A 72089-nucleotide genomic window follows, 5' to 3' on the forward strand; every position below is an offset into this window, starting at 1 on the left:
AAATTTAAATAAATAATAGCAATTCTTCTCAAACCCTTCCAGAAAGTTGAAGAGAATTCTTCAAAGTTCATTATTTGAGGTCAGCATTACTCTGATACCAAATCCAGACAAGGACACAACAAAAAAAGAAAACTATAGACCAGTATCTCTGATTAACATAAACGCAAAAAACCTCAACCAAATACTAAGAAACTGAAACCAACAGCACATTAAAAAGATCATTCCCCATGACCAAGTGGGATTTATCCCAGGGATGCAAGGGATTCATCCCAGTAGAGCAGATATACAAGGGAGAAAGGAAAAAGAATCAAACTTTATCACTACAGGAAAATACTAAACTGCAATGATAAACAATAAGAAAGAAATCAACAAAGGTTATACAAAACAACCAGAACATAATTAACAAAATGACAGGATGTTTCCACATATGCAAACCAACTTAAATATGATACATCGCATCGACAGAGTGAAGAACGAAAACCATTTGATCATCTCAATAGATGCAGAAAAAACATTTGATAAAATTCAACAGGGCTTCATGATAAAAACTCTCCACAAGTCAGACGTAAAAGGAATATATCTGAACACAATAAAGGCCATATATAATAAACCCACAACCAACATCATACTGAACAGGGAAAAATTCAAAGGATTTCCTCTAACATATGGAAGAGACAAAAATACCCACTTCACAACTTTTATTCAGCATAGTACCAGAAGTTCTAGCCACAGCAATTAGGCAAGGGAAAAAAAAGAGCATCCAGATTGGAAAGGAAGAAGTCAAATTGTCCCTGTTTGCAGATATAAAACCTTTAAAACTCCACCAAAAAACTTTCAGTAGTCATAAATGAATTCAGTAAATTTGTTTGCAGATACAAAACCCTTAAAACTCCACCAAAAAAACTTTCAGAAGTGATAAGTGAATTCAGCAAATTTGCTGTACACAAAATAAATATACAAAAACCACTAGACTTTCTGTGTACCAACAACAAGCCAGCAGGAAAAAATAATCAAGAAAGCAATCCCATTTATAATAGGTATAAAAAATAAAATAAAGTATCTAGGAATAAATTTAACCAATGAGATAAAAACCTCTACAAGGAAAACTATTAAAAAACTTACAAAATAAATTAAAGATTACACAAAAAAGTAGAAACACACCCCAACCCCATGTTCACAGGTTGGAAGAATTAATATTGTTAAAATAACCAATTCTGCCAAAAGTGATCTACAGATTTCATGCAATCCCTGTGAAAATGCCAAATACTTCTTCATAGAAATTAGAAAAAAAAAATCATAAAATTCTATGGAACCACAAAAGACTCCAAGTAGCGAAAGCAATCCTGAGTCAAAAGAATAAAGCTGAAGGCATCACGCTAGCGAATTTCAAAATGTACTGCAAAACTGTAGTAGTAACAAAAACAGCATGGCATGTTGAAGAGATCTCTGCACTCTCATGTTTATTGCAGTACTATTCACAATATCCAAGATTTGGAACCAGCCTAAGTATCCGTCAACAGATGAATGCATAAAGAAAATGTGGTACATCTACACAATGGAGTACTGTTGAGCCATTAAAAAGGATGAGATCCTGTCATTTGCAGCAACATGGATGGAACCAAGGACATTATTTTAAGTGAAATAAACCAGGCACAGAAAGACAAATGTCTTTATTCTCACTCATATGTGGGAGCCAAAATAATTGATCTCATGGAGGTAAAGTGTAGAACAGTAGTTAACAGAGGCTACAGAGAGTGAGTGTTGGGGTTGGGGGATGGGAATTAAGGGAGGTTGTTTACTGGATACAAAAATACAGTTAGAAGGAATAAGTTCTAGTGTTTGACAGCACAGGAGGGTGACTATAGTTAACAATAATTTATTGTGTAGTTCCAAATAGGTAGAAAATGCTCCCTACACAAAGAAATGATAAATGTTTGAGGTGATGGATATCCCAGTTACCCTGTTTTGATCACCACACGTTGCATGGAAGCATGAAATTGTCACAGATATCCCATAAATGTGTATAATTATTATGTATTAGTAAAAATATTTCTGTATTTTGATTTGGAGAGTCTGCTATCTATGAGATAGTATAAAAAGCAATGGCCCAGATGTCAAGTCTCAGTTTCTTATTTATCTGAATCCCAGGGTGTGTAAATTTAAGAAAATCACACCTAAAACCTAGACATGTCTAGCACTTCAAAGGAGTTGACGAAGACCAAACGAAATCATATATACGAAGTAGCTCTGAAAACCCTAAAATCCTATACAAATTTCAGGGAGTATGCATGTGATGAGAAGAATGGATATGAAATCCTGCCTGCCACCTCCAGCATTTCATGAAGGAAAAACAGAAATTGTGCTTAGGGAATGCTGGCCTATGTACCATTATTTCACTCATTTGTTAGTGTTCTACTCATTCAAGGCCCTCTCAGAAAAAGGGAACTATTCTAGAAAATATCCCGAAGAGCCTAGCATAATGAGCTGTTTCCTACTACCAAAGAAGGTACGCAAAAGACTACATTTCAGGACACAGTCATTCACCAAACCATGGCTGCTCTATACACAGACCACGTGTGAAGTTCTAGTTACTGAAATGTAAAGGCTGCAGAAAACTTAGGTGGGTTTGAGTGGGATGCAGGTGGGTAGATCTGCGGATGGGAAGCTAACCACATTGATGTGTTGCCCCAAATAATCTCATAGTAACACTATAAAGTAGATATTAGTATTGTTGTTTTACAGAGGAGGAAACCAAGACTCAGTGAGAAGCTCGTCCAAGCTTACTCAGGAAGTATTTGGGGCTGGGATTTAAAGTTCACTCTTTTTTATGACATTCTAGTACCTAAGTGATCAGAGGCATTTAACAAGGTTTGTAGGAGCATAGTTTGTAACAGCAATCAACGAATCAACACAATTTACATTTAAAATTTTAAAACGAAAAATAAAAGTCAATTGTCCCCCAGCAAGGGAAATAACAAACCGTAAAATATTCAACTGATACAACTAAAAAGCAGTGAAAATAAATACAATCTCCCAGTCAACACGGATGAGTCTAACAATGGGCCCAAAAAAAAAAAAAAAATAGTTTCAGTATATGTTCTCTTAAAGTTCAAAATATTGTGAAAAGAAACATTTTATTCAGCAGATGATTAAACCAAAATTCAATTTAGTGGTTTCTTCTTCTTGGGGAGGAAGAGGGTGCGATCAGGGAGGGCATATTTTTTAATTAATGAAATGTTCTATTTCTCAAGCCAACTTGGGTATTTATTATTCTTTAAATAAATATTTTTATACTTTTGAGTGAATTAAATGTGAAATTTTAAAACACAAAGACACATACAAAAAGAATATGGGTATCAAATGCCTAAGGCTGTCTCTGGAACTTGATCTCAACATTTTTTTTTATATTGATCTGTTATTATCATTCTTGCTTAAAGGTGTTAAGAGGTATTAGTTAATTCCACAGCAGGAAAAGGAGCAATGACAGGCCATACTTTTCTAAAAACCATGGGTAATACTATTTGCAAAGTGTGTCAAGTGAAGTCAAAGGCATAGTTCTTCACTCCAGGAGGCAAACACAGTGTCTCTGTCCCCAGGATATCCACTCTGCCCCTTCCCACTCGAGCCTAGTCCCTCACCCTTGGCTTGCCTGCTCTTGGCCTTGGAATCCAGCTTTGCCTCTGTAGTCACTCCCTCCTGTCACCGATTTCCGGCCACAAGTCTTGGTTTTCAAACTTCCTATTCAATCTATTTCAGCCCATTCATGAGTCACTCTTGCCTGTGGACAGCTGGCATTCCCAGGCACGGGCTTGGCCGGGAAAGATGAATTCAGTGAATTAAGCCAACGGAATCCTTTATGAAAGTCATAATTGACCTGACAGGGCTGTTTCTATCCTAAATCCAGGGGTAGCTTGAGATGATATAATGAGAGCTCCCCAACTGAGGCCGTATTTCTCAAAGTATGTTACAGTGGTCAGAATCACCTGGGCACATGTTAAAAATGCAGATTACTGGGCCCATCCAGAGCATTAGAATAAGAGCATCTGAGAATGGGGCCCAGGATTTGGCTTCTGAAAAGCACCCCTTATGATAGCTCTGATGCTCTTTGACTTCCCTGTAAAATTGGTATCTTGAGGAAACGTGCCCTATCGAATACTGCACTGATCTTAACATGGACACAACTTTGGATGGTGAGCCTATCGGTTTGTCAAAGACCCATCACCAACCAAAATGATGAGCAACAACCAAGTCATGTTCAGGGAAAAAAGAAAAAAAAAAAAAGTGCAGGTCACGCTTTCCTCAATATAGTGGGTTTACTGCTTAAACACTGTTCAGATTTTACTCACAGTGAAGCTGCTCCAACACCAGGTAGGGGATCAGCATAGGTAAAAACAAGGAGAAAAATGTCCTCTGCCTTTTAAATTACCTCTCTCCATTCTTATGGGCCTAGTCAGATTTATGGAGGGTGTGAAGGAGGCGGGAAGAGTCCTATCAAAAATTTTAAACAAATGTACAAGGGCAGAGGGGACACGTCCACTTAAACAGCTGGCCTGGCTGTATCATTATCAACTGCCTTTCTTCTGGAGTTTCATCTAAGATTGAGCCAGAATGGAGTGTGTCTCTATCCATGTTATTTTGGGCAAAGACAATAGATGTGATTAGAACCTTAGTGTATTTTTGTTATTCTATAAAAAGATCTGATTGAGGGTTATGAAACCTCCAATTTTCCAAAGTGCTTAACATGTTACTATTGCTTCAAATTTATAAGGAGTGTTCATGACCTGAATATCCCAGTCATGCAAGTATTTGTTCTATTGTTAAAGACCTAGTGAACCGGTATCTTGAAGTTTCATGTGGAAAAGACCTAGTGAACCGGCATCTTGAAGTTTCATGTGGAATTCCTGGCATGCAGCATTAATGAAGGTGCACCTACAAAGCCTTGTCTTGGGAAAACGAACTACAGACTTAACTAGAGAACTGTTTCAGACCAGTTAAAAATGTAAAATACAGCGACCATAGAGTTTAATTGTACAGTGGTAGTTTCAACTTCTGTACCAAGAGAAAAAAAATTTTTTTTTTTTTTTTTTTTTTTTTGCGTTTACTTAGGATTGGCCCACAGCTACAGCCATACTGGACAGATGTTTTTAACTCTAAATGCAATGTTGAATTGTCTTATTATTTCTTTGCTATGCAGATTATCTTGCATGAGCATTCAAAAACATGTTTACAGTTTGAACTTCTTCTGTCTATTGTTTTCTACTACAAAATGTACTGTCTACAGATGGAAAGTTCTGTCTTTGATGAGTGGCAAGGAATTGCTCACAACAATCAGTTACATACAGAGACATACTACACATGTTGGGAAGGGATAGATTACACTTATCAAAATATGTACAGGAGCAATCCTTATCTAGGGATTCCAAATGATCACACTCAATAGCTGGCCCATTCACAAGACTTGGTCAATGTAAAATACTGCTACTTTTTTCTGCCTTATGTTTCCCCACTTTCTCTATTGGCATCTTTGTGAAAGTAAGGTGGCACGCTGCCTTATCGTTGCTGCTCCTCATTACCCTCAACTGACAGCAAGGAAAGCAGGCAAGGCGATTAAGCAATGTGGCAGCCCATTTTTATCAGTTTACCTTTAAAAAAAAGCCAAGAAAAATTTAGTGAAGAGGGGGCTAGAGGTGCTTTATAACGAGAGGGAAGTGCTGTGGAGCATTTATTTTTAAGAGTCAATGACTTCCTTGCCAGACAGGTACTACCAATTCTGAAGTTATTTTGAATTAAAGGTAATCTGATTTTAGAAAAAGAAAAAACCAACACGCAGAATACACTTATGGAGGTGACCAACCTTTTTAGAGCTGCTTGATTTCACCATAACTTGAACTTTTTACAAAAAAGTGCTTAACTGTTATTTTTCAATTCCAAAGATTTTTGTGGTAATAATTTAATAGGAAACTAGAAACAAGCTGGTGTAAAGCAACTATCTTAACCCATATGTAGTCTAGTTTTGGGGTCTGAAAATACTGAAAACCTACTAGCTTGATCAGCTAGAACCAAATATTCTGGATAATCGTTAGTATGTACGTAACCATAAATATATGCATATATAGACACATATGTATACATATATACACATAGGCACATAAAAGAATTACTATTTTTTTGCCTATTATTGGACACTAAACATCACAATTTAATCTTTGGTGATGCAGAAAGCACTGTTTGCTATCCTGCGTATCCTTGGAGTCAACTTTCTGGTTATGAATCAGCAAGCTTACTAACTAATGAAATACAAGAGGGTCTGAGGAGTTTCCTCTCCACTGGACTCAGCTTATAGAACTGAGTACTAACACTAAAGCTAGAAGAAGCGGTACTGATTTTTTTTTTTTTTTTTTTTATGGTATCCACAGGAAGTACCTGCAATATAAAAAATTTAAGCTCCCTTAAGCAACTGCAATACCCCGAAATAAATGATCTAGAGACTAGGCCCAAAGTGTACAGTAGACAAAATGCTTCATAGGGTCCAAAATGTGAGGGACCTTAGCCGTGAGATAGCAGAGTCGGATGTGTTCATCAGCATTCCTACTCTGCACTGCTGTTGATGCACCTCTTAAACTTATCTTTGTACCTACATTTGCTTTTATGGGCTAACTCAGACAGATTAGTAAATTGAACTTTATACTTCTGCATTTTAAGAATCTAAAGCTTGTTATACGAACTTAAACCTTGTTACACAGTTCCCACGCAACTCCCCACCATTTTACATTATTACATCAGAAAGCCAAAAAACACATTTGAAGAAAAAAAGTTTATTTTTATTCATTTATGCAAAGACAGTATCAGCAATAGGTAGTAGGAACATTTTTCTCAGTTTAGAATTAATTTTCCATTTTGAAAGGGACTTAATATCTTCTTTACCTTACTCTATTAAATACTTCACTCCAACAAAGACAAAAATTTATTCCCTTACTTTTCCTTAAGGTCATATCGGAATAATTAGAATTAACTCTTTAGAATATAGGTATCATTTATAGAAATCTGGAGATTTAATCACAGAATGATGCATGTCAGAATGTTAAAAGCCCTAAAAAAACTATGGATAATTTTTTAATAGACAAATTCATGGTGCTTTCAATTTCTGAGGTGTAATAAGGCCCTCTTGGGAATTCTAAAGTTTAAAGACTCTATCCTTCGGATTCAGAATGAAAATTTTGAGAAATCATAGACCCCAGTGGGCAATAGTAATATGGCCCATAGTAACGACATTAACTTAGAGTCGCCACGTTTTAGGGAAGAAGCCATTGAAAGAAGGGCCAGAAAGCCACTTTAAACACATGTCCATGGCAGATCAAATGATACTGATACAAATGTTTCCCTTAGAAAGGTATTATATCCCATTGCTACCATTCCACGGCTTGGCCTTTGAACTGCTCATACAGCTACTTCCATTCTTTATACCACCAGTTCTAAGAGCAAACCTCCTGAAAGACTAGTAAAAGAGGCTGGGAAAACAAGACTGTGAGTATAGCAAAAGGGCTCTGGTGCTCTAGCTGTGTGGTCACAATATAAAATGAGGACACTACCTAATCTAGAAACAACATTAACTTTAACTCTAGCAGATTCTTAAGATATACTTACTAAACAACTTTCGTGATTTAGAAATATCAAAACTACCTATTTTGCCTCTTCTGGACATATTTTATTTTACAAAAGGAAATATAACAGGCTAAAAAACAAAAATAAAAATCTATTTATAGCAAGTAACTAATACTTCAATGTTTTTATAAAAACAATTCCTTTCAGATACTCTGACTGACCTTTGAGTGACATAAAAAAGCTGCAGCATTCTTTAATACCAGTATTTTGCAAATTTCACATACAGCCATTAAGTTTAGCATTTCAAGGAACAATTTTTCTTATAAAAAAGAAGAATGGTAACTCATTGAGAAGGTTATATACCCCGTAAAGTTTAGTTTGTCTTGGATCCTTTAAAAAATTAGGCCCAGAATTTTAGTTATCCCAACTACTATCCCAATCAAATTGGACATACATATGTGGATTCTAGATAAAAGATAAAATACTTTGAATAAACATTATGACTCACTGATTGGACTGTTTGCTTAGAATCTGTTTTACTGGGTTTGGATAAGACTTCAATAAAGCTAACTATACATTGAGTTCCACTGATTAAAAATGCAGTTTTAAAAATTCTGCTTTTGAGGTAAATTTCTAGATAAATCATAAATGCAAAGCTCAATACTGAAATATTGTACTGTTCACAGGTACTTCTTGGAGAAGTGAAATGCTTGTGTTCAGACTATCAAAATTCTTAGCTTTCAAATCAGGTTTTAAAAACTTTTTTGAAAATCAGTATTTGCTTTTAAACACTTAAAATCCAAGTTTCAATTTTTTAAAAATCCTTGCAGATAAATCTTAACATTCTTTCAGTCGCGATTATTTGTTACTTTAAACTATATATTAAACACAGAACCAGGTTCTAAATAAACATCTAATGAAGAACAGTTTCAGTGTTAAGATAAAAATAGAGAGTCTAATAATACAAGTTATACCCAGTGTGATTTACCAAAATTCAGAATTTCTGTAATAGTGGAAAACTTTTAGCTTAATATTCAAAACCAGCAACTTCCCATGAAACTAGATAGCTGAGAGGATCCAACAGATTTAAATACTGCCAAACTTCTTCTAAAGCGATGCACTCTTTTACCCTGGAAAAGACAGAAATAGTCCTTTTATTTTACTGAAAATTTCTGATGACTACTATGGATCTGAAAGTTGTCAAAACTTAAACCATTTGTTTTGGGTTTAAACATTATAAATAATGAGGAAAAAAGATGATTCTTTTCAGGAAGCATATTTGAACACTGGGATAACAAATGTACCAAGATGGCTAGTTTTATTAAACAGTTAAAAAAAGAAATCAATAATTAAATAAAACAAATTCCAGTAAACTGAGAAATAAAAGGACTTAAACTCAGTATCATTTTATGTACTTCTTAGTTAATAATTTTGCAGTAATGTCCCAAAGACAGCTGGTAGAAAATGTAATTGTAAAGAATACTTTTTTCACTAATTGAACTGCATTTAATACCAACTACAGCTTGCGAACAGCTCTCCAATCTGAAATTTCATGTTTTTAGATTAAAATATGTAAGTTTTGGCATTTGAAGAACATATCATTAACCTGTGAAGACATATCATTCTTTAGAAAGGAAGATAAAACTTTAAAATACATGCAAAACTTTCTTTTCACTCTATGTTGCCTGCAGATGTGCAGAGAGAAGTGAGAGGTCTTACAAGGAGGAATGGGAATGAGTGAAACGAGTAATAACATTTCCTTTTCTACAAAGCTGTGCCCTTTTTTTAAGACTTCAGTTTCATTTTCATATAAACAAAAGTGGCTTCTGGAAGTTACCTCATCTGTCAAAAGAGTGATAATCAATTTAGGTTAAAATCTAGAAAACTGGTCACCAACATGTATCTTCAGAGGTCATGTAGGAAACAAGATTGTGAAAGGGCTAGATAACTAAGACAATGAAGAGAAATCGGCTATGGAAATTGTAAATACATTCAAAAATATCTCAGGCATTCTAATTCAATATAACAACGTACAGTCAATTAAAATAGGTCTAAATGTCAGACAACTGCAGGATGCCAACTTCTGATTCCTCTCCCAAATAAGCAGAAAACTCTGGAAGTTTCAAAGCGAGTCTTTTGTCTACCACCAGGTGAGAACTCAAGTTTAAAAAAATATTTTCTGGGCTGGACATGGTGGCATACGCCTGTAATCCCAGCACTTTGGGAGGCTGAGGCAGGAGGATCACTTGAGCCCAGGAGTTCAAGACGAGCCAGGGCAATATAGTAAGATTCTCTCTTAAAAAAAAATCTTTTGGCTGGGCACGGTGGCTCACACCTGTAATCCCAGCAATTTGGGAGGCCGAGGCGGGCAGATCACAAGGTCAGGAGATCGAGACCATCCTGGCTAACACGATGAAACCCCATCTCTACTAAAAACACAAAAAGTTAGCTGGGCGTGGTGGCGGGCACCTGTAGTCCCAGCCACTCAGGAGGCTGAGGCAGGAGAATGGCATGAACCTGGGAGGCAGAACTTGCAGTGAGCCAAGATCGCACCACTGCACTCCAACCTGGGTGACACAGTGGGACTCTGTCTCAAAAAAAAAAAAAAAAATTTCTTTTTAACTAGCTAAGTGTGGTGGTGCATGTCTGTCGTCCTATTTGGGACGCTGAGGCAGAAGGATCCCTTGAGTGCAGGAGTTTGAGGTTGTAGTAAGCTGTGATTGCGACACTGCACTCCAGCCTGGATGACCAAATGAGGTCACCGCAAAAAAAAAAAAAAAAGAAACAAAAGACTATCTTCTGCTTTGAAAATCACTTAAGTACTACTGTAGACACCAATGTAATCAGAATTTTGGGCAAGATAAGCTGATGTACAATTCCAGTTCTTTCTTTTCTAAATTGTACTATCTATGTAGAATGAAGCAACAAGAGAACAAATGTCAAATTTAAATATATTTACTCCATGTTGCAAAGATGTTAAGAACTTAATTCTGCTATCTGGCTCTACTCTTCTACATTATACAGAAGATTCATAATATAACCCTTTAAAAAGGCTTAGGCTTCATCCCATATCCATTCACAGACAAAAAAAAAGCTAGTTCTGTTGTAAGACACAAAGTGATGGTTAAACATTTTCTTTTGAATGTAAAGTGTGTAGCCAGTTTTGACAAATCTGGCAGTTCCACTAAAGGTTAAATATGACTTAGCAATTCCATTCCCAAGTATATACGCAAGAGAGGTAAGCACGTATGTCCACACAATAACTTGTACATGAATGTTCACAGCATTAGTTATAACAGCTAAAAAGTGGAAATAATCCAAATGTCTTTAACAGACGAATGCATAAACAGAATAAGGTAATATCTACAAATAAAAAGAAATGATTAAGTTCTGATACGTGCTAGAATATTGATGAACCTTACAAAGATTATGCTGAGTGAAAAAATCCAGTCACAAAATGCCACATCATTATGTATGATTCCATACACAAGAAATCTCCAGGACAGGAAAATCCTTAGAGGAAAAAAGTAAATTAGTGTTTGCCTAGGGATACACACAAGTTCCAGGAAAATAGCAGGTGACTGCTAAGGTACGGGGGTGATTTTTGAGGTGATTTAAATATTCTAAAATTGATTGTGGACATGGTTGCACAACTTTGAATATATGAAAAAACAGTGAAGTGCACATTTTAAATACATAAATTGTATTACTGGTATTATTTTAATAAAATTGCTATTTAAAGAACACCTTCCCTTTATTAACCATAATATTTTTCTCCCACCGGACTGACCAAGTTAGTTCTTTTTCGTATTTATAGACTTAGAACCACAGGGACCCAGAAACCTTTAGTCCTGTACCTTCTCATTTTAGACTTGTAAGAATTAGAGCCTTAATAAAAGATTTATCTATCCAACATGGACAGAAAGTGGGATCAGAAGTCAGAGCTTTCTGGAATTCAACTAGCCACATTCTCTTCCACTTCACCAACTCTGAATCAACCTCTCTTTCTACTCAACTTTTTACTGCTTCATTTTACCCCTTTTCTCCCTTCACACTGTTCAGGTGTATCATCTGAGTAAATCATTTCTTTTCTTCTCTTTAGTCCAATATGCATGTATTAAGTTCTATTTTTTTTTTTTTTTTTTTGAGACAAGGTCTCTCACTCTGTTGCCCAGGCTGGACTACAATGGCACAATCATGGCTCAGTGCAGCCTCAACTTCCCAGGCTCAAGCGATCCTCCTGCCTCAGACTCCTCTGGAGTAGTTGGCACTACAGGCATGTACCATCACAACTGGCTGATTTTTGTATTTTTTTTGTAGAGATGGTGTTTTGCCTTGTTACCCAGGGTGGCCTCGAACTCCTGAGCTCAAGCAATCCACCCACCTCAGCCCCCCAAAGTGTTGGGATTACAGGCGTGAGCCTCTGCACCCAGCCAAGATCTTCTTTCTGTATCTAAAATTTTCTTTTACTATTTGGTCAAGGTAGTCAACTAACTCTCTTCTCTAGTAAACCCTTTCAATTACAAATTTCTGCTGCAGGATTCTTCCCTAAATTTGACTACATTATATCAAGGCTCGGCAGCAGAAAATATACTGCCAGGTAAAACCCACACTGGTTTACTGGGTTACAGTCAAATGCCAACAGTTCAATTAAATGTTCTAGGCCGGGCACGGTGGCTCATGCCTGTAATCCCAGCACTTTGGGAGGCTGAGGCAGGTGGATCACGAGGTCAGGAGATCAAGACCATCCTGGCTAACACGGTGAAACCCCGTCTCTACTAAAAATACAAAAAATTAGCTGGGCGTGGTGGTGGGCGCCTGTAGTCCCAGCTACTCGGAAGGCTGAGGCAGGAGAATGGCGTTAAGTAAACCTGGGAGGTGGAGCTTGCAGTGAGCCTAGATGGGGCCACTCACTGCACTCCAGCCTGGGCGACAGAGGAGACTCCATCTCAAAACAAAAAAAAAAAGAAAAAAAATTCCTCTAAGAAAGCCCAAAATACATGTGCCACAAGGAAAACAGCTAACTTGAGAGGGAACAAGTGTGCTTTTTAATTATGCATGCCATTCCTTTCATACCTTGAAGCAGTCATCTTGAGTAACAACGGAATTTATCAGTCTCTTCTCTGGATTAAACAGACAAGATACCACCATTTGTAAGCTTCGGTCCACAGATTTCTGAAACACAGAAGTTTTCAGTAATGTAAAGACAACTCTTTCTTTCACTCACTCTTAATAAGGGTGTGTTTTGGTTTTTCCTTTGAAGGTTTAATGAACATATCAGTTTATTTCTAAAGAAATGCAAAAATGCTAAAAGAGGCTGGGAGCAGTGGCTCACATCTGTAATCCCAGCACTTTAGGAGGCCGAGGACGACGCATCACCTGATATCAGGAGTTCAAGACTATCCTGGCCAACATGGCGAAACCCCTTCTCCACTAAAAAATACAAAAATTAACTGGGTGACGGGTGCCTGTAATTCCACCTATTCGGGAGGCTGAGGCAGGGAGAATTACTGGAACCTAGGAAACAGAAGTTGCAGTGAGCCGAGATCACACCACTGCACTTCCAGCCTGGGCGACACCGCAAGACCCTGTCTCAAAAAAAAAAAAAAAAAAGAAATTCATAAAAATGTGATTCATAATTCCTGCCACATATCCTCAGTATGTAAGTTTTCTGACAAATTGAAGAATTATTTTAGAACCTTAGCGATAGAATACTGGTTTAAAAAGCTGAATTTGTTAAATCCCTAAGTGAATTCCAATGTTTCAAGAACAAATACTCAGAACAAAACTGGACAATTATACTGTAAGAGTTATGTTTTCATATTTATTCACATTTTAAAATCCAATATCAAATCAAGGAATTTACACAGCAATGGGACTTCTTGGGTATTATACATATTACCAGCACATCAACTACTTCCACACTCCCACCTGTCTAACAGAACATATGTGACGCAAGAGTGACAGTACTGTTATTACAGAAATTTGCACTAATGATAAAAAAAAGAAACAACCCTGTCTATTTCAGTATTTGAATAATTACTACTGACTTCACCACTGTTGGAAACTTCTGCCACATATAATGTTACGGAGAGAATGCTTATTTAAATATTTTTCACTGCTTAAGATCAAAACTGTTGTAAAAGAAAAGGGACATACAATTCATACTAATTCTTCTTTTGAGTAGAATTCTAGAGGAAACCCTCCCATAGCATTCTGCCAAATCATATTAATACAGTATTTATTAAAGAATGGCTTTTTAAAATTAGTGAAACTGAAATACAGGAAAGGACTTGCTGAATCAGAAACTTTAGGTATATACTGAAAATTTGGGGTATCTGAAATTTCAACAACCTTTACATTAACTGCTGAGTATCAGTCCATTATTTAAGCTCCATGATTTATGGCTAACATTTTTAAATTTGGGCAAAAATGTTTGCTTCTCAAAAAAAGTTATTCAAACTAGAAAAAAATATGAAATATATACTGTAAAAAAAAATTCAAAATTAGATGTTTGCCTTTTGTGGGCCATTTCCAGAGGGTGGGGTAGCTTCATGAATTCAGCATTCATTTAGCACAACATCACCTCCTGTATCAACTTCACTACAGTGACAGTTAAGAGCTGAATAAGCCTATATTTAAAATAATGAAAGTGTAATTAAACAGATAATACAGATACGTTTAAAAGCTACTTATTTATTCCTCAAAAAGGTGAGCTGGTATCAAAAGTTTCAATGTAGGTTGTGTTGAAATTCAATTGTGTTACTTCAGAAACCTTGTTTTAAACGAAAAGTTGAAATGCATTAAGGCAGCCTTTTGTTTTAAAACGTCTTCCAGGTATCAACATAATCAGAGGTAGAAGGATTCTAAGAAACAAATGTAGTTAAGGGAGTGTTTTGAGAATTTTAACACTTACTATATCCTTCAAATATCCAATCGTGATGTAAGACAGCAGCTCTGTTGTATTAGAGGTAATACTCTTGTTTTATTCCTATTCCTCTTTAAGAGTAATTAATAGCAAAACATTTCGGTTTCTCTTCAACAAATGTTTTATGGCTAGTAAAGCCAGAGGCATATTCTAGGCAGATACATGCTAATTCTAAAGCCAGTTAATACCGCCATTCCTGGATTATATAATCTATCAACAAGTAACTGAACACTTATCATTATGTGGACCAGCCACTGTTTCAGCACACAAAAATGTGAGAGACAAAAAGGCACTGTTGCTCTCATGGGAGTTTATAATTGGGTTAAAAATAAAATAACAAAACATAAAACATTAATATAAAGAACCATTTAAAAATATCTATAGGCATATATGGCATAGAAAAAAAGTCAAGAAAGATGAGGAAGTATACGTTTCACTAATTCACTTTACTCCATAACCTCTTTTGCTCCCCAACAGGCCATGGTGGTAGCACCTTAAAAAAATAAAAAGAAGGAAACCAAAACTATTAAAATATTCCTACACATTTTCAAAAACTCATGAGATACACAATATTGAAGCACTTATCATGCTGGCTCATTTGTTATTAAAGTGAAACAAACAGAGTAAAAAAAAAAGAAGTACTTTATGTTTCTAATCCCTGATGTTCTTGTTACTTTTATACATAAAACCTCGCCATGTTCCCAATTTTCTGGAGTTGGCATTGTGGAAATCTCAAGGATACTAGTTTTTTCAATTTATTACTTATCACCATAGATATGATTATGGGTCACAGATGTAGTCATATCTATGAAAAGAGGCCCAGAGAACTACTATCATGAAGCAGCAAGCTAAAATAAAAATATAATTGGAATTCTGTGCTCTAAGAATGGGATGATAAAAAGACGAAAAAGATGAAAAAATACATGCTGAAATATAGAAGGGGACAACGAATCTCAGAAAACTGTTTTACAGAAAAGTTATTGCTAAGTATATCCCTGTCAAAATGTTAATTCATTACTTCTAAATAATACAGAGGGCTTCATTCTAGACCATTGCAAGTGTTTTCCTAAATTTTAGGTACATTTCACTAGTTTAAAATGACACACTATTCAGGAAATTCATATAAACAAGTTAAAGGCTTCAATAATATCTGAAAACAAATCATTTTACTCCCTCTTCAATTACCTGATAATTATATACAGGCAACTGACACCCAGTGGTGACCTGACCTGGTGAATTTGGATAAGTAGGATATGTCTGAAAGTAAGTTTACAGAAAGAATGAATATGGTAAAACATCTTTTTAAATTAGAAAAAAATATTATTCCCAAAATAAAAAAAATGAAAAACTAAAATATTTATTAATTTTCCGTATAAAACAATGCAGAATTCTAAATGAATGAATGACTTTAGGAAGAAATAAATATTCTCTGTCAAGTGCTAAGCCCCTTTGGGTGGGGTGGGGGAACACACAAATGACAAAGTAGTGACTATTTCACCAGGCAAAGTTCACCTTACTGACACTGTGTACTTATGCCCACCCAGAAGTTGTTTCTTACACTGCTGATAAGGCTCCATTAAGACAGATCTCAATGTAAGTTAACTTAATACATTTGCTATTTCTTTGTCAATATACTTCCAGATAGTTTTGTGTTTGACAATATTACAGGGTAATATGTAGTTCTCCTACAGATGTTATGTTTTTTTTCTGTACTTCATTTTGAAAAACTAAGGGCAGTGTACAATCCAAAAGTGGAGAAGGACAGTACAATGTCTTATATGTTTCGATAAATACTTACTGTTTGAAAACATATAGGAAGCAGCATACATGAATACACCCAAATTCAGTAATGGCTCACCGTAAATGTTAGAAACAAGTAGGGCTTTGTCTCTAGCCATTGTTCAGAGAAGAAAAAAGAAGAAGAGGTATATCCTACACATTTCAAGTACACAGAAAATGTCAATAAATGAGAGACACTGAAGAACTATTTCCCTACTATTTTGTTACTTTATTTTCCATCAAAGAAAATGTCTTTTAAACTCACACATAAATAAAACGGACTAAGAAGAAAATAGACGTTATTTATCACCAATAAGTGATAGAGTATGTCAAATCCTACTGTAAATATCAAAGTAATCAGGATCAGAGAAATTACATGCCAGAAATTCACAGGATTTATAGGTACAGTAAAATAGGTCAGAAATCTATACATTCCAGACTGAGAATATATCCCAAAGTCAGCAGTTTATATGAGGAGTCACCTGGAAATCATTGCAAGTAAAGAAGAGCTAGATTAATCGCTATCCTTAAAGAATAAACTAGGCAGAAACATTAGAACAGCTGCTTTCAAATGTTTTCAGAACTAGGTATAATGGGGGAAAGAAGTTCAGGTATTTTAGAGGTAATACTCTTTTTTTATTCCTATTCTTATTTAAGAGTAATTAACAGCAAAACATTTCTGTTTCTCTTCAACAAATTTTTTGTGGCTGGTAAAGCCAGAGGCAGACCCTACGCAGATACATGCTAATTCTAAAGTAACATTAATACTATCTTTCTTAGATTACACAGTCTATCAACAAGTAACTGAACACTTATTATGTGGACCAGCCACTCTTTGAGCACACAAAAACCTGAGAGAGAAAAAGGCACTGTTGCACCCATGGGAGATTGTAACTGGGTTAAAAAGAAAGTAACAAAATGTAACACATTAATATAAAGAATCATTTAAAAATATTTATAAGGCATAAATGATATGGAAAATAATCCAGAAAGAACAGAAGTACATGGTAGGCTAATTCACTTTACCAGAGGTACAACCTACCTCCTTTGCTCCCCAACAGGCCACTGCGGTGGCATCTTAAAAAAAAACAGGAAAACAAAATTATTCAAATATTCATAAACATTTTCAAAAACAAATGATATATAAAATATTGAAGTACCTATGCTGGCTCCTTTGTTATTATAATAAAAGAAACACAATGGAAAAAAGAAGTACTTCATGGTTCTAATTCCTGACATTCTTGTTGTTACTTCCACATACAAATACGAAACCACACCTTTTCCCCAATTTTTGGATTTGGCATTGTGGAAATCTCAAAGATGTTACTACTTTGAACTTATTATGCTACATATGATTATTGGTCATAGAGTCCTCTCTACTATGAAAAGAGAACCAGACAACAATTGTCGGGAAACAGCCTACTAAATGAAACTATAATTTGAATTATGTGCTCTAAGAATTGGGTAGTAATTTTATTTACTCTATATCCCTAAAAATTCATGAAAGTCATTCTGGAGCTTTCATTCAGCTATTTGACAGCAAAGATGAAAACTATATCCTGAAATATAGAAGGGTCAAATCTCAGAAAACTGTTCTACAGAAAAGTTATTGACAAGTATATTCCTGTCAAAATATTACTTCATTACTTCTAAATAAGACAGAGGTCTTCATTCTACACTAATTCTAAGTGTTTCCTTAAATATTAGGTACACTTCACTAGTTTAAAATGACCAACTATTCAGGAAATTTGTATAAACAAGTTAAAGGCCTCAATAATACCTGAAAGCAAATCATTTCATTCCTTCTTACATTACCTGGTAATTGTATACATGGAACTGATATCCAGTGGTGACCTGAACTGCTGAATTTGGATAAGCAGGAAATGCCTGAAAAGAAAGGTGGCAGAAAAAAAAGAATATGGTAAACCATTTTTTAAAATTAGAAAGAAATATCATTCCCAATGTAACAAAAATATTAAAAACGTTAAAATATCATTTTTCTACATACAACAATGCAGAATTCTAAATGAATGACTGACTTTATGATGAAAGAAATAGTCTATGTCATGTGCCACACTTTGGGTGTGAAGGGGGAACAAATGACAAAAGAACTGACTATTTCACCAAAGTTTACCTTATACTGTGTACTTATTCACACCCAGAAATTATTTCTTACACCGGTGATAAGGCTCCATTAAGACAGATTGCAATGTAAGTTAAATTTATACATTTGCTAGTTCAATGTCAGAATATTTCTAGACTGTTTTGTATCAGACAATATTAAAGGGTAATATGTAGTTCTATAGATATTAGTGCTATCTCTGTACTTCATTCCAAAAAACTAAGTGCAGTCTACAATCCAATACTGGAGAAGAGAAAGTATAATGTCTTATATGTTTCAATGAATTCTTATTGTTTGAAAACATACACGTAGCAGCATACATGAACATGCCCAGATTCAGTAATGCCGCACAGTAAATGACAGAAACAAGTAGGGCTTTTTTTCCAGCCATTGTTGAGAGATGGAAAAAGAAGAGGTATACCACACATCTTTCAAGTACATGGAAAACATCAACAAATTAGAGACACTGCAGAACTATTTCACTATTATTTTGTTACTTCATTTTCCGTCAAGAAAATGTATTTAAAGCTAACACATAAATGAAACGAACTAACAAGAATATAAACGTCCTTTATCAACATTAAGTGATGGAGTATGTCAAAACCTACTTTAAATATCAATGTAACCAAGATCAGAGAAATTAGATGCCAGAAGCTCACGGGATTTATATACATACTAAACCACATCAGAAATCTACCCATTCCAGAACCAGAATATATCCAGAAGTCAGCAATTTATATGAGGAGGCATCTGGAAATCATTTCAAATAAAGGATAGCTGGATGAACTGTTAAACTTACCAAAGAATAAAGTAGGCAGACACATAAGGAGAGCTGCTTTCATTCACTTTAGGTACTGGTTATAAGGGGGAAAGCAGCTCTGGTGATTTGGAGGTAATACTCTCGTTTACTCCTATTCTTATTTAAGCGTAATTAACAGCAAAGCATTTCTGTCTCTCTTCTACAAATTTTCTATTGCTGGTAATTCCAGCGGCAGAATCTACGCAGATACATGCTAATTCAAAAGCCACGTGAATACTACCTTTCTTTGATTATATAGTCTATCATTAAGTGGACCTGCCATTGCTTAAGCAAATAAAAACCTCAGGGCAAAAAAGGCACTGTTGCTCCCATGGGAGTTTATAATCGGGTTAACAAGAAAGCAAAAAAATAAAATAAAACATTGATAGAAAAATCACTTAAAAATATTAATAGGCATATACGACGTGGAAAAAAACCAAGAATGAACAGGAAGTCTATGTTTGGCTAATTCACTTAACATCAAGGAAAACATAATCCCTTTGCTCCCCAACAGGCCCCTATGGTGGCATCTTAAAAAAAAAAGGAAACCAAAACTATTAAAATATTCCTACACATTTTCAAAAACACATGAGAAACACAATATTGAAGTACTTATCCTGCTGTCTCCTTCTTTATTATAATACAAGTAACAGAAAGGAAAACTTGAGTACTTTATGTTTCTAGTCCATGACATTCTTGTTACTTTTATATTAGAAACTTCACCTTTCTGCAAATTTTCAGGGGTTCGCAATGTGGAAACCTCAAAGATACTAGCTCTTTCAGTTTATTACCATAGATATAATTATTGGGCATAGATATACTTGTATCTATGAAAAGAGATCCAGAGAATTACTATCCTGAAACAGCCAGCTAAAATGAAAATATAATTGGAATTCTGTGCTCTGAAAAGTGGATCATAATTTTATTTCACTCTATCTCCGTAAGAAAATTCATGAGAGTCAGTTTGGATGTTTCATTCAGCTATTTGACAGTAAAGATGAAAACTACATCCAGAAATGAAGAAGGGGACACCAAATCTCAGAAATCTGTTCTACAGAAAAGTTATTGCCAAGTTTATTCCTGTCAAAATATTACTTCATAACTTCTAAATAAGACAGAGGTCTTCATTCTACACTAAGTCTTTCCTTAAATTTTAGGTACACTTCACTAGTTTAAAATGACCAACTATTCAGGAAATTTGTATAAACAAGTTAAAGGCCTCAATAATACCTGAAAGCAAATCATTTTACTCCCTCTTACATTACCTGATAATTGTACACAGCCAACTGATAGCCAGTGGTGACCTGAACTGGTGAATTTGGACAAGCAGGAAATGCCTGAAAAGAAAGGTTGCAGAAAAAAATGAATATGGTAAAACATTTTTTTAAAATTAGAAAAAAATATAATTCCCAACATAACAAAAATATTTAAAAAGGTAAAATGTCATTTTTCTACATACAACGATGCAGAATTCTAAATGAATGACTGACTTTATGAAGAAAGGAAGATTCTATGTCAAGCGCTACACTTTGGGTGTGAATGGGAACAAATGACTAAAGAATTGATGATTTCACCAAAGTTTACCTTATACTGTGTACTTATTCACACCCAGAAGTTATTTCTTACACTGGTGATAAGGCTCCATTAGGACAGATTGCAATGTAAGTTAAATAAATATATTTGCTATTTCCCTGTCACAATATTTCTAGACTCTTTGGTATCAGACAATATTATAGGACAATATGCAGTTCCACAGATGTTATGGCTTTGTCTGTACTTCATTCCGAAAAACTCAGTGCAGTCTATGATCCAATAGTGGAGAAGAGAAAGTATAATGTCTTATATGTTTCAATAAATTCTTATTGTTTGAAAACATACAGGTAGCAGCATACATGACTACCCCCAGATTCAGTAATGCCTCACAGTAAATGACAGAAATAACTAGGGCTTTTTTTCTAGCCATTCTTCAGAGAAGGAATAAAAGAGGTTATACCGTACATGTTTCAAGTACACGGAAAACATCAAAAAATTAGAGACACTGCAGAACGATTTCATTATTATTTTGTTACATCATTTTCCATCAAAGAAAATGTCTTTTAAGCTAACACATAAATAAAACGAACTAAGAAGAATATAAACGTCCTTTATCAACATTAAGTGATGGAGTATGTCAAACCCTACTTTAAATATCAATGTAACCACAATCAGAGAAATTACATGCCAGAAGCTCACGGGATTTACATATATATATAATAAACATATCAGAAATCTACCCATTCCCGAACCAGAAGATATCCAGAAGTCAGCAATTTATATGAGGAGGCATCTGGAAATCATTTCAAATAAAGGATAGCTAGATGAACTGCTAAACTTACTGAAGAATAAAGTAGGCAGACACATAAGGAGAGCTGCTTTCATTCACTTTAGGAACTGGTTATAAGGGGGAAAGCAGCTCGGGTGATTTGCAGCTAATCCTCTGGTTTACTCCTATTCTTATTTAAGCGTCATTAACAGCAAAGCATTTCCCTTTCTCTTCTATAAATATTCTATTGTTGGTAAAGCCAGAGGCAGATTCTATGCAGATACATGCTAATTCTAAAGTCACATGAACACTACCTTTCTTTGATTATATAGTCTATCATTATGTGGACCTGCCATTGCTTAAACACATAAAAACCTGAGGGCAAAAAAGGCACTCTTGCTCCCATGGGAGTTTATAATCGGGTTAACAAGAAAGTAACAAAGACAAAAACAAAAACATTAATATAAAGAATCACTTAAAAATATTTATAGGCACTTATGACATGGAAAAAAAATCAAGAATGAACAGGAAGTCTATGTTTGGCTAATTCACTTAACGTCAAGGAAAATATAATCCCTTTGCTCCCCAACAGGCCCCTATGGTCGCATCTTAAAAAAAAAAAAAAAAAAGGAAACCCAAACCATTAAAGTATTCCTACACATTTTCAAAAACACATGAGAAACACAATATTGAAGTACTTATCCTGCTGTCTCCTTTTTTATTATAATACAAGTAACAGAAAGGAAAACTTGAGTACTTTATGTTTCTAGACCATGACATTCTTGTTACTTTTATATTTGAAACTTCACCTTTCTCCAAATTTTCGGGAGTTGGCAATGTGGAAACCTCAAAGATACTAGCTCTTTCAGTTAATTACCATAGACATAATTATGTGTCATAGATATACTTGTATCTGTGAAAAGAGACCCAGAGAATTACTATCGTGAAACAGCCAGTTAAAATGAAAATATAATTGGAATTCTGTGCTCTGAAAAGTGGGTCATAATTTTATTTCACTCTATCTCCATAAGAAAATTCATGAAAGTCAGTTTGGATGTTTCATTCAGTTATTTGACAGTAAAGATGAAAACTACATCCAGAAATGAAGAAGGGGACACCAAATCTCAGAAATCTGTTCTACAGAAAAGTTATTCCAAAGTATATTCCTGTCAAAATACGACTTCGTTACTTCTAAATAAGACAGAGGTCTTCATTCTACACTAATTCTAAGTGTTTCCTTAAATTTTAGGTACACTTCACTAGTTTAAAATGACCAACTATTCCGGAAATTTGTATAAACAAGTTGAAGGCCCCAATAATACCTGAAAGCAAATAATTTTACTCCTTCTTACATTACCTGATAATTATATACAGGCAACTGATATCCAGTGGTGACCTGAAATGGTGAACTTGGATAAGCAGGAAATGCCTGAAAAGAAAGGTTGGCAGAAAAAAATGAATATGGTAAACCACTTTTTAAAATTACAAAGAAATATAATTCCCAATATAACAACAATATTACAGAAGGGAAAATATCGTTTTTCTACATACAACAATGCAGAATTCCAAATGAATGACTGATTTATGAAGAAAGAAAGATTCCATGTCAAGTGCTACACTTTGGGTGTGAAGGGGGGAGAAATGACAAAAGAATTGATGACTTCACCAAAGTTTACCTTATACTGTGTACTTATTCACACCCAGAAGTTATTTCTTACACTGGTGATAAGGCTCCATTAAGACAGATTGCAATGTAAGTTAAATTAATACATTTGCTATTTCCCTGTCAGAATATTTCTAGACTGTTTTTTATCAGACAATATTATAGGACAATGTGTAGTTGTACACACGTTATGGCTTTGTCTGTACTTCATTCTGGAAAACTAAGTGCAGTCTATAATCCAATACTGGAGAAGAGAAAGTATAATGTCTTATATGTTTCAATGAATTCTTATTGTTTGAAAACATACACGTAGCAGCATACATGAATGTGCCCAGATTCAGTAATGCCTCACAGTAAATGACAGAAATAACTAGGGCTTTTTTTCTAGCCATTCTTCAGAGAAGGAATAAAAGAGGTATACCGTACGTGTTTCAAGTACACGGAAAACATCAAAAAATTAGACACTGCAGAACGATTTCATTATTATTTTGTTACTTCATTTTCCATCAGAGAAAATGTCTTTTAAGCTAACACATAAATGAAACGAACTCAGAAGAATATAAACGTCCTTTATCAACATTAAGTGATGGAGTATGTCAAAACCTACTTTAAATATCAATGTAACCAAGATCAGAGAAATTAGATGCCAGAAGCTCACGGGATTTATACATATACTAAAGGACATCAGAAATCTACCCATTCCCGAACCAGAATATATCCAGAAGTCAGCAATTTATATGAGGAGGCATCTGGAAATCACTTCAAATAAAGGGTAGCTAGATGAACTGTTAAACTTACTGAAGAATGAAGTAGGCAGACACATAAGGAGAGCTGCTTTCATTCACTTTAGGAACTGGTTATAAGGGGGAAAGCAGCTCTGGTGCTTTCGAGGTAATACTCTCGTTTACTCCTATTCTTATTTAAGCGCAATTAACAGCAAAGCATTTCTGTCTCTCTTCTACAAATTTTCTATTGCTGGTAAAGCCAGAGGCAGAATCTACCCATATGCATGCTAATTCCAAAGCCACATGAATACTACCTTTCTTTGATTATACAGTCTATCATTAAGTGGACCTGCCATTGCTTAAGCAAATAAAAACCTGAGGGCAAAAAAAGGCACTGTTGCTGCCGTGGGAGTTTATAATCCGGTTAACAAGAAAGTGAAAAAATAAAATAAAACATTAATATAAAAATCACTTTAAAATATTTATAGGCATATACGACGTGGAAAAAAATGAGGAATGAACAGGAACTGTATGTTTGGCTAATTCACTTAACGTCAAGGACAACATAATCCCTTTGCTCCCCAACAGTCCCCTATGGTGGCATCTTAAAAAAAAAAAAAAAAGCGGGGGGAGGAGCCAAGATAGCCGAATAGGAACAGCTCCAGTCTACAGCTCCCAGCTTGAGCGACGCAGAAGAGGGGTGATTTCTGCATTTCCATCTGAGGTACCGGGTTCATCTCACTAGGGAGTGCCAGACAGTGGGCGCAGGTCAGTGGGTGCACGCACCGTGTGCGAGCCGAAGCAGAGCGAGGCATTGCCTCACTTGGGAAGCGCAAGGGGTCAGGGAGTTCCCTTCTGAGTCAAAGAAAGGGGTGACGGATGGCACCTGGGAAATCCTGTCACTCCCACCCGAATACTGCGCTTTTCCGATGGGCTTAAAAAACGGCACACCACGAGATTATATCCCACACCTGGCTCGGAGGGTCCTACGCCCACGGAGTCTCGCTGATTGCTAGCACAGCAGTCTGAGATCAAACTGCAAGGCGGCAGCGAGGCTGGGGGAGGGGCGCCCCCCCATTGCCCCAGCTTGATTAGGTAAACAAAGCCTCAGGGAAGCTCCAACTGGGTGGAGCCCACCACAGCTCAAGGAGGCCTACCTGCCTCTGTAGGCTCCACCTCTAGGGGCAGGGCACAGACAAACAAAAAGACAGCAGTAACCTCTGCAGACTTAAATGTCCCTGTCTGAGAGCTTTGAAGAGAGCAGTGGTTCTCCCAGCACGCAGCTGGAGATCTGAGAACGGGCAGACTGCCTCCTCAAGTGGGTCCCTGATCCCTGACCCCCGAGCAGCCTAACTGGGAGGCACCCCCCAGCAGGGGCACACTGACACCTCACACGGCAGGGTATTCCAACAGACCTGCAGCTGAGGGTCCTGTCTGTTAGAAGGAAAACTAACAAACAGAAAGGACATCCACACCAAAAACCCATCTGTACATCACCATCATCAAAGACCAAAAGTAGATAAAACCACAAAGAGGGGGAAAAAACAGAGCAGAAAAACTGGAAACTCTAAAACGCAGAGCGCCTCTCCTCCTCCAAAGGAACGCAGTTCCTCACCAGCAACGGAACAAAGCTGGATGGAGAATGACTTTGACAAGCTGAGAGAAGAAGGCTTCAGACGATCAAATTACTCTGAGCTACGGGAGGACATTCAAACCAAAGTCAAAGAAGTTGAAAACTTTGAAAAAAATTTAGAAGAATGTATAACTAGAATAACCAATACAGAGAAGTGCTTAAAGGAGCTGATGGAGCTGAAAACCAAGGCTCGAGAACTACGTGAAGAATGCAGAAGCCTCAGGAGCCGATGCGATCAACTGGAAGAAAGGGTATCAGCAATGGAAGATGAAATGAATGAAACGAAGCGAGAAGGGAAGTTTGGAGAAAAAAGAATAAAAAGAAATGAGCAAAGCCTCCAAGAAATATGGGACTATGTGAAAAGACCAAATCCACGTCTGCTTGGTGTACCTGAAAGTGATGGGGAGAATGGAACCAAGCTGGAAAACACTCTGCAGGATATTATCCAGGAGAACTTCCCCAATCTAGCAAGGCAGGCCAACGTTCAGATTCAGGAAATACAGAGAACGCCACAAAGATACTCCTCGAGAAGAGCAACTCCAAGACACATAATTGTCAGATTCACCAAAGTTGAAATGAAGGAAAAAATGTTAAGGGCAACCAGAGAGAAAGGTCGGGTTACCCTCAAAGGGAAGCCCATCAGACTAACGGCGGATCTCTCGGCAGAAACCCTACAAGCCAGAAGAGAGTGGGGGCCGATATTCAACATTCTTAAAGAAAATAATTTTCAACCCAGAATTTCATATCCAGCCAAACTAAGCTTCATAAGCGAAGGAGAAATAAAATACTTTACAGACAAGCAAATGCTGAGAGATTTTGTCACCACCAAGCCTGCCTTATAAGAGCTCCTGAAGGAAGCACTAAACATGGAAAGGAACAACCGGTACAACCCGCCGCAAAATCATGCCAAAATGTAAAGACCATGGAGACTAGGAAGAAACTGCATCAACTAACGAGCAAAATAACCAGCTAACATCATAATGACAGGATCAAATTCATACATAACAATATTAACTTTAAATGCCAATGGACTAAATGCTCCAATTAAAAGACACAGACTGGCAAACTGGATAAAGAGTCAAGACCCATCAGTGTGCTGTATTCAGGAAACCCATCTCACGTGCAGAGACACACATAGGCTCAAAATAAAAGGTTGGAGGAAGATCTACCAAGCCAATGGAAAACAAAAAAAGGCAGGGGTTGCAATCCTAGTCTCTGATAAAACAGACTTTAAACCAACAAAGATCAAAAGAGACAAAGAAGGCCATTACATAATGGTAAAGGGATCAATTCAACAAGAAGAGCTAACTATCCTAAATATATATGCACCCAATACAGGAGCACCAAGATTCATAAAGCAAGTCCTGAGTGACCTACAAAGAGACTTAAGACTCCCACACATTAAGAATGGGAGACTTTAACACCCCACTGTCAACATTAGACAGATCAACGAGACACAAAGTCAACAAGGATACCCAGGAATTGAACTCAGCTCTGCACCAAGTGGACCTAATAGACATCTACAGAACTCTTCACCCCAAATCAACAGAATATACATTTTTTTCAGCACCACACCACACCTATTCCAAAATTGACCACATACTGGGAAGTAAAGCTTTCCTCAGCAGATGTAAAAGAACAGAAATTATAACAAACTATCTCTCAGACCACAGTGCAATCAAACTAGAACTCAGGATTAAGAATCTCACTCAAAACCACTCAACTACATGGAAACTGAACAACCTGCTCCTGAATGACTACTGGGTACATAACAAAATGAAGGCAGAAATAAAGATGTTCTTTGAAACCAACGAGAACAAAGACACAACATACCAGAATCTCTGGGACGCATTCAAAGCAGTGTGTAGAGGGAAATTTATAGCACTAAATGCCCACAAGAGAAAGCAGGAAAGATCCAAAATTGACACCCTAACATCACAATTAAAAGAACTAGAAAAGCAAGAGCAAACACATTCAAAAGCTAGCAGAAGGCAAGAAATAACTAAAATCAGAGCAGAACTGAAGGAAATAGAGACACAAAAAACCCTTCAAAAAATTAATGAATCCAGGAGCTGGTTTTTTGAAAGGATCAACAAAACTGATAGACCGCTAGCAAGACTAATAAAGAAAAAAAGAGAGAAGAATCCAATAGACGCAATAAAAAATGATAAAGGGGATATCGCCACCGATCCCACAGAAATACAAACTACCATCAGAGAATACTACAAACACCTCTATGCAAATAAACTAGAAAATCTAGAAGAAATGGATAAACTCCTCGACACATACACTCTCCCAAGACTAAACCAGGAAGAAGTTGAATCTCTGAATAGACCAATAACAGGAGCTGAAATTGTGGCAATAATCAATAGCTCACCAACCAAAAAGAGTCCTGGACCAGATGGATTCACAGCCGAATTCTACCAGAGGTACAAGGAGGAACTGGTACCATTCCTTCTGAAACTATTCCAATCAACAGAAAAAGACGGAATCCTCCCTAACTCATTTTATGAGGCCAGCATCATTCTGATACTAAAGCCAGGCAGAGACACAACCAAAAAAGGGAATTTTAGACCAATATCCTTGATGAACATTGATGCAAAAATCCTCAATAAAATACTGGCAAAACGAATCCAGCAGCACATCAAAAAGCTTATCCACCATGATCAAGTGGGTTTCATCGCTGGGATGCAAGGCTGGTGCAATATACGCAAATCAATAAATGTAATCCAGCATATAAACAGAACCAAAGACAAAAAACACATGATTATCTCAATAGATGCAGAAAAAGCCCTTGACAAAATTCAACAACCCTTCATGCTAAAAACTCTCAATAAATTAGGTATTGATGGGACGTATTTCAAAATAGTAAGAGCTATCTATGACAAACCCACAGCCAATATCATACTGAATGGGCAAAAACTGGAAGCATTCCCTTTGAAAACTGGCACAAAAGAGGGATGCCCTCTCTCACCACTCCTATTCAACATAGTGTTGGAAGTTCTGGCCAGGGCAATTAGTCAGGAGAAGGAAATAAAGGGTATTCAATTAGGAAAGGAAGAAGTCAAATGGTCCCTGTTTGCAGACGACATGATTATATATCTAGAAAACCCCATTGTCTCAGCCCAAAATCTCCTTAAGCTGATAAGCAACTTCAGCAAAGTCTCAGGATACAAAATCAATGTACAAAAATCACAAGCATTCTTATACACCAACAACAGACAAACAGAGAGCCCAATCATGAGTGAACTCCCATTCACAATTGTTTCAAAGAGAATAAAATGCCTAGGAAATCAACTTACAAGGGATGTGAAGGACCTCTTCAAGGAGAACTACAAACCACTGCTCAAGGAAATAAAAGAGGATACAAACAAATGGAAGAACATTCCATGCTCATGAGTAGGAAGAATCAATATCGTGAAAATGGCCATACTGCCCAAGGTGATTTACAGATTCAATGCCATCCCCATCAAGCTACCAATGCCTTTCTTCACAGAATTGGAAAAAACTACTTTAAAGTTCATATGGAACCAAAAAAGAGCCCGCATTACCAAGTCAATCCTAAGCCAAAAGAACAAAGCTGGAGGCATCACACGACCTGACTTCAAACTATACTACAAGGCTACAGTAACCAAAACAGCATGGTACTGGTACCAAAACAGAGATATAGATCAATGGAACAGAACAGAGCCCTCAGAAATAACGCCGCATATCTACAACTATCTGATCTTTGACAAACCTGAGAAAAACAAGCAATGGGGAAAGGATTCCCTATTTAATAAATGGTGCTGGGAAAACTGGCTAGCCATATGTAGAAAGCTGAAACTGCATCCCTTCCTTACACCTTATACAAAAATCAATTCACGATGGATTAAAGACTTAAACGTTAGACGTAAAACCATAAAAACCCTAGAAGAAAACCTAGGCATTATCATTCAGGACATAGGCACAGGCGAGGACTTCACGTCTAAAACACCAAAACCAATGGCAACAAAAGACAAAATTGACAAATGGGATCTAATTAAACTCAAGAGCTTCTGCACAGAAAAAGAAACTACCATCAGAGTGAACAGGCAACCTACAAAATGGGAGAAAATTTTCACAACCTACTCATCTGACAAAGGGCTAATATCCAGAAATCTACAATGAGCTAAAACAAATTTACAAGAAAAAACAAACAACCTCATCAAAAAGTGGGTGAAGGACATGAACAGACATTTCTCAAAAGAAGACATTTATGCAGCCAAAAAACACATGAAAAAATGCTCATCATCACTGGCCATCAGAGAAATGCAAATCAAAACCACAATGAGATACCATCTCACACCAGTTAGAACGGCAATCATTTAAAAGTCAGGAAACAACAGGTGCTGGAGAAGATGTGGAGAAATAGGAACACTTTTACACTGCTGGTGGGACTGTAAACTAGTTCAACCATTGTGGAAGTCAGTGTGGCGATTCCTCAGGGATCTAGAACTGGAAATACCATTTGACCCAGCCATCCCATTACTGGGTATATACCCAAAGGAGTATAAATCATGCTGCTATAAAGGCACATGCACACGTATGTTTACTGCGGCATTATTCACAATAGCAAAGACTTGGAACCAACTCAAATGTCCAACAATGATAGACAGGATTAAGAAAATGTGGCACATATACACCATGGAATACTATGCAGCCATAAAAAATGATGAGTTCATGTCCTTTGTAGGGACATGGATGAAATTGGAAATCATCATTCTCAGTAAACTATTGCAAGAAAAAAACCCAAACAACGCATATTCTCACTCATACGTGGGAATTGAACAATGAGATCACATGGACACAGGAAGGGAAATATCACACTCTGGGGACTGTTGTGGGGTGGGGGGAGGGGGGAGGGATAGCATTGGGAGATATACCTAATGCTAGATGACCAGTTAGTGGGTGCAGAGCACCAGCATGGCACATGTATACAAATGGAACTAACCTGCACAATGTGCACATGTACCCTAAAACTTAAAGCATAATTAAAAAAAAAAAAGAATTGACTACTTCACCAAAGTTTACCTTATACTGTGTACTTATTCACACTCAGAAGTTATTTCTTACACTGGTGATAAGGCTCCATTAAGACAGATTGCAATGTAAGTTAAATTAATACATTTGCAATATTGCTGTAAGAATATTTCTAGACTGTTTTGTATCAGACAATATTATAGGGTAAAATGTAGTTCTATAGATGTTATGGCTTTGTCTGTACTTCATTCCAAAAAACTCAGTGCAGTCTATAATCCAATACTGGAGAAGAGAAAGTATAATGTCTTATATGTTTCAATAAATTCTTATTGTTTGAAAACACACAGGTAGCAGCATACATGAATACACCCAGAATCACTAATGCCTCACAGTAAACGAGAGAAACAAGTAGGGCTTTTTTTCTAGCCATGGTTCAGAGAAGGAAAAAGAAGAGGTATACCATACATGTTTCAAGTACATGGAAAATATCAACGAATTAGAAACACTGCAGAACTATTTCACTATTATTTTGTTACTACATTTTCCGTCAAAGAAAATGTCTTTTAAGCGAACTCATCAACAAAATGAACTAAGAAGAATATAAACGTTATTTATCACCAGTAAGTGATAGAGTATGTCAAACCCTACTTTAAATATCAATGTAACCAGGATCAGAGAAATTAGATGCCAGAAACTCACGGGCTTTATATATATATACTAAATCACATCAGAAATCTACCCATTCCAGAACCAGAATATATCCAGAAGTCACCCATTTATATGAGGAGGCATCTGGAAATCATTTCAAATAAAGGATAGCTAGATGAATTGCTAAACTTACTGAAGAATAAAGTAGGCAGACACATAAGGAGAGCTGCTTTCATTCACTTTAGGAACTGCTTATACGGGGGAAAGCTGCTCTGGTGATTTGCAGGTAATACTCTCCTTTACTTCTATTCTTATTTAACCGTACTTAACAGCAAAGCATTTCTGTTTCTCTTCTATAAATTTACTACTGCTGGTAAAGCCAGAGGCAGATTCTATGCAGCTATATGCGAATTCTAAAGTCACGTGAATATTACCTTTCTTTGATTATATAGTCTATCATTATGTGGAGCTGCCATTGCTTAAGCACATAAAACCCTGAGGGCAAAAAAGGCACTGTTGCTGCCTTGGGAGTTTATAATCGGGTTAACAAGAAAGTAACAACAAGAAAAAAAACATTAATATAAAGAGTCACTTAAAAATATTTATAGGCATATATGACATGGAAAATAATCAAGAATAAACAGGAAGTCTATGTTTGGCTAATTCCCTTAATGTCAAGGACAACATAATCCCTTTGCTCCCCAACAGGCCCCTATGGTGGTATCTTTAAAAAAAAAAACAACAAAAAAAAAAGGAAACCAAAATTATTAAACTGTTCCTACACATTTTCAAACACACATGAGAAAGACAGTATTGAAGTACTGATCCAGCTGTCTCCTTTTTTATTATAATAAAAGTAACAGAAAGGAAAACTTAAGTACTTTATGTTTCTTGTCCATGACATTCTTGTTACTTTAAATTTGAATCTTCACCTTTCTACAAATTTTTGGGAGTTGGCAATGTGGAAACCTCAAAAATACTAGCTCTTTCAGTTTATTATCATAGATATAGTTATGGGTCATAGATATACTTGTATCTATGAGAAGAGATCCTGAGAATGACTATCGTCAAACAGCCAGCTAAAATGAAAATATAATTGGAATTCTGTGCTCTGAAAAGTGGATCATAATTTTATTTCACTCTGTCTCCCTAAAAAAATTCATGAAAGTCAGTTTGGATGTTTCATTCAGCTGTTTGACAGCAAAGATGAAAACTATATCCAGAAATGAAGAAGGGGACACCAAATCTCAGAAATCTCTCTACACAAATGTTATTGCCAAGTATATTCCTGTCAAAATATTACTTCATTACTTCTAAATAAGACAGAGGTCTTCATTCTACACTAAGTCTTTCCTTAAATTTTAGGGACACTTCACTAGTTAAAAATGACCAACTATTCAGGAAATTTCTATAAACAAGTTAAAGGCCTCAATAATACCTGAAAGCAAACCATTTTACTACCTCTTACATTACCTGATAATTGTATACAGGCAACTGATATCCAGTGGTGACCTGAACTGGTGAATTTGGATAAGCAGGAAATGCCTGAAAAGGTTGCAGAAAAAATGAATATGGTAAACCACATTTTAAAATTAGAAAGAAATATAATTCCCAATATAACAAAAATATTACAAAACGGAAAATATCCTTTTTCTACATACAACAATGCAGAATTCCAAATGAATGACTTTATGAAGAAAGAAAGATTCTATGTCAAGTGCTACACTTTGGGTGTGAAGGGGGAACAAATGACAAAAGAACTGACTACTTCACCAAAGTTTACCTTATACTGTGTACTTATTCACACCCAGAAATTATTTCTTACACTGGTGATAAGGCTCCATTAAGACAGATTGCAATGTAAGGTAAATCAATACATTTGCAATTTCGCTGTAAGAATATTTCCAGACTGTTTTGTATCAGAAAATATTGTAGGGTAATATGTAGTTCTATAGATGTTATGGCTTTGTCTGTATTTCATTCCAAAAAACTAATTGCAGTCTATATTCCAACACTGGAGAAGAAAAAGTATAATGTCTGACATGTTTCAATAAATTCTTATTCTTTGAAAACATACAGGTAGCAGCATACATGAATACACCCAGAATCACTAATGCCTCACAGTAAACGAGAGAAACAAGTAGGGCTTTTTTTCTAGCCATGGTTCAGAGAAGGAAAAAGAAGAGGTATACCATACATGTTTCAAGTACATGGAAAATATCAACAAATTAGAGACACAGCAGAACGATTTCACTATTATTTCATTACTTCATTTTCTGTCAAAGAAAATGTCTTTTAAGCTAACACATCAATGAAATGAACTAAGAAGAAAATAAACAATATTTATCAACAGTAAGTGACAGACTATGTCAAACCCTACTTTAAATATCAATGTAACCACGATTAGAGAAATTATATGCCAGAAACTCATCGGGTTTATATATATATACTAAACCACATCAGAAATCTGCCCATTCCAGAACCAGAATATATCCAGAAGTCGGCCATTTATATGAGGAGGCATCTGGAAATCATTTCAAATAAAGGATAGCTGGATGAATTGCTAAACTTACTGAAGAATAAAGTAGGCAGACACATAAGGAGAGCTGCTTTCATTCACTTTAGGAACTGCTTATACGGGGGAAAGCTGCTCTGGTGATTTGCAGGTAATACTCTCCTTTACTTCTATTCTTATTTAACCGTAATTAACAGCAAAGCATTTCTGTTTCTCTTCTATAAATTTACTACTGCTGGTAAAGCCAGAGGCAGATTCTATGCAGCTATATGCGAATTCTAAAGTCACGTGAATATTACCTTTCTTTGATTATATAGTCTATCATTATGTGGAGCTGCCATTGCTTAAGCACATAAAACCCTGAGGGCAAAAAAGGCACTGTCGCTGCCTTGGGAGTTTATAATCGGGTTAACAAGAAAGTAACAACAAGAACAAAAAACATTAATATAAAGAGTCACTTAAAAATATTTATAGGCATATATGACATGGAAAATAATCAAGAATGAACAGGAAGTCTATGTTTGGCTAATTCCCTTAATGTCAAGGACAACATAATCCCTTTGCTCCCCAACAGGCCCCTATGGTGGTATCTTTAAAAAAAAAAAAACAAACAAAAAAAAAGGAAACCAAAACTATTAAACTGTTCCTACACATTTTCAAACACACATGAGAAAGACAGTATTGAAGTACTGATCCAGCTGTCTCCTTTTTTATTATAATAAAAGTAACAGAAAGGAAAACTTAACTACTTTATGTTTCTTGTCCATGACATTCTTGTTACTTTAAATTTGAATCTTCACCTTTCTACAAATTTTTGGGAGTTGGCAATGTGGAAACCTCAAAAATACTAGCTCTTTCAGTTTATTATCATAGATATAGTTATGGGTCATAGATATACTTGTATCTATGAGAAGAGATCCTGAGAATGACTATCGTCAAACAGCCAGCTAAAATGAAAATATAATTGGAATTCTGTGCTCTGAAAAGTGGATCATAATTTTATTTCACTCTGTCTCCCTAAAAAAATTCATGAAAGTCAGTTTGGATGTTTCATTCAGCTGTTTGACAGCAAAGATGAAAACTATATCCAGAAATGAAGAAGGGGACACCAAATCTCAGAAATCTCTCTACACAAATGTTATTGCCAAGTATATTCCTGTCAAAATATTACTTCATTACTTCTAAATAAGACAGAGGTCTTCATTCTACACTAAGTCTTTCCTTAAATTTTAGGGACACTTCACTAGTTAAAAATGACCAACTATTCAGGAAATTTCTATAAACAAGTTAAAGGCCTCAATAATACCTGAAAGCAAACCATTTTACTACCTCTTACATTACCTGATAATTGTATACAGGCAACTGATATCCAGTGGTGACCTGAACTGGTGAATTTGGATAAGCAGGAAATGCCTGAAAAGGTTGCAGAAAAAATGAATATGGTAAACCACATTTTAAAATTAGAAAGAAATATAATTCCCAATATAACAAAAATATTACAAAACGGAAAATATCCTTTTTCTACATACAACAATGCAGAATTCCAAATGAATGACTTTATGAAGAAAGAAAGATTCTATGTCAAGTGCTACACTTTGGGTGTGAAGGGGGAACAAATGACAAAAGAACTGACTACTTCACCAAAGTTTACCTTATACTGTGTACTTATTCACACCCAGAAATTATTTCTTACACTGGTGATAAGGCTCCATTAAGACAGATTGCAATGTAAGGTAAATCAATACATTTGCAATTTCGCTGTAAGAATATTTCCAGACTGTTTTGTATCAGAAAATATTGTAGGGTAATATGTAGTTCTATAGATGTTATGGCTTTGTCTGTATTTCATTCCAAAAAACTAATTGCAGTCTATATTCCAACACTGGAGAAGAAAAAGTATAATGTCTGACATGTTTCAATAAATTCTTATTCTTTGAAAACATACAGGTAGCAGCATACATGAATACACCCAGAATCACTAATGCCTCACAGTAAACGAGAGAAACAAGTAGGGCTTTTTTTCTAGCCATGGTTCAGAGAAGGAAAAAGAAGAGGTATACCATACATGTTTCAAGTACATGGAAAATATCAACAAATTAGAGACACAGCAGAACGATTTCACTATTATTTCATTACTTCATTTTCTGTCAAAGAAAATGTCTTTTAAGCTAACACATCAATGAAATGAACTAAGAAGAAAATAAACAATATTTATCAACAGTAAGTGACAGACTATGTCAAACCCTACTTTAAATATCAATGTAACCACGATTAGAGAAATTACATGCCAGAAACTCATCGGGTTTATATATATATACTAAACCACATCAGAAATCTGCCCATTCCAGAACCAGAATATATCCAGAAGTCGGCCATTTATATGAGGAGGCATCTGGAAATCATTTCAAATAAAGGATAGCTGGATGAATTGCTAAACTTACTGAAGAATAAAGTAGGCAGACACATAAGGAGAGCTGCTTTCATTCACTTTAGGAACTGCTTATACGGGGGAAAGCTGCTCTGGTGATTTGCAGGTAATACTCTCCTTTACTTCTATTCTTATTTAACTGTAATTAACAGCAAAGCATTTCTGTTTCTCTTCTATAAATTTACTACTGCTGGTAAAGCCAGAGGCAGATTCTATGCAGCTATATGCGAATTCTAAAGTCACGTGAATATTACCTTTCTTTGATTATATAGTCTATCATTATGTGGAGCTGCCATTGCTTAAGCACATAAAACCCTGAGGGCAAAAAAGGCACTGTCGCTGCCTTGGGAGTTTATAATCGGGTTAACAAGAAAGTAACAACAAGAACAAAAAACATTAATATAAAGAGTCACTTAAAAATATTTATAGGCACATATGACATGGAAAATAATCAAGAATGATCAGGAAGTCTATGTTTGGCTAATTCAAATAACATCAAGGACAACATAATCCCTTTGCTCCGCAACAGGCCCCTAAGGTGGAACCTTAAATAATAAATAAATAAATAAATAAATAAATAAATAAATAAATAAATAAATGGAAACCCTATTAAAGTATTCCTACACATTTTCAAAAACACATGAGAAACACACTATTAAAGTACTTATCCTGCAGTCTCCTTTATTGTAATAAAAGCAACAGAAAGGAAAACTCAAATACTTTATGTTTCTAGTCCATGACATTCTTGTTACTTTTATATCGGAAACTTCAGCTTTCTCCAAATTTTCGGGATTTTGCAATGTGGAAACCTCAAAGATACTAGCTCTTTCAGTTTATTACCATAGATATAATTATGGGTCACAGATATACTTGTATCTATGAAAAGAGATCCAGAGAATTACTATCGTCAAACAGCCAGCTAAAATGAAAATGTAACTGGAATTCCGTGCTCTGAAAAGTGCAGCATAATTTTATTTCACTCTATCTCCCTAAGAAAATTCATGAAAGACATTTTGGATGTTTCATTTAGCTATTTGACAGTAAAGATGAAAACTACATCCAGAAATGAAGAAGACAACACCAAACCTCAGAAACCTTTTCTACAGAAAAGTTATTGCCAAGTATATTCCTGTCAAAATACTACCTCATTATTCTAAATAACACAGAGGTCTTCATTCCACACTAAGTGTTTCCTTAAATTTTAGGTACACTTCACTAGTTTAAAATGACCAACTATTCAGGAAATTTGTATGAACAAGTTAAAGGCCTCAATAATACCTAAAAGCAAATCATTTTACTCCCTCTGACATTACGTGATAATTGTATACAGGCAACTGATATCCAGTGGTGACGTGAAATGGTGAATTTGGATAAGCAGGAAATGCCTGAGAAGAAAGGTTGTAGAAAAAAATGAATATGGTAAACCATTTTTTTAAAATTAGAAAGAAATATAATTCTGAATATAACAAAAATAGGTAAAATATTGTTTTTCTACATACAATAATGCAGAATTCTAAATGAATGACTGACTTTATGAAGAAAGAAAGATTCTATGACAAGTGCTACACTTTGGGAGTGAAGGGGGAACTAATGACAAAAGAATTGACTATTTCACCAAAGTATACCTTATACTGTGTACTTATTCACACCCAGAAGTTATTTCTTACACTGGTGGTAAGGCTCCATTAAGAGCGATTGCAATGTAAGTTAAATTAATACATTTGCTATTTCCCTGTCAGAATATTTCTAGACTCTTTTGTATCAGACAATATTATAGGACAATATATAGTTCGACACATGTTATGGCTTTGTCTGTACTTCATTAGGAAAAACTAAGTGCAGTCTATAATCCAATACTGGAGAAGAGAAAGTATAATGTCTTATATGTTTCAATAAATTTTTATTATCTGAAAACATACAGGTAGCAGCATACATGAATACACACAGATTCAAGTAATGGCTCACAGTAAATAACAGAAACAAGTAAGGCTTTTTTTCTAGCCATTGTTCAGAGAAGGAAAAAGAAGAGGTATACCATACATGTTTCAAGTACATGGAAAATATCACGAAATTAGAGACACCGCAGAACTATTTCACTATTATTTTGTTACTTCATTTTCCATCAAAGAAAATGTCTTTTAAGCTAACACATAAATAAAACGAACTAAGAAGAATATAAAGGTTATTTATCAACATTAAGTGATGGAGTATGTCAAACCCTACTTTAAATATCAATGTAACCAAGATCAGAGAAATTAGATGCCAGAAGCTCACGGGGTTTCTATATATATTAAACCACATCAGAAATCTACCCATTCCAGAAGCAGAATATATCTAGAAGTCAGCAATTTATATGAGGAGGCATCTGGAATTCATTTCAAATAAAAAATAGCTAGATGAAGTGCTAAACTTACCAAAGAATAAAGTAGGCAGACACATAAGGGGAGCTGCTTTCATTCACTTTAGGAACTGGTTATAAGGGGGAAAGCAGCTCCGGTGACTTGGCGGTAATACTCTCGTTTACTCCTATTCTTATTTAAGCGTAATTAACAACAAAGCATTTCTGTTTCTCTTCTATAAATATTCTATTGCTGGTAAAGCCAGAGGCAGATTCTATGCAGATACATGCTAATTGTAAAGTCACATGAACACTACCTTTCTTTCAGTATATAGTCTATCATTATGTGGACCTGCCATTGCTTAACCACATAAAAACCTGAGGGCAAAAAAGGCACTCTTGCTCCCATGGGAGTTTATAATCGGGTTAACAAGAAAGTAACAACAACAAAAAAATTAATATAAAGAATCACTTAAAAATATTTATAGGCATATATGACATGGAAAAAAATCAAGAATGAACAGGAAGTCTATGTTTGGCTAATTCACTTAACGTCAAGGAAAATATAATCCCTTTGCTCCCCAACAGGACCTTATGGTGGCATCTTAAAAAAAAAAAAAAAAAAAAAAAAAAAAGAAAGCAAAAAAAAGGACACCAAAAGTATTATAAGTATTCCTACACATTTTCAAAAACACATGAGAAATACAACATTGAAGTACTTATCCGGCTGTCTCCTTTTTCATTATAATAAAAGTAACAGAAAGGAAAACTTAAGTACTTTATGTTTCTAGTCCATGACATTCTTGTTACTTTTATATTTGAAACTTCACCTCTCTCCAAATTTTTGGGAGCGGGCAATGTGGAAACCTCAAAGATACTACCTTTTTCAGTTTATTTCCATAGATATAATTATGGGTCATAGATATACTTGTATCTATGAAAAGAGATCCAGAGAATTACTATCTTCAAACAGCCAGCTAAAATGAAAATGTAATTGGGATTCTGTGCTCTGAAAAGTGCAGCATAAATTTATTTCACTCTATCTCCCTAAGAAAATTCATGAAAGTCAGTTTGGATGTTTCATTCAGCTATTTCACAGTAAAGATGAAAACTACATCCAGAAATAAAGGAGAGAACACCACATCTCAGAAATCTCTTCTACAGAAAAGTTATTGCCAGGTATATTCCTCTTCAAATACTACTTCATTAATTCTAAATAAGACAGACGTCTTCATTCTACACTAATTCTAAGTGTTTCCTTAAATTTTAGGTACACTTCACTAGTTTAAAATGACCAACTATTCAGGAAATTTGTATAAACAAGTGAAATGCCTCAATAATACCTGAAAGTAAATCATTTTACTCCTTCTTACATTACCTGATAATTATATACAGGCAACTGATATCCAGTGGTGACCTGAAATGGTGAACTTGGATAAGCAGGAAATGCCTGAAAAGAAAGGTTGCAGAAAAAAATGAATATGGTAAACCACTTTTTAAAATTACAAAGAAATATAATTCCCAATATAACAAAAATATTACAAAAGGTAAAATATCGTTTTTCTAAGTACAACAATGCAGAATTCCAAATGAAGGACTGACTTCATGAAGAAAGAAAGATTCTATGTCAAGTGCTACACTATGGGTGTGAAGGGGGAACAAATGACAAAAGAATTGACTACTTCACCAAAGTTTACCCTACACTGTGTACTTATTCACACCCAGAAGTTATTTCTTACACTGGTGGTAAGGCTCCATTCAGAGAGATTGCAAGGTAAGTTAAATTAACACATTTGCAATTTCTCTGTAAGAATATTTCTAGACTGTTTTGTATCAGACAATATTATCGGGTAATATGTAGTTCGACAGATGTTATGGCTTTGTCTGTATTTCATTACGAAAAACTAAGTGCAGTCTATAATCCCATACTGGAGAAGAGAAAGTATAATCTCTTACATGTTTCAATAAATTCTTATTGTTTGAAAACATACAGGTAGCAGCATACATGAATACACCCAGAATCAGTAATGCCTTACAGTAAATGACAGAAAAAAGTAGGACTTTTTTTCTAGCCATTGTTCAGAGAAGGAAAAAGAAGAGGTATACCATACATGTTTCAAGTACATGGAAAATATCAACAAATTAAAGACACTGCAGAACTATTTCACTATTATTTTATTATTTCATTTTCCGTCAGAGAAAATGTCTTTTAAGCTAACACGTCAATAAAATGAACTAGGAAGAGTATAAACGTTATTTATCAACGGTAGGTGACAGAGTACGTCAAACCCTACTTTAAATATCAATGTAACCAGGATCAGAGAAATTAGATGCCAGAAGCTCAAGGGGTTTATATATATATATACAAAACCACCTCAGAAATCTATCATTCCAGAACAAGAAAATATCCAGAAGTCAGCAATTTATATGAAGAGGCATCCGGAAATCATTTCAAATAAAGGACAGCTAGATGAACTGCTAAACTTACCGCAGAATAAAGTAGGCAGACACATAAAGAGAGCTGCTTTCATTCACTTTAGGAACTGGGTATAAGGGGGAAAGCACCTCCGGTGATTTCGAGGTAATACTCTCGTTTACTCCTATTCTTATTTAAGCGTCATTAACGGCAAAGCAATTCTGTTTCTCTTCTATAAATTTTCTATTGCTGGTAAAGCCAGAGGCAGATTCTAGGCAGATACACGCTAATTCTAAAGTCAAGTGAATACTACCTTTCTGTGATTATATAGTCTATCATTATGTGGAACTGCCATTGCTTAAGCACATAAAAATCTGAGGGCAAAAAAGGCACTCTTGCTCCCATGGGAGTTCATAATTGGGTTAACAAGAAAGTAACAACAACAAAAAAATTAATATAAAGAATCACTTAAAAATATTTATAGGCATATAGGACATGGAAAAAAATCAAGAATGAACAGGAAGTCTATGTTTGGCTAATTCACTTAACGTCAAGGACAACATAATCCTTTGCTCCTCAACAGGCCCATACGTTGGCATCTTAAAAAAAAAAAAAAGAAAGTAAAAAAAAGGACACCAAAAGTATTATACGTATTCCTACACATTTTCAAAAACACGTGAGAAATACAACATTGAAGTACTTATCCGGCTGTCTCCTTTTTCATTATAATAAAAGTAACAGAAAGGAAAACTTAAGTACTTTATGTTTCTAGTCCATGACATTCTTGTTACTTTTATATTTGAAACTTCACCTTTCTCCAAATTTTCGGGAGTTGGCAATGTGGAAACCTCAAAGATACTACCTCTTTCAGTTTCTTACCATAGATTTAATTATGGGTCATAGATATACTTGTATCTATGAAAAGAGATCCAGAGAATTACTATCATCAAACAGCTAGCTAAAATGAAAATATAATTGGAATTCTGTGCTCTGAAACATGCAGCATAAATTTATTTCACTCTACCTCCCTAAGAAAATTCATGAAAATCAGTTTGGATGTTTCATTCAGCTATGTGACAGTAAAAATGAAAACTACATCCAGAAATAAAGAAGAGAACACCACATCTCAGAAATCTCTTCTACAGAAAAGTTATTGCCAAGTATATTCCTCTCAAAATACTACTTCATTACTTTGAAATAAGACAGACGTCTTCATTCTACACTAATTCTAAGTGTTTCTTTAAATTTTAGGTCCACTTCACTAGTTTAAAATGACCAACTTATTCAGGAAATTTGTATAAACAAGTTAAATGCCTCAATAATACCTGAAAGTAAATCATTTTACTCCTTCTTACATTACCTGATAATTATATACAGGCAACTGATATCCAGTGGTGACCTGAAATGGTGAACTTGGATAAGCAGGAAATGCCTGAAAAGAAAGGTTTGCAGAAAAAAAAATGAATATGGTAAGCCACTTTTTAAAATGACAAAGAAATACAATTCCCCATATAACAAAGCTATTAAAAAAGGTAAAATATCGTTTTTCTACATACAACAATGCAGAATTCCAAATGACTGACTGACTTCATGAAGAAAGAAAGATTCTATTTCAAGTGCTACACTTTGGGTGTGAAGGGGGAACAAATGACAAAAGAATTCACTACTTCACCAAAGTTTACCTTATACTGTGTACTTATTCATACCCAGAAGTTATTTCTCTCACTGGTGATAAGGCTCCATTAAGACAGATTGCAATGTAAGTTAATACATTTGCAATTTCTCTGTAAGAATATTTCTAGACTGTTTTGTATCAGACAATATTGTAGGGTAATATGTAGTTGTACAGATGTTATGGCTTTGTCTGTACTTCATTCCAAAAAACTAAGTGCAGTCTATAATCCAATACTGGACAAGAGAAAGTATAATGTCTTATATGTTTCAAGAAATTCTTATTCTTTGAAAACATACAGGTAGCAGCATACATGAATACACCCAGAATCAGTAATGCCTCACAGTAAATCACAGAAAAAAGTAGGACTTTTTTTCTAGCCATTGTTCAGAGAAGGAAAAAGAAGAGGTATACCATATACGTTTCAAGTACATGGAAAATATCAACAAATTAGAGACACTGCAGAACTATTTCACTATTATTTTGTTACTTCATTTTCCGTCAAACAAAATGTCTTTTAAGCTAACACGTCAATAAAATGAACTAAGAAGAATATAAACGTTATTTATCAACAGTAGGTGACAGAGTATGTCAAACCCTACTTTAAATATCAATGTAACCAGGATCAGAGAAATTAGATGCCAGAAGCTCATGGGGTTTACATATATATACTAAACCACATCAGAAATCTACTCGTTCCAGAACCAGGAAATATCCAGAAGTCAGCAATTTATATGAGGAGGCATCTGGAAATCATTTCAAATAAAGGACAGCTAGATGAACTGCTAAACTTACCGCAGAATAAAGTAGGCAGACACATAAGGAGAGCTGCTTTCATTCACTTTAGGAACTGGTTATAAGGGGGAAAGCAGCTCCGGTGATTTGGAGGTAATACTCTCGTTCACTCCTGTTCTTATTTAAGTGTCATTAACAGCAAAGCAATTCTGTTTCTCTTCTATAAATTTTCTATTGCTGGTAAAGCCAGAGGCAGATTCTTGGCAGATACGTGCTAATTCTAAAGTCAAGTGAATACCACTTTTCTGTGATTATATAGTCTATCATTATGTGGACCTGCCATTGCTTAAGCACATAAAAACCTGAGGGCAAAAAAGGCACTCTTGATCCGATGGGAGTTCGTAATCGGGTTCACAAGAAAGAAACAACAACAAAAAAATTAATATAAAGAATCACTCAAAAATATTTATAGGCATATAGGACATGGAAAAAAATCAAGAATGAACAGGAAGTCTATGTTTGGCTAATTCACTTAACGTCAAGAACGGAATCCCTTTGCTCCCCAATAGGCCCCTATGGTGGCACCTTTAAAAAAAAAAAAAAAGGACACCAAAACTATTAAAGTATTCCTACACATTTTCAAAAACTCATGAGAAACACAATATTGAAGTCTTTATCCGGCTGTCTCCTTTTTTATTATAATAAAAGTAACAGAAAGGAAAACTTAAGTACTTTATGTTTCTAGTCCATGACATTCTTGTTACTTTTATATCTGAAACTTCACCTTTCTCCAAATTTTCAGGAGTTGGCAATGTGGAAACCTCAAAGATACTACCTCTTTCAGTTTATTTCCATAGATATAATTATGGGTCATAGATACACTTGTATCTATGAAAAGAGATCCAGAGAATTACTATCTTCAAACAGCCAGCTAAAATGAAAATGTAATTGGGATTCTGTGCTCTGAAAAGTGCAGCATAAATTTATTTCACTCTATCTCCCTAAGAAAATTCATGAAAGTCAGTTTGGATGTTTCATTCAGCTATTTCACAGTAAAGATGAAAACTACATCCAGAAACAAAGGAGAGAACACCACATCTCAGAAATCTCTTCTACAGAAATGTTATTGCCAGCTGTATTCCTCTCAAAATACTACTTCATTACTTCTAAATAAGACAGACGTCTTCATTCTACACTAATTCTAAGTGTTTCCTTAAATTTTAGGTACACTTCACTAGTTTAAAATGACCAACTATTCAGGAAATTTGTATAAACAAGTTAAAGGCCCCAATAATACCTGAAAGCAAATCATTTTACTCCCTCTTACATTACCTGATAATTATATACAGGCAACTGATATCCAGTGGTGACCTGAAATGCTGAATCTGGATAAGTGGGATATTCCTGAAAATAAATTATACAGAAAGAATGAATTAATACGTTAAAACATTATTTTTAATTAGGAAGAATTAGTCCCAATATAACAAAAGTATTAAAAACTCTGAAATACTAATTATTTTTCTATATGCAACAATGTAGAATTGTAAGTGACTGACTGATTTATGAAGAACGTATTATTCTCGGTCAAGTGCTATGGTTGGGCCTGGAGGGGGAACAGACAAATGTCAAAAGAACTGGCTATTTCACCGGGCAGTTAACCTTACTTCTATTGTGTACTTATGCCCACCCAGAAGTTATTTCTTGCACTGGTGATAAGGCTGCATTAAGACAGAGTTCAATGTAAGTTAAATTAATACATTTGCTATTTCCCTGTAAAAATGCTTCCAGACTGATGTGTATTTGACAATATTATAAGGTAATACGTAGTTCTACAGAATTTACGGCGTTTTCTGTACTTCATGTTGAAAAACTAAATGCAGTATATAATCCAATACTGGAAAAGAGATAGTATAATGTCTCATATGTTTCAATAAATACTTATTGTTTCAACACATACAGGTAAGCAGCATGCATCAATACACCCAGATTCAGTAATGGCTCACAGTAAATGATAGAAGTAGGGCGTTTATTCCAGCCATTGTTCAGAGAAGGAAAAAGAAGATGAGGTATACCATACATGTTTCAAGTACAGGGAAAATGTCAACAAATGAGAAACACTGAATATAACTACTTCACTACTATTCTGTTATTTTATTTTCCATCAAAGAAAATGTCTTTTAAACTAAGATATAAATAAAATGAACTAAGAAGAAAATAAACGTTATTTACCACCAGTAAGTGACAGAATATGTCAAATCTACTTTAAATAGCAAACTAACAAGGATCAGAGACATTACATGCCAGAAACTGACGGGATTTACAGATACCTAAAACATATCAGAAATCTACCCATTCCAGAACCAGAATATATCTGGAAGTCAGCAATTTAATATGCAGAGGCATCTGGAAATCATTTCAAATAAAGAATACCTGGATTAACTGCTAAACTTAGAGAAGAATAAAGCAGGCAGACACATGAGGAGAACTGCTTTTAAATATTTTAGTTATATGGGGGAAAGCAGCTCAGGTGTTATAGAGGTAATACTCTTTTTAATCCTATTCTTATTTAAGAGTAATTAACAGCAAAACATTTCTGTTTCTCTTTATGAAATTTTTTACGGTTGGTACATCCAGATGCAGATTCTCATCAGATACATGCTATTCTAAAGCCAAATTAATACTACCTTTCTTAGATAAAGCCACATTAGGACTACCTTTCTTAGATTAAATAATCTATCCAAAAGAAACTGAACACTTGTCATTATTTGGAGAAGCCATTGCTTAAGCATACTAAAACCTGAGAGAGAAAAAGGCACTGTTGCTCCCATGGGAGATTATAATTGGGTTAAAAAGAAACTAACAAAACGTTAACACATCAATATAAAGAATCATTAAAAATATTTATAGGCATATGTGCCACACAAAAAAATCAAGAAAGAAGAGCAAGTATATGCTTCACTAATTCGCTTAACCAGAGGAACAACATAACTCCTTTGCGCCCCAACGGGCCAGTGCAGTGGAATCTTAAATTAAAAAAAAAAAGTAACCAAAATTATTTAAATACTCCTACACATTTTCAAAAACACATGAGTTACATAATATTGGAGTATTTATCATGATGGCTCCTTTGTTATAATAAAAGAAACAGAATAGAAAAAAGAAGTACTTTAGGTTTCTAATCCCCAAAGTTCTTGTTGTTACTTCTACACAGAAAACCTCACCTTTTTCCCAATTTTATGGAAATAGAATTGTGGAACCCTCAAAGATATTAATTCTTTGAATTTGTTACCACAGATACAATTATGGGTCACAGATAATAGTTGTACCGTTGAAAAGAGACCCAGAGAACTGCTATCATGAAGCAGCAAGCTAAAATAAAAATACAATTGGAATTCTGTGCTCTAAGAATTCGGTAAAGCTTTTATTTCACTCTGTATCTCTACAAGATTCATGAAAGTCAGTCTGGATGTTTCAGCTCTTTGACAGCAAAGATAACAAAATACATGCTGAAACAAAGAAGGGAACACCAAATCTCAGAAACTGTTCTGCAGAAAAGTTATTGCTAAGTACCCTCCTGTCAAAATCTTATTTCATCACTTCTAAATAAAACAGAGGTCCTCATTACACTAATTCTAAGTGATTTCTTAAATTTTAGGTACAGTTCACTAGTTTAAAACGACAACCTATTCAAGCAATTTGTATAAGCAAGTTGAAGGCCTCAATAGTAGCTGAAAGTAAATCATTTTACTCCCTCTTCAATCACCTGATAATTATACACAGGCAACTGATACCCAGTGATGACCTGACCTGGTGAGTTTGGATAAGGAGAATAAGCCGAGAATAAAGTTTACAGAAAGAATGGATTAATACGGTAAAATGTGTTTGTTTGTTTTTTTTAACTAGAAAGCAATATCATTCCCAAAATAACAAAAATACGAAAAACCTTGAAATGGTAATTATTTTTCTACATACAGAAATACAGATTTCTAAATGAATGACTGACACGAAGAAACAAATATTCTCTGTCAAGTGCTACCCTTTGGGCGGGGAGGGGGAAGAGACAAATGACAAAACAAGTGACTGTTGCACCGGCCAAAGTCCACCATATTTATACTGTGTACTTATGCCCACCCAGAAGTTATTTCTTACGCTGGTGATAAGGCTCTATTAAGATAGATTTCAACGTAAGTTAAAATAATACATTTGCTCTTTCTCTGCCAAAATACTTCTAGACTGTTTGCTATCTGACGATATTATAGGGTAATACTGTAGTTCTTCGACAGATGTTACGGCTCTCTCTGTACTTCATTTCCACAAATTAAGGGCAGTAAATAAGCCACAGCTGGAAAAGAGACAGTATAATGTCTTCTACTTTTCAATAAATACTTACTGATTAAAAACATACAGGTAGCATCATTCATCAATACACCCACATTCAGTAATGGCTCACAGTAAATGCTACAAACAAGTAGGGCTTTTCTTCTAGCCATTGCTCAGAGAAGGAAAAAGAAGAAGAGGTGGACCCTACACGTTTCAAGTACACGGAAAATGTCAACAAATGAGAGACACTGAAGAACTAATTCACTACTCTTTGGTTACTTTATTTTCCATCGAAGAAAATCTCTTTTAAACTAACACATAAATAAAATGAACGAAGAACAAACTAAACGTTATTTATCACCAGTAAGTGACAAGAGTATGTCAAATCCTACTTTAAATATCAAAGCAACCAGCATCAGAGAAATTACATGCCAGAAACTCACGGGATTTCTAGATAGAGCAAAAGAGATCAGAAATCTACCCATCCCAGAACCAGAATGTACCCAGAAGTCAAGCAATTTATATGAGGAGGCATCTGGAAATCATTGCAAGTAAAGAATAGCTAGGTTAACTGCTAACCTTAGAGAACAATAAACTAGGCAGACACATAAGGAGGGCTGCTTCCAAATACTTTAGGAACTAGTTATATGAGGTGAAAGAGGCAGAGATAGGAAGAGATTTGTTCATGTGTCTACAGAGGTCATTTCTAAGAGAAAGCTTCGCCAAGTATACAGAAGATTCTTAGCTCAAATGACGAACACGAAGAATAAGAAATTTCTAACAAAAGTAACAGATTTCCCGTTACTCACACTGTTCAAACAGGGATTCTATTGCCACTTACTATGGAAAGTGTAGATACAATTCCACAGAGGGAAGGATGACTACAATAAACAAGAGAACAGGAACATAAGCAGTTCTTACCTGAACGTGCTGAGTTATAGGACTCGGCGTGATGTGGGGCTGCAGGTAGGTTTCAGTGTTTGGATTCCGCCGGACGTTCTGAAACTGTGGTGGAGGAGGAGGATTAACTACCAAAGGACGTGGCTGCACATGACGAGCACCTTTTTAAAAAGCAAGAAGAAAAAAGCCTATTTTTAGTTATTTGAAAAGCTACACGGGTCAAAAAAGAACAATTTCGTTTCCTACTCACATAACTTTTGTTTCCTGATTGCAGGGCCCAGCTTCAGCTTTTTACCATGGAAATGTATCTGTGACTGAAAATAGAACCGTTAACAAAACTAGAATCAATTTTCAAGTGTTAGCTTCCAAGACTTGGGTAAACACCTGAAGTCTTCTAAAGTACCTAGCATCATAGAAGATCGGGGACAACCACGCACCAAATTAAAATTTGTCATCACGAAGCTACCTTACTTACCCTTACTACTCTAATCAGTGTCAAGAGGCATCAAGTGAAAGTTGATCAAAAACTTTCCATCACCCTGTCTCCAACCCTTCCTGTCTGTAGTTCATGAAACTAGGTGTCCAGTCAAAAATAAGCAGGATCAAACAAGCTATGTGAGGTTACTCTGAGTTTGGATTTTGAACAGGAAGTCTGTCTTTCCCCAAATTTTACACAAGTCCGAGTATATCACTGACACTAAACGTTGTAGCAATAAGATAAATAAGAGATTTTTCTATTAGATTACTTACTCCTACTATCTTCTGGACATCCACGTCATTAACAAACGAAACAAATCCATAGCTATAAAGGCAGACAAATGAAGCATAAAATCACCATCATACAGCACGTGGTTCAGAAGTTCTACTCTTCTATATACAGAAGTGATCATGACAAAAGACGAATAGTATACCATGATAAGTATTTGCTAAGATGTACATGACAGATCCTCTACAAATACCACTTTTTCTTAAGCAGAACTATGTCAAAATGTGCTAGGATTAGGGCAGTGTGAAAACTTTATTGACTAACAAAGAATTCATATCTGTGAACCTGAATTTAGCTTACTGTCTAAGACAAGGTGGTTAAAATTTAAGATGCTGTGCAGTGTATGAAGAAAACAATTATTTGAGAAGACTGATTAACTCATCTGTATGAAATAGAAACTGGAGACATTTAAAAACAAACATTAGAAAAATGGTCAAATAGAAGAACTGGTAATAGCCTTTTATCCCCTATGTGAAAGAAATTAACACTGCAGAATATTTCATTTATACAAGGGTCAGAATATCAGTTTTGAAGTCTTGTCTGATACTTATAGAATAGGTGACTGGAGTTCACATATTTTTGATAAGATTACTCACCCTTTGGACACACCAGTTCGATTCCTGATTCTCTTCACTTCTTTCACTGAACCGTATCTACCAAAGAAGCTTCTAATCTCAGTTTCATCCGTCTATGGAAAAGAATTGAACGTCAGAGTAAAAATTCAGCATTCAAAAATTTCAACTTTACTACAATTTTACTACCATGAGGTGGAAATTTCTCCCCCATTTATCCCCGAATGACCAGCAGCCCTTTGTCAAAGATATTTTTAGTACCTATGGGTCAAACCTAAAAGCAATTCTAAACCTCCAGGAAGTACAAAAAAAAACATTTAAGTTTGTAACAGGGCCCAAATCCCATTGTTCATGATGTATTTTAAGGTAAAAATGAGGTACGAATACAATACCCTATCATCAATTCCACCAACAAAAACAGTGTTTGGCACGATTTTGCCTTCTGGTAACACCCAGCCTTGGCTAGCTGCAGCTGATGAAGACTGGGTGCTGGCCTCTCTGGAGATGGTTGAGTTTGGAGTCTCAGGATTGGCAGCAGACTGTAATTTGGAAAGCAGACATCATAATTACGTATGCAGGCAAAACCCATACATAATGTGAAATACCATTTTTGTATTTTAAGTATATTTTATATAAATTACTTTCATTGTAAATTAGTCACCAGTGCAGCTCAGTTCAGGCTCAGGATTTAAACTTATCAGAGTACATCAGCATGGAATTTTAACCGAAGGATACAGTACTTTCTTAAACCTAGTGCCGCTCATCACCGAGTCTTGTATAATGCTGTGGAAGAATACCCATTTAGTATTTGTGAAAGTACTGTGTGAAGTAGTTAAAAAAGACACCCAAAACTAGAGAGTTTAGATTTGTAAAAATTAAAGTTATTAAAATCATCCTGTTCTATATTCATAAACAACTTTTCACTTTACTGAGTAGACTAAAGATAAATCTTAAAAAAAAAAAAAAAAAAAAAAAAAAAAGCCCCACCAAAAAGAAAATAAGCCTCAACGTTTTAAACCAATTTGTTGCAATCCTCTTCCCTAACGCTAGGGTGTTCAAAGCATCTTTTGAAATAACATTTTACTTCCTGAGTAACACGGAATCAGTCTGACTGATAATTCTGATTTTCACAGTGGGCTGATAGATATAAATGATACCATCTTTATTTTCAGATAAAAAAACAAAGACATATAACTCACTAATTTTCTAGATTCTGATCAGAACTGTCTTTATTCTTTCCACAGCAGACTCTAAGGTTAATGTAAAATTTTCTGAAGTAGTATTCATAAGTAATACATACGTTGGAGAAACAATAGAGCATAGTGAAACAAAAATTAATTCAGTCAGGAGATCTAGGTTTATGTCCCTTACAGGTAAGTGGTTATAAGCCACCTACTTGCCAGCTACGTATCTGTGGGCAAAGTGCTTTGAGAATGACATGAGATCACATCTGTGAATTCATTTTGTACGTATAAAGTGGTACAAGTGGTGTGCCAATGTAACTTAGTGTCCTGTTATTTGAATTTATTTTCAGCCGATTTGTTTTCAAGTTTCTTTTTTGGCTTCACTATTTAGCTGACTTATTTTGAGAAAATTTTAATTAAGAACTAACTGACACATCAGGAAACTATGACACATCATTAATTTAAAAATCATTGGTGAAGTGCTGTTGACTTCACAAATGTCAGTACAAAATGCTGCAAAAGAGAAAGCTATTACACATATACCTGTCTGAAAGAAAACAAAAGACAAAAGAAACTGTGTTATCTTTTTGAACACAGTAATGTTACAGAAGTTAATAAGAAAGGAGGGTTCCTGCTTTGTTAATTAGAGCCTAGAAGTTACTGATTCTACACAGCTTTACTAGATATGAAATCTAAATTGTCAAATCAACTAAAGCCGAGGTTACTGCATTTCTCTATTCTTTCGTGCTTGTACTTGCTATTTTGGGTTTGTAACTAAGTCCTAATTCTTTCCTTTAACAGCGTTATTTCATGACAATGATGTGAAAGAAAAATTTTAAACACTATTTTTAAAGTTTTCCCTTTCAAAAATGTCTCACATTACTGTTTTTTCCAAATGACATTAAGCTGCACTACCTTGAACTACTGGGAACCTGATTAGATCTCCCTTCCCTATAGACAATTTACCAATTCCTTCTCCGTTCATTCAGAAATCCCAAACAGAATAAAACAAAACAAAACAAATTCTGAAATTCTTGTAGTTTCTTTTTCTCCTTTCCAATTCCCCCTTGATTTGTGGATGAACTTTGGGTATGTGTTTCCTTGATAAACAAGCTATATGACAGTATTGTCTCGGCACCATAGTGTTTGGATGTATTCTAATTTAGAAATGTAACATCTGGCAGAAAACTGTGTCAGACTATGAGAGGTTATGGAAATGCACTGATTCTCAACTGGGCAAGATTTTTGAGCCCCAGGGGCATTTAGCGACGTTTAGAGATTGGCTGTCACAACTGAGATGTATTCCTGGAATCTGATGGGCCGAAGGCCAGGCACACTACTGCGCATCCTACAGTGTAAAGACAGCCTCCTACAACAAGGAAGTATTTGGTGCGCAATTTGAAAAGGGTCTGGTTAAGAAACCTTGTCACCGTGCCACAAGAATTGAAGAGGAAAATTCTTCTTTGGGAAGAACCTGATTTCCATCGCTCACTAAAGTGAATCTTTTCATGACCTCGGTTTCAGCTTCCTTGCTTGAAAACGAATGGCCGGAAAAGACCTCGGGTGTCTCTTCTGATTCTCATACTCATTTGGATACTCGAAATAACCGTAGTTTGGTAAAGAAGAAAAAAGGCATTTGATATGATTAAGAAGTCTGACTTTAGCTTGGATCTTACAAACCGGCTGCCTGCTTAACTGGAATCGTACATATAAAATTCACTGAATCTCTTTAATAGCGTCATAATACTTTAAATTAAGGAAGTAATGATCATGTCCTAGTCCTCAGCCAGCAGGTGGCGCTCAAAGCTAACAAGGTAAGCAATGTACTTCGTTTTCTGCAATGTACTTCACTTTTACCATGGCTCGAGTAGCAGGGATTGTTCAATTCCGACTGTGTACTTATATATAATTATATAACGTATATATAAAAATCCACAATCAACAGACAATCTTTGGTTAGTTTTAAACTACGGCCAAAAATATAAATGAATGCTTCGGATAAGCAAACGTTTAATTTTAAAGAAAGTACCATCGTAACCGTCAATGGCATCCTGAAAACAAACTGCATTAAAGAAGCAATTTTCTTAACCGTATCTTCAAGTGAGTTGTTGAATTTTCAAATGAGAAATGTTGCAATAGTAAACAGGGGTGAGCTTCAAGACCGTCATAATCACAACTCTCATTGCTATTTCTAGCAAACATATTCCTTGTTATATGCGGACAATCAAGTGACAAAGACAGCTAAAAGCTGGAAAAAATTATCATTAAACTCCTGCCATGTCAGCTCCTCTGCCAGTATTATCTAATGCAATTACTATGTGAACATGTAAGTAAATTGTTATTTACATAAACTGGCCAGGAAAAAGCCTATCATTTGTAGTCATCGAAGTTACATTCACAGCGATAGGAAGAGGAGCAAATAAAGGGAGTGATAAAATTAAGAAAATATGACGTGAAAATCAGAAGTTAATCCAAGAACAGAGTCCCGGGGAGTGGTGGGTGGCAAGGATGAAATTCAAGCAATACACAATCGTTGCAAAACTAAGCAAGAAAAAGCAAAAATATATGAGACCTGAAAAATGGGTTGTGGCCCGTGGTTATAAAAGAATGTTATGCACAAACTCTATAGGAATAAATTTTGAAATCAACGACATGGTCAACTTGTACAGAAATTTTAATTCTTCCCAAACAATCTTGAAAAAGAACACCCAATGGTATTTGGCTTAGTTTCCCTGGGAGTTTTTTCAACTTGTAAAGAAACAGGTAACTTGGGTGTATGTGGTGTGTCACAGAGAGGTGCACACAGACGCCAGAAACCTGAAGTAAAGATAGAAGAAGAGATTAAGAAATTTAAACTCTTTTCTTCAGTTTTCAAAGAGGAAAAAAGTACTTCTCAATGCATTTTACAAAGGTTAACAGCACATAAGCAACAAAGCCTCATCAAGATGGTCCAACCCTCTCCTCAACACAAATGCAAAATTCCAGTAGGAAAGAATATAGTTTATATTGGCAATGCAAGAATACTGCATTCGCAGGATACGTTACTTTAATTCATCATTGAAAAAGTATTTAATAAAATACAGCATTCATTTTTAAATTTTTTAAAAACCTAAGTAAAATAGAAATAGAGGATTCTTATTTTCTATCAATCTAATTCTACCCTACCATGAAGCTTACAGTGAAATACTAGAGCCATCTCCACTGAAAATAGGAATAAGGTAAGGGCACCATGGCACCTCATCATTACTACTATATATATTTTCCCACTATGTATGACAAGTGCGAATATTAATACAGAGTTTTTATGAGTCAGTAAGAAAAATAAAATTAAAAAAGGAAATCTAAAAAGCGAATGATCAATGCTCAACTTGACTGATGATTCAAAAAAGTGCACATCAACATAGTGTAATATTATCCAGCTATTAGGCTGACGATGTACAAAATCCTAATACCGTTCATTAGAAAGGGTGTGGAACAGAGATCACTCTACACACCATCAGTGGGAAAATACTGATACATGCTTTACCAAGAGCACCTTGGAAAAGGTGTATCATAATTTGACAGGGGGATACTCACCACTATACTAATGAGGAGCATAATTTAAAATTGTTATGAAAGGGCAAAGCACTTCCACCCAGCAATGCCACTTACAGCAATTCATCTCAAGGAATTAATAATTAAGTACAAGTGTGCCAAGATATTTACACAAGGACATTCATGGCATTTTAAAAATTTTGTTTTGAGACTGAGTCTCCCTTTGTTGCCTAGGCTGGATTGCAGTGACACCATCTCAGCTCACTGCAACCTGCTTCCCAGGTTCAAATGATTCTCCTGCCTCAGCCTCCCGAGTAGCTGGGATTACAAGTGCACGCCACCACGCCTGGCTAATTTTTCGTATTTTTAGTAGAGATGGGGTTTCACCATGTTAATCGGGCTGCTCTCGAAATCCTGACCTCAAGTGATCCGCCCGCCTCAGTCTCCCAAAGTGTTGGGATTACAGGCGTGAGCCACCGCGCCCAGCCCATGATAGTTTTAATACTGAAAAAGTATTCATCATAAGGGAATTCAGTAAAACAACAGTACAATTTTTAACATGATATACTGAAAATTAAAGTTATCTTCAGAATAATACCCACATTAATTGAAAGCTGCCAGTTGTAAAATAGTATTAAGCAGCACTATGTAACTTTTGTAAAAGCTGGCCTATCTATATGCAATTGCAATACATGCATAAAAATAAGCTGGAAAGGCATTCATGTATCAAAATTTAACTGTGGTTTTATGTGTTGGTATTAAGATGGACTGCTATTTTCTTACTGTGATTGTTTTCAAATGAGTAAATATACTACTTTTATAATCAGGAAAAAAACCTAATGAAACTATAAGCATTTCTTCCCTCTACCTCTAAAAATGAAAAGTATTATTGTAAATAATTATAACTCATAACTCAAGGTGATTTTTTCATTAGCATGGGTAACATGTTGCACACTTATTACACATTATAGTTGCTTATATATTATTTTAATGTTTATACATGGTAATATAAACCGTGTATAAAACTCCTTTTATTTCTAAAAACGAAAAGACAAAATTATCAATGCAGATACGCACACAGCATGTAACACGCGTGTTTGTGACTCCGTGTTTGGTCAGCGTATTCAGAGCCACATCTGTGATGGTGCTCAACGAACGCTGGGGATTTACCAAACTCACAGAAATGCACACCCAACATTATCTACCAATTGGACATTTAGTCAAAGTTTCCTGGTTTATCTACGGGGGAAAGATTGTGCCTGGAGTTTAAAAATTCTAAAATTCTCAATGGTAGCTGCCGAAGCCAACCTCTTGCCACAAAGATGGCGTCGAGTGAGCTTTTGTGCCTGTCGCCGCCGCAGTAGGGAGCCGCCATCAGCCAGCCGCCATCAGCCAAGCCCCCAGCAGGGGCTAGCCGCGAAAGGATCAGAGGCACTTCCCACCCAGCCCCCTCAGCTAGTGGGCCGCGCCTTCAGGCCGCCCCACCCGCCACACTCAGGCCCCCACAAACCCCACCAACCCACCCCACCCAGTAGTACAAGGACCAGGAGGGAACCACTTCCTGAAGAAGTTCCGGCCCTCCCAATCCAAGGAGGCAAGTCTCTCAGCAGGCTCGCCGCCATCTTGCGGAGCCACCAGGAGAGCGTCAGAAGTGAAGTTGGCGGGGTGGGGGCGCGTGGGAGTGGGGGAAGGGGGAAAGGGCGCCTAGGAGTGGGGGTGGGGACGCGTGGGGGTGGGGAACCCGCACCCCAAACCGCTGCCAGGAGAGACCCCGGGGCAGGAAATGGGTTCCGCAAGGAGGCCGTGGCCCTTGTAAGTGAACTGTGAGGCAGGGCGTCCTGGGGACCCACGCCATGCTTGCTGTCCCGCCACTTCTGTGCCTGCCTCTCTGTATAGGCCGCGCTGCTGCCAGGCCGCCTCACCCCACCCTGTGGGCCACGGCTCCTAATGCGTTCAGGGGGGTGGCCCCGAAACAGGAAAACCGAGGATAAGGCGGAGCCTGGTTTCACCCACCGGTGAAGACCCCACAGGCCTTGCCCCTCAGGTCTTTCCTTCAACTCACCATGATGGTGGCAGGCAGCAGCTCCCGACAGGCTCAAGGAGGAACAGAGGCAGTGTTTCACCCACCACTTCTGGGTCTGCTGGTGAAGTCCGCTGGAACACGCTGTGGGGCTTCGAGTGGTCAAAGGAGCCAAAGGCGAAGGTGTAAGGAAAACCAAGGGCGGGCGAACCCTCAGAGGTAGAACCGCCAGACTGAGGAGCGCAGGCAGACTGAGGCATGGACTGCGGGGCTCTGGGAGGTGGCTCCTGTGCCGGGTATCGGGGCGCGTGGTATCGGCCTGAGCCAATGGGTGGCAGCACACCCGCCCCCTGGAGGGCGGAGGCCTGCGGGGGATGACGGCGTCCCCCACGCTGTGGGTGCGTAGAGTACGCAGGGTATGCCGTGCGTGTGTGCTGGCCAGTGCCTGGGTTCCAGGCGGGCACCGCCTCCAAAACACCCTTGAAATAAGTATGCATACTGAAATATATGGTATAGTTTTAAAAAATGATAATGTGTCTGGGCTGTAGTTTCAAAATGGCTTCCGGAATGCACAGGTTTAGCACAATCACTGTTAGCGTCACACCCACCCCAAAATCTTTTAAAGTACCTGCAGAAATAAATAGTAGCAAGTCTGTGGAAAACGGAGGGAGACATCAACAGGCCAGAAACTTGGACTCCTTTCTGTCAAGTTTGAGATATAAGGGGTTGGATGGGAGGAAACGCCAGTTTTGACATTCAGGATGTTCCTTCTTTCAAGAGATAGTTACTGAGTGCCTGTGATTACCAGGTACTGCAGATGCAGGAGTGAACAGAATAAAATAATATCTCTTTGCTCAGGGATTTTACATTTTAATGGAAGACTTCACCTTCTAGGACTTACAGAAAGACGCTAGGCCTGCCTAGAGACTTACAGAACATTCTCAAGATCAGACCAAGGGCCTAGAGCGGGAGCAAGCTGTGGGGCAGGTGGTGGAGCCAATCACAGAAGTTTGGGGACCACTCCAGCACCTTGTTATGCACACAGGGCTAAGTGGCTATGACCTTTATCCTCAAACTTCACTTCTGTACTGACGGAAAGAATTAAAATGTGACTTTTTGAACTGGCAAAATGCTGGACTGCTATAACGTGAGACGTGTCTCACTACTGACATCTAGTAATGCGGGATAAAAAAAAAAATAACGTTTTGTTTCCAATAGGCAGATAAACCCATAAAAAAAGAAGGGAAATTCCAAGAACCAAAAATAAACTGAAAACCAGAGCAATGAACTGTTCAAATGATTGTTCTCCTGCCCTGGATATGGGGGCTGGGTTGTAGGGCAGCCAGTCATACTCGTTTGCCCAGGACTTAACTGGTTTTAGCACTGAGAAATTCCTGCATCCCTAAGGAAACCAGAAGGATTGGTCCTCCTAGGTGTGGGCAAAATGTTACTCTCTCTAACTTGAGGTCTGGATGTTTAGGGGCAGGAGGTAAGGGCTCAAGGTGGGAGCTGGAACTGAGTACTCTGCAAAAAGCCATTGTCCCTAAAATCCTTAGGAAAAGGATGGAGTGGGGAAAATATAAATCACCCATGAACGAGCAGATGAGGAAGCTTGCCCCATCTCTGGATGAAGAAAATACGTATTTAACTCTCATTATATTTTAAAACCCTAGACCTGCATTTCATCAAAGTTTGGGGTTTAAATCTGTGACATATTATTGGAATCCGCAAGCCAAGAAATGGGTCCTCCTACACCGTCACCCTCTCTCCTGCCTAAAGAGATCCTAGACATGGGGCATCTAGAATGCCTGGCAGAAGCAAACATAAAGCCGACTTGGATGAATCCCTCTACAACCTAGGCTGAAAGAAAGTGATCCTTTAAGGACACGCTCACAGTAAAAATTTATACAACACTACTTATCTTGAATAAGAATGGCATACAAACAAGAAAGTTAAAACTTACAGAAGAAGCTTCTCAGTAGCAATAGAAACTGGAAGATAACAGTAATATGCTCACGTGTGTATGTGTTTTGTTTTGTGTGTTTTCCTTTTGTCACGTTATTTTTTTCCTCAACTTATTTGGAGTAATGCAGTCTATATTTTTAGGTGACTGTTTTACTATTTGAAAATGTAAACTTAAAATATAAAGCTAATACATAGCTTTACTCTCCTCTTGAATAATACAAAGGGCTTTAGGATGTTTTAGCTTTGGACCCCCTCCCCTCTCTCAGTTTATATGTTATTCACTATTTTAGCTCTATCCTGGTTTCATCATATAAATTAGACATCGTTTTTTTAGACCCATCCACATATGTAGTAACATTTTGCTTACCATTTCTTTGCATATCTCAGATCTGCCTTCTGAATCATTTTCCTTACGCCTGTAGCAAATCCTTTATAATGTCCTTGTGTGACAGTGTGATGTGGTAAACTCTTGGGTTTTTTTCTACCTAAAATATTTTGATTTTTCCCTGTTGTTTCATAATTATACCGAATATATAATTCTAGGTTTAAAAGTATTTTCCCTCTCAGAATATTGAGCATATTACTCTGTTATCTTCTAGTTTCTATTGCAACTGAGAAATCTGCTGTCAGTCTTTTTGCTGTGTAAGATCAGTTTTTCTTTGGTGTTCTGAACTTTCACAATGATGTAAGTAGGTGTGGAGTTTTTAAAAATTTTGCCTGCTTAGGAGTTTTAACACTTTCTGGATTTGTGTATTAGTTCTTAACAGTTCTGAACAGTTTCACCCATTTTCTTGTTAAAGGTTAGCTGGTCAAGGGATCAAACATTATTTGTATTTTATATTTCATAAGTGATTCTTAGAATTTACTTTTCTTTAGATCATGAATTTTTCAAAGGCTGGTGCCGTTTTCTTGAAATCTTATGAAATCTCTTAAAAAAATTTTTAGGATCAAAACTGATTGTATCCATTTCAGTGTGTTAAGTAAGATTAGTGGCGTAATTCGTATCAGCTCAGAAATAGCTCTCTATATTTCTTCCTATACGCTGGGGGAGAAGAAAAAATGCTGGTGTCTTTGAACACCTCTGCCAGTTCTTCTGTGCTCCTAAAGCCTACGGCTTTGGAAAGAAGGCTATGTTTGTATAGGCACACTTGAATTTCAATCACTTGCAAATCATTTTCAAGACTTTTGTTTTATCTGCCCTGAGCGTCTATTATTATTTACCTGTTCTTAAAATTAACTTCTTGTCCTAAACAATAACATTTGCAAGATCAGATGTACTGTTTTATCTGCATTTTAAACAGTGACATTAAAATAAATACAGAAAGATTCAAATTTAAAACACTGTTTGTTTATGCGTCACTTCATACCACATTCTGCCAGGTCAACAGGTAACATGGTTTTGGGAAACACTGGATTAGCAGAACTCTATAGAGCTTTAGATATGCAAAGTTAGGCCCAAGGGACTAAAGAGTAGTGTTTCAAATTGTTCTGCCTAATAAATGAGAATAATCAAATTACAAGGGGAGAAACCAAGCAAGGGGGTGGGGGGAGAAGTGGAAGTCCTGGAAGCTGGAGAAAAGAAGTAACCTTGCAGGTTGGCTTATTTGCTCACACCTGTAATTCTCACACTTTGGGAGGCTGAGCCCGATGGATCGCCCAAGTTCAGGCGTTTGAGACCAGTCTGGGGAACATGGGGAAACCCTGTCTCTACCAAAAATACCAAAAATTAGCTGGGTGTAGCAGTGTGCAGCTGTGGTCCCTGCTCCTCAGGAGGCTGAGGTGGGAGGATCATTTGAGGCTGGGAGGTGGCGGTTGCAGTGAGCCAAGATTGCCCCCACTGCATTCCAGCCTGGGTGACACAGTGAGACTCCTTCTCAGAAAAATGAAATTAAAATAACCTTGCAAAGAGACAAGAAGTTGGAGCCTGCAGTGAAAGATGTCTGAGTATATTAGAAACTTTTTTTTATATGTTTTTTAAATATAATTTTAAAAATTATATTTATTGTTTAAATAAATTTAACTATTTTTTAAACAAATTTAAAAAATTTGTATGTCCGTGCCTCACCCCAAACCAATTAAATCAGCTGAGGGCAGGGCTCAGAAGTCAATATTTTTTTTAAGGAAAAGTTTATCTTGTTACTCCAATATGGCGCCAAATTTGAAAATTGGTGCTATTGGTGCTGTGGAGGCTTGCTACTCAGTGTATGTAATCCTCAGATCAGCAACTTCACATCACGCGGGTGCTGTAGAATCTCAGGTCCCATGCCAAGCCTACTGAATCAGAGTCTGCATTTTAACAAGATCTCCAAATGGCTCATGTGCACACTGACGGTCAAGAAACATTGCCATCGAGAGCGCTTGTCATAAACAAGTTGCACCCCCCCTGGATCTGAGAATGCTTCACCTTATAAATAAATAGTCTACTTTCTCAGCCTTTCTTGCAGCTACATCTTGGGCAGGTAACCTACACAACATCAGTGAGATGCACCCATCCCAAATTTTGAAGAGGGGACTACTGATGCTGTAAAGAAGGGACTGCAGAGAATACTTTCTGGAGAAGAGTATCAACAGCAGCAGCGGCAGCCATGGTATCGGTTAGAGCTGCAATGGCCACTACTGTCAGTTGTGCAAGCCACAATGTAACTCAGTGCCCAGTGGTGACAGCTGAGGTTTCTTCACTGGACAAGTTCTGCGCCATGGTTTTGTGTGTCATTCCTGGAGACAACCTGGCTCTTTGGTTCATTTTGAGATTCTGTGGGCTAGTTACCCAATAAATTTTAATAAGTTGTTCTCCTGTTTAAACCAGCCAAAACTTCTGTGACTATTGCTTGCAATGAAGCATCTTGACTACATTAGGTGATGAGTGAGGTTAGCCAGACTGCTTTTAAAAAGAAGGTTAACAGCTAAAAGATTTATGACTCTTTACTGTGGTTATGTAGCATACTGTCCTGCTATTGTGTCCAACCTTTACCAAGCTTCCAGTACACACACAAATGCCTTATGTCAGCGGTATTTTGTGAGGAGTGTCAAGGACACTGTCCGTTGCAACATGGGTCAGGGACAGCATGCTGATCCACAGCAAGATGATATGTAGATGAAATAATTCAGCAGGAACAGTAGCTTACAGCCAAAAGTGACCTGGAAAAGCAAAAATCATAAGCTCAGTATGCCCAGCAAGATAGAAAGAAATACGTGCTATTCCCATTGCATGTTAGCAGATGTTTAAACCAATTCCATTTAAATCTCAGGGTATGGTGCCTCATCTTCTATTGGGCCTGTAATCGTGTGGTCCAGCATAGCAACACACATCTCGTGTACACTTGTGCATACTTACAGATATGTCTATCAACTGAGCAACATTGGCTTAAGCCCTGCCTATTCACCTTTAATCCTACTACCTGCAATAATAGTTTATTCAGTCAAAACTTAAATCTCCTAAGCAGATTGTCTGAATTTTGGGATTGGTCTGAAGCAAACTTGCGTAATCTTCATGATGGCCTCTTGATTCTAAATATTAAATATTTAACTGAAAAATTATTGATTTGTTAAAAGTAATAATGTTGACACAAGGCACTGATACTGATACGGTGCATACTATGTACCAGGCATTATTGTAATCATTTTACTTCTAGTTCATCTAATCCTCATAACAATACTAGGTGCTATTATTATCTCAATTTTACGGAGAAGGAAGTAGAGGTACACAGAGGTTGGATAACTTGCCTGAGATCATAGTTGGTAGGCATCAGAGCTGTGATTTAAACCCAGTCAGACTTTAACATCTGAGTTCTCAACCATTATGCTATATTAACAAACTACATGGAGGAAGAAAGGGGTAATATAGTGGGACAAATTTATGTATTAAATGTCTTGTTCCCATGAGAGTAGCTAAACAAAGAAGCCAAACCACAAATCTAAGCCCTAAACAACACTATGGTCTGAATGTTTGCCCCCACTCAACCCCTCACCTGTACATATGTTGAAACTCTAGTCCCTGGGGTGATGGTATCAGGAAGTGGAGCCTTTGGGAGATGAATTAGGTCCTAAGGGCAGAGCGTTCGTGAATGAGTGATGGTATTAGGAAGTGGAGCCTTTGGGAGACGAATTATGTCATGAGGCCAGAGCTTTGGTGAATGGGATTGATGCCCTTGTAAAAGAGGACTCAGGGAGCTTAGTTACTCCTTCTACCATGTAAGAATACAGCAAGAAGTTGGCAGTCTGCACCCCAGAAAAGTGTCCTCACCAGAACCTCACCGTGCTGACACCCTGGTCTTGGACTTGCCAGTCTCCAAAACTGTGAGATACAAATTTCTGTTGTTTATAAGCCATCCAGGTTCAGGTATTTTTATTATAAGAGCCTGAACAGATTAAGAAAGGTAGTACTGGGAGAGGGGTGCTGCTATAATAAATGCCTAAAACTATGGAATCAGTTTTGTAAATGGGTAATGGGTAGAGGCTGGAAGAGTTTTGACATGTATCCTAGAAAAATCCTACACTGCTGTGAACAGACCAGGCCATAAAGGGTGATTCTGATGAGGGTTCAGAAGGAGAAAAGGAGAGCTGTAGAGAAAACTTGACTCTTCTTAGAGAGTACCTAAGTAGTTGTGAAGAGACTTAGTAGAAATATAGACAGTAAAGACCATTCTGACGTGAGGAACATGTTATTGGAAACTAGAGGAAAGACAATCCTAGTTACAAAGTAGCAACAAACTTGGATAAATCATGTTCATGTACTATTGTTTTGTGGAGTATTGCTTTTACTATAGCAGCCTGAACAGATAATACATCTATCTACACTAATGAATTGCTCCAAAACAATTGGCCCTTGAGGAGCCTATCTGCTTAACAAAAGTAAAATTTCCACATTTCCTTCTGAATTTTGCCTGTTAACAAATCTTTCAGTACTTTTTTCAAATGTTGGAATCAATCTCATCTCTACACCACTGACTGCCTACTCACACACATACTTCTCCCAGTTGCTTTGAAACTGCTTTTTCTGCATCAGGAGGCATCACTACTGAGCAAACTCTCGCAAATCACAAGTTGAACACTTGTGGAGGAAGCAGAGAGAAAAAGCTGGTATAACTCACTCTTCTTCCTTTCCTCATCCCTAATCATGCTAACCTTCATTTCCTTAGTTTTATTCTTTCTACATTCATTTTTTGTTTCTTATCCATTTTTGACAATATGAGTAATAGATAATATGTGCCCCTTTCTTTAAAATACTAAAAACATTCAGGTAGGCTTAAGTTACCTTTTGACCACCAGCTCTACATCCCAGATCCATTCCCAGAGATTGGTAGTTTGGTGTAAATCCTTTCAGATGTTTTTCTAGATGTTTCCTTTTATACACTTATAGGGAACATTTGATATTTGAACTTACAGAACATATTTACTAACATAAAATATGTGGCATTTTTATTATACTTGTAATAGAGAAATTATATTCATATAATAAGCAATATGTATATGTATACATATTGTAGAAAATACATGCTTACACTATATGTTTATACTTAGGGGGTATATAGAGGGAATATATATTATTTGGGGTATATGTTCTTGAACAAAAATGCTATTAAAATGTATGTAACTTGATTTTTTTCCTCCAAGAACATGACTCAGAAATATCTACATTAACAGGTAGATTTTTTTTCTTTTTTAGAAATGAGGTCTTGCTGTATTGCCCAGGCTGGCCTGGAACTCCTGGGTTCAAGTGATCCTCCCACCTCAGCCTATGAGTAGCTGGGACTATGGGGGTACACCATCACACCCAGTTACTCAGAAATTTCTAATGTCAGCACATATATATATACTTAATTCCTTTTAACTTTGGCATAATTTTACATAATATGGATATGCCACCATTATTAGCCATTCCCTGGTCAATGGACATTTAGGTCACTTGTGCTTTGTCGTGGTTATTAATAATATACAGTGAACCTCTCTCATTGGAGCCAAATGAGTATTTATTTTTTCTGGGGGTGAATGCCAAGAGATATATCTGTCGGGTCATGGATATGCACATTTCAAATTTTAATAGATATCAGAAAATTGCCCTTTGAAGTGTTGTGCCAGTATGTACCAATTTACACTCCACCATTTGTGAGTTAGAGTCTTCATTTGTCTATTCACTTTCCAATATTGATATCACTACTCTTTAATTTGCCAACCTGATGGTCAAGAAGTGGCATCTCATTTTCATTTTACTTTGGTTTTCCCTGATTGCTCATGGAGTTAAACTTTTTTCTACCGTTTGTTGACTGTTTGGATTCCTCATTGCTGAGAGACCTGTTCATAGCCTCCGGTCATTTTTCATTTGAGTTGCTTGTCTTTATCATATTGTTTTGTGGTAATCTGGCTTCCTTCATTTTTTTGTTTGTTTGTTTGTTTGTTGTTTTGTTTTCTTTTGTTTTCAGGCAGAGTCTGGCTCTGTTGCCCAGACTGGAGTGCAGTGGCACGATCTTGGCTCACTGCAACCTCTGCCTTCCAGGTTAAACTGATTTTCCTGCCTCAGCGTCCGGTGTAGCTGGGACTACAGGCACACACCACCACGCCTGGCTAATTTTTGTAATTTTAGTACAGATGAGGTTTCACCATATTGGTCAGGCTGGTCTCGAACTCCTGACCTCAGGTGATCCACCCACCTCAGCCTCCCAAAGTGCTGGGATTACCGGCATGAGCCACCACACCCAGCCAGCTTCCTTCTTTATCTTCCTCCTCAGTCCCTCAGGCAAAGGTGCAGCGGTATTGGTGCCTCTTTGAAGTTCCACTTCAGTGTGATGAACTACAGTTACATTTATTTTCAAGAATTTCTTTTCCTAAACTGGAGAAATTTAAGCCATGAATCAGAGAGAAAGGGAAATCTCTGGTGTAAACATTAACCACTGAAACTTTCAATGTCTTTGAACCTGTCACCTCTGCTGGACCTCTTTTTAAAAAACAGATGAGAGTTGTTACTCAAGTCAGTTAGCCCTTTAGTACTTTCAAACATTTTTTGGGGGGAGCTCAAGGAATTGCCAGAGAGAAGGAGAACTGTTAGCTCTGATTTCTAAAGAGCTTTCCTAAATATTGATTGCATTTTTTAGGCAATGCAACAATCTCAAAGCACTTTGCTAAGGGCAACATTGTGTTGTGGTCTAACTGTTAAATTTCTCATCTTGCCCCGATTCCCTTAATTTACAATGAGAATATCTGTCGAGAAATGAGGTGAGACATCAGGTGAGTAAATACCCATTAACAGGGGCAGCATTTACAGATTAGCAGGGAAGGTTCTGATGACAACTTGATTAATGCAAAACTAAATTAATCAATCTCTGATCACCACAAAAAGGAGCGGGTGAAATGTTTCTTTTTTTCTCATGAAGGATTTTTTTTTTCTGTGACTTACGTGGCATTGACTGAAAAAAAAAGTCCACAATTTCAAAACCCTTTTGGCAAAAACTTTATGTACCTCTAGCTAGCATTTCAGCCAGCATTAGCAAGTACAAGGAACGGAAAGGACTAAAGAAGAGAATACAGTCAAAGGAAAATCATGGAATAAAGAAAAACCAGGCACAGAGATAATATACATACTTTTTTAAAAAAGGAAGGAAGTTGAGGGAAACCTTTTTTGTTATTTCCAATACCTAGTCAGTCAACAAGTTTTATTTTGTTTTGTTCCGTTTTTAAGAGACAGGTCTCGTTCTGTCAGCTAGGCTGGAGTACGGTGGTGTTGTCATAACTCACTGCAGTCTCAAATTCCTGGGCTCAAGGAATCCTCCCACCTCAGCCTCCCAAGGAGCTAATACTATGGGTTCATGCCACCATGTCCAGTTAATTTTGTTTTCATTTTTGTATTTTTTGTAGAGATGGGGTCTGATATGGTTAGGCTTTGTGTTCTCACCCAAATCTCATCCTGAATTTTAATCCCCATAATCCCCAAATGTCAAGGGAGAGACCAGGTGGCGGTAATTTAATCACAGGGGACAGCTTCCCCCATACCGTTCTAATGATAATGAGTTCTCATGAGATCTGATGGTTTTATGAGGGTGTCTTCCCCCTTCCCTTGGCAGTTTTTCCTGCTACCTTGTGAATAAGGTGCCTTGCCTCCCCTTCACCTTCCCCCATGATATTAAGTTTCCTGAGGCCTCTCCAGGCATGCTGAACTGTGAGTCAATTAGACCTTTTTTCCTTTGTAAATTACTCAGTCTTGGGCAGTTATTTATAGCAGCATGAAAATGGCCTAATACAGTAAGTTGGTATGACTGAGAGTGGGGTGCTGCTATAAAGATATCCAAGAATGTGGAAGCAACTTTGGAACGGGGTAACAGGCGGAGGTTGGAACAGTTTGGAGGGCTCAGAAGAAGACAAGAAAATGAGGGAAAGTTTGGAACTTCCTAGAGACTTGTTGAATGTCTTTCACCAAAATGCTGATAGTGATATAGTCAATGAAGTCCAGGCTGATGTGGTTTCAGATGGAGATGAGGAACTTGTTGGGAAGCAGAATAAAGGTGAGTATTGCTATAATTTAGCAAAGAGACTGGGAGCATTTTGCACCTACCCTAGAGATCTGTGGAGCTTTGAACTTGAAGGAGAAGATTTAGGGTATCTGGTGGAAGAAATTTCTCAGCAGCAATGTGTTCAAGAATTGACTTGGATGCTCCTAAAAGCACTCAGTTTTATGCATTCATAAAGAGATGGTTTGGAATTGGAACTTATGTTTAAAAGTGAAATGGAGTGTAAAAGTTTCAAAAATTTGTAACCTCATGATGTGACAGAAAAGAAAGAAAAACCTATTTTCTGTTGAGAAATTTGAGCTGGCTTCAGAAATTTGCATAAGTAACAAGGAACCAAATGATAGTCACCAAGACAGTGGGGAAGATGTCTCCAGGGCATGCCAGAGAACTTCATAGCAGCCCCTCTTATTACAGACCTGGAGGCCTAGGGGGAAAAAATGGTTTCATGGGCTGGGCACAGGGACTTGCTGCTTTGTGCAGTCTTGGGGCTTGGTGCCCTGCATCCCAGCCATGGGTAAAAGGGGATAACACAGAGCTCAGGCTATTGCTTCAGAGGCTGCAAGCCCCAAGCCTTGGCATCTCCCATGTGCTGTTGAGCCTGTGGGTGCACAGAAGCCAAGAAGTTAGGTTTAGGAACCTCTGCCTAGATTTCAGAGGATGCATGACAATGCCTGCATGTCCAGGGATCTGCCCCAGAATGGCAGATCCACTGACATCTTGCACTGTGCTCCTGGAAAATACAAAATACATTCAATGCCAGCCTGTGAAAGCAGCCAGGAAGGGGGTTGTACTCTGTAAACCACAGGGGTGGAGCGCCTAAGGCCATGGGAACCCATCTCTTGTATCAGCATGATCTAGATATGAGACATGAAGTCAAAGGACATCACTGCAGAGCTTAAGATTTGGCTGCCCTGAAGATTTCAGACTTTGCATGGGGTCTGCTGCACCTTCATTTTAGCCAATTTCAAACATTTGGAATGGGTGTGCTTACTCAATGCCTGTACCCTCATTGTATCTAGGAAGTGACTAACTTACTTTTGATTTTACAGGCTCATACGCAAGACTTGCCTTGTCTCAGGTGAGACTTTGAATTTGGACTTTTGGGTGAAATGTTGGAACTTGGACCCAATGCTAGCTAGAGGTACATAAAGTTTTTGCCAAAAGGGTTTTGAAATTGTGGACTTTTTTTTTCAGTCAATGCCACGTAAGTCACAGAAAAAAAAAATCCTTCATGAGAAAAAAAGAAACATTTCACCCGCTCCTTTTTGTGGTGATCAGAGATTGATTAATTTAGTTTTGCATTAATCAAGTTGTCATCAGAACCTTCCCTGCTAATCTGTAAATGCTGCCCCTGTTAATGGGTATTTACTCACCTGATGTCTCACCTCATTTCTCGACAGATATTCTCATTGTAAATTAAGGGAATCGGGGCAAGATGAGAAATTTAACAGTTAGACCACAACACAATGTTGCCCTTAGCAAAGTGCTTTGAGATTGTTGCATTGCCTAAAAAATGCAATCAATATTTAGGAAAGCTCTTTAGAAATCAGAGCTAACAGTTCTCCTTCTCTCTGGCAATTCCTTGAGCTCCCCCCAAAAAATGTTTGAAAGTACTAAAGGGCTAACTGACTTGAGTAACAACTCTCATCTGTTTTTTAAAAAGAGGTCCAGCAGAGGTGACAGGTTCAAAGACATTGAAAGTTTCAGTGGTTAATGTTTACACCAGAGATTTCCCTTTCTCTCTGATTCATGGCTTAAATTTCTCCAGTTTAGGAAAAGAAATTCTTGAAAATAAATGTAACTGTAGTTCATCACACTGAAGTGGAACTTCAAAGAGGCACCAATACCGCTGCACCTTTGCCTGAGGGACTGAGGAGGAAGATAAAGAAGGAAGCTGGCTGGGTGTGGTGGCTCATGCCGGTAATCCCAGCACTTTGGGAGGCTGAGGTGGGTGGATCACCTGAGGTCAGGAGTTCGAGACCAGCCTGACCAATATGGTGAAACCTCATCTGTACTAAAATTACAAAAATTAGCCAGGCGTGGTGGTGTGTGCCTGTAGTCCCAGCTACACCGGACGCTGAGGCAGGAAAATCAGTTTAACCTGGAAGGCAGAGGTTGCAGTGAGCCAAGATCGTGCCACTGCACTCCAGTCTGGGCAACAGAGCCAGACTCTGCCTGAAAACAAAAGAAAACAAAACAACAAACAAACAAACAAACAAAAAAATGAAGGAAGCCAGATTACCACAAAACAATATGATAAAGACAAGCAACTCAAATGAAAAATGACCGGAGGCTATGAACAGGTCTCTCAGCAATGAGGAATCCAAACAGTCAACAAACGGTAGAAAAAAGTTTAACTCCATGAGCAATCAGGGAAAACCAAAGTAAAATGAAAATGAGATGCCACTTCTTGACCATCAGGTTGGCAAATTAAAGAGTAGTGATATCAATATTGGAAAGTGAATAGACAAATGAAGACTCTAACTCACAAATGGTGGAGTGTAAATTGGTACATACTGGCACAACACTTCAAAGGGCAATTTTCTGATATCTATTAAAATTTGAAATGTGCATATCCATGACCCGACAGATATATCTCTTGGCATTCACCCCCAGAAAAAATAAATACTCATTTGGCTCCAATGAGAGAGGTTCACTGTATATTATTAATAACCACGACAAAGCACAAGTGACCTAAATGTCCATTGACCAGGGAATGGCTAATAATGGTGGCATATCCATATTATGTAAAATTATGCCAAAGTTAAAAGGAATTAAGTATATATATATGTGCTGACATTAGAAATTTCTGAGTAACTGGGTGTGATGGTGTACCCCCATAGTCCCAGCTACTCATAGGCTGAGGTGGGAGGATCACTTGAACCCAGGAGTTCCAGGCCAGCCTGGGCAATACAGCAAGACCTCATTTCTAAAAAAGAAAAAAAATCTACCTGTTAATGTAGATATTTCTGAGTCATGTTCTTGGAGGAAAAAAATCAAGTTACATACATTTTAATAGCATTTTTGTTCAAGAACATATACCCCAAATAATATATATTCCCTCTATATACCCCCTAAGTATAAACATATAGTGTAAGCATGTATTTTCTACAATATGTATACATATACATATTGCTTATTATATGAATATAATTTCTCTATTACAAGTATAATAAAAATGCCACATATTTTATGTTAGTAAATATGTTCTGTAAGTTCAAATATCAAATGTTCCCTATAAGTGTATAAAAGGAAACATCTAGAAAAACATCTGAAAGGATTTACACCAAACTACCAATCTCTGGGAATGGATCTGGGATGTAGAGCTGGTGGTCAAAAGGTAACTTAAGCCTACCTGAATGTTTTTAGTATTTTAAAGAAAGGGGCACATATTATCTATTACTCATATTGTCAAAAATGGATAAGAAACAAAAAATGAATGTAGAAAGAATAAAACTAAGGAAATGAAGGTTAGCATGATTAGGGATGAGGAAAGGAAGAAGAGTGAGTTATACCAGCTTTTTCTCTCTGCTTCCTCCACAAGTGTTCAACTTGTGATTTGCGAGAGTTTGCTCAGTAGTGATGCCTCCTGATGCAGAAAAAGCAGTTTCAAAGCAACTGGGAGAAGTATGTGTGTGAGTAGGCAGTCAGTGGTGTAGAGATGAGATTGATTCCAACATTTGAAAAAAGTACTGAAAGATTTGTTAACAGGCAAAATTCAGAAGGAAATGTGGAAATTTTACTTTTGTTAAGCAGATAGGCTCCTCAAGGGCCAATTGTTTTGGAGCAATTCATTAGTGTAGATAGATGTATTATCTGTTCAGGCTGCTATAGTAAAAGCAATACTCCACAAAACAATAGTACATGAACATGATTTATCCAAGTTTGTTGCTACTTTGTAACTAGGATTGTCTTTCCTCTAGTTTCCAATAACATGTTCCTCACGTCAGAATGGTCTTTACTGTCTATATTTCTACTAAGTCTCTTCACAACTACTTAGGTACTCTCTAAGAAGAGTCAAGTTTTCTCTACAGCTCTCCTTTTCTCCTTCTGAACCCTCATCAGAATCACCCTTTATGGCCTGGTCTGTTCACAGCAGTGTAGGATTTTTCTAGGATACATGTCAAAACTCTTCCAGCCTCTACCCATTACCCATTTACAAAACTGATTCCATAGTTTTAGGCATTTATTATAGCAGCACCCCTCTCCCAGTACTACCTTTCTTAATCTGTTCAGGCTCTTATAATAAAAATACCTGAACCTGGATGGCTTATAAACAACAGAAATTTGTATCTCACAGTTTTGGAGACTGGCAAGTCCAAGACCAGGGTGTCAGCACGGTGAGGTTCTGGTGAGGACACTTTTCTGGGGTGCAGACTGCCAACTTCTTGCTGTATTCTTACATGGTAGAAGGAGTAACTAAGCTCCCTGAGTCCTCTTTTACAAGGGCATCAATCCCATTCACCAAAGCTCTGGCCTCATGACATAATTCGTCTCCCAAAGGCTCCACTTCCTAATACCATCACTCATTCACGAACGCTCTGCCCTTAGGACCTAATTCATCTCCCAAAGGCTCCACTTCCTGATACCATCACCCCAGGGACTAGAGTTTCAACATATGTACAGGTGAGGGGTTGAGTGGGGGCAAACATTCAGACCATAGTGTTGTTTAGGGCTTAGATTTGTGGTTTGGCTTCTTTGTTTAGCTACTCTCATGGGAACAAGACATTTAATACATAAATTTGTCCCACTATATTACCCCTTTCTTCCTCCATGTAGTTTGTTAATATAGCATAATGGTTGAGAACTCAGATGTTAAAGTCTGACTGGGTTTAAATCACAGCTCTGATGCCTACCAACTATGATCTCAGGCAAGTTATCCAACCTCTGTGTACCTCTACTTCCTTCTCCGTAAAATTGAGATAATAATAGCACCTAGTATTGTTATGAGGATTAGATGAACTAGAAGTAAAATGATTACAATAATGCCTGGTACATAGTATGCACCGTATCAGTATCAGTGC

General features: G+C 36.8%; 1 protein-coding gene across 2 annotated transcripts; it reads right to left on the minus strand.

The window, feature by feature from the left end:
• Positions 1-6799: 6799 nt before the first annotated feature.
• Positions 6800-57011, minus strand: LOC112208053 (deleted in azoospermia protein 4). Of its 2 annotated transcripts, XM_054677299.2 has the most exons (18): positions 56645-56855; positions 50257-50403; positions 49889-49980; positions 49277-49328; positions 48777-48840; positions 48548-48687; positions 44639-44710; positions 42260-42331; positions 39862-39933; positions 37459-37530; positions 35059-35130; positions 32676-32747; positions 22890-22961; positions 20496-20567; positions 18125-18196; positions 17352-17386; positions 12679-12777; positions 6803-8732 (listed from the first exon to the last, which is right to left on the minus strand). In XM_054677299.2, exons 1-17 carry the CDS (start codon positions 56645-56647, stop codon positions 12714-12716), a joined length of 1245 nt encoding a protein of 414 aa, XP_054533274.1. In that variant the 5' UTR covers positions 56648-56855; the 3' UTR covers positions 6803-8732; positions 12679-12713. The 2 variants fall into 2 exon arrangements, with proteins under 2 accessions (XP_063661135.1, XP_054533274.1); XM_063805065.1 differs by lacking the exons at positions 32676-32747; positions 37459-37530 and having other exon boundaries at positions 6800-8732; positions 56645-57011.
• Positions 57012-72089: the final 15078 nt, after the last annotated feature.

The sequence above is a fragment of the Pan troglodytes genome, chromosome Y (assembly GCF_028858775.2).
Source record: "Pan troglodytes isolate AG18354 chromosome Y, NHGRI_mPanTro3-v2.0_pri, whole genome shotgun sequence".
In the NCBI taxonomy this organism is placed as follows: domain Eukaryota; kingdom Metazoa; phylum Chordata; class Mammalia; order Primates; family Hominidae; genus Pan; species Pan troglodytes.

Coding starts and splice junctions, on each gene's coding strand:
- LOC112208053 (XM_054677299.2), bottom strand. Junction 22,962..32,675: donor TGCCTGTATACAATTATCAG/GTAATGTAAGAG, acceptor CTTTCTTTTCAG/GCATTTCCTGCTTATCCAAG. Junction 20,568..22,889: donor TGCCTGTATATAATTATCAG/GTAATGTAAGAA, acceptor CTTTCTTTTCAG/GCATTTCCTGCTTGTCCAAA.